We start from the raw sequence: 72,089 nt of genomic DNA on the forward strand, positions 1-72,089 counted from the left end.
TGCTTACATCTATAGATCCCCATCAGGTGACTTTACCCAATTCTTATATTATATAGATGATACTGTAATTGAATTGAGAGGCAGGTCAAAATACATAGTAGTTATGGTGAATTTAAAATTAATTTTAACAAAAGTAATAAGAACAAGGTCCAATTATTAAATCTGTTTAACTCATACAAAATGCAACCTTGGTGCAGGAAATTACCAGATATGGGGATGGGTCTGAAACAACACTTGATCACATATTTACCAACAAACAAAGCATTGAGTACAATATTGAAGTAACAGACACAAGCTTTTGTGACCGTATGGCTTTAAAAACGATAATAAGGAATGAGAACAATATGAAATGCAGTCACTGAAAAATATGTACAAAGAAGACTTATTAATGCAAACAACATAAGGGTTTTCAATTGTTTGTTGTTGTTGTGGTCTTCAGTCCTGAGACTGGTTTGAAGCAGCTCTCCATGTTACTCTATCCTGTGCAAGCCCTCTTCATCTCCCAGTACCTACTGCAACCTACATCTTTCTGAATCTGCTTAGTGTATTCATCTCTTGGTCTCCCTCTACGATTTTTACCCTCCACACTGCCCTCCAATGCTAAATTTGTGATCCCCTGATGCCTCAGATCTTGTCCTACCAACCGGTCCCTTCTTCTTGTCAAGTTGTGACACAAACTCCTCTTCTCCCCAATTCTATTCAATACCTCCTCATTAGTTATGTGATCTACCCATCTAATCTTCAGCTTTCTTATGCAGCACCACATTTCAAAAGCTTCTATTCTCTTCTTGTCCAAACATTTATAGTGCACATTTCACTTCCATACAAATACTTTCAGAAACTACTTCCTGACACTTACTCAATACTAACAAATTTCTCTTCTTCAGAAATGCATTCCTTGCCATTGCCAGTCTACATTTTATATCCTCTCTACTTCAACCATCATTAGTTATTTTGCTCCCCAAATAGCAAAGCTCCTTTACAACTTCAAGTGTCTCATTTCCTAATCTAATTCACACAGAATCACCCGACTTAATTCACTACATTCCATTATTGTCGTTTTGCTTTTGTTGATATTCATCTTATATCCAACTTTCAAGACACTGTCCATTCCCTTCTACTGCTCTTCCAAGTCCTTTGCTGTCTCTGACAGAATTACAATATCATCGTCGAACCTCAAAGCTTTTATTACCTACTCCAAATTTTTCTTTTGTTTCCTTTACTGCTTGCTCAATATACAGACTGAATAACATCGAGGAGAGGCTACAACCTTGTCTCACACCCTTCCCAACTACTGCTTCCCTTTCATGTCCCTCGACTCTTATAACTGCCATCTGGTTTCTGCACAAATTGTAAATAGCCTTTCTCTCCCTGTATTTTACCCCTGCCACCTTTGCAGTTTGAATGAGAGTATTCCAGTCAACATTGTCAAAAGCTTTCTCTAAGTCTACAACTGCTAGAAACGTAGGTTTGCCTTTCCTTAATCTATTTTCTAAGATACGTCGTGGGGTCAGTATTGCCTCACGTGTTCCAACATTTCTACAGAATCCAAACTGTTCTTCCCTGAGGTCAGCTTCTACCAGTTTTTCCATTTGTCTGTAAAGAATCTGTGTTAGTATTTTGCAGCTGTGGCTTATTAAACTGATAGTTCAGTAATTTTCACATCTGTCAACATCTGCTTTCTTTGGGATTGGAATTATTATATTGTTCTTGAAGTCTGAGGATATTTCACCTATCTCATAAATCTTGCTCACCAGATGGTAGAGTTTTGTCAGGACTGGATCTCCCAAGGCTGTCAGTAGTTCTAATGAAATGTTGTCTACTCCCAGGGCCTTGTTTCGACTCAGGTCTTTCAGTGCTCTGTCAAACTCTTCATGCAGTATTCTATCTCCCATTTCATCTTCATCTACATCCTCTTTCCCTTCTTTGCTTAGAACTGGGTTTCCATCTGAGCTCTTGGTATTCATACAAGTGGTTCTCTTCTCTCCAAAGGTCTCTTTAATTTTCCTGTAGGCAGTATGTATCTTACCCCTAGTGAGACAAGCCTCTACATCCTTACATTTGTCCTCTAGCCATCCCTGCTTAGCCATTTTGCACTTCCCGTCGATCTCATTTTTGAGAAGTTTGTATTCCTTTTTGCCTGCTTCATTTACTGCATTTTTATATTTTCTCCTTTCATCAATTAAATTCAATATTTCTTCTGTTACCCAAGGATTTCTACTAGTCCTCGTCTTTTTACCTACTTGATCCTCTGCTGCCTTCACTACTGCATCCCTCAGAGCTACCCATTCTTTTCTACTGTATTTCCTTCCCCCATTCCTGTCAATTGTTCCCATATGCTCTCCCCAAAACTCTGTACACCCTCTGGTTAGGTCAGTTTATCCAGGTCCCATCTCCTTAAATTCCCACCTTTGTTCAGTCTCTTTAGTTTTAATCTACAGTTCATAACCAATAGATTGTGGTCAGATTCCACATCTGCCCCTGAAAATGTCTTACAATTTAAAACCTGGTTCCTAAATATCTGTCTTATCATTATATAATTTATCTGATACCTTCTAGTATCTCCAGGATTCTTCCAAGTATACAACCTTCTCTTGTGATTCTTGAACCAAGTGTTAGCTATGATGAAGTTATGCTCTGTGCAAAATTCTACCAGATGGCTTCCTCTTTCATTTCTTACCCACAACCCATATTCACCTACTATGTTTCCTTCTCTTCCTTTTCCTACTCTCGAATTCCAGTCACCCATGACTATTAAATTTTCGTCTCCCATCACTACCTGAATAATTTCTTTTATCTCATCATACATTTCTTCAATTTCTTCATCATCTGCAGAGCTAGTTGGCATATAAACTTGTACTACTTTAGTAGACATGGGCTTCGTGTCTACCTTGGCCACAATAATGCGTTCACTATGTTGTTTGTAGTAGCTTACCCGCCCTCCCATATTTTTATTCATTATTAAACCTACTTCTGCATTACCACTATGTGATTTTGTATTTATAACCCTGTATTAACCTGACCAAAAGTCATGTTCCTCCTGCCACCGAACTGCACTAATTCCCACTATATCTAACCTACCTGCCCAATTAAGGGATCTGACATTCCACGCTCCGATCCGTAGAACGCCAGTTTTCTCTTGGTAATGACGTCCTCTTGAGTAGTCCCCACCCGGGATCCGAATGGGGGACTATTTTACCTCCAGAGTATTTTATCCAAGAGGATGCCATTATCATTTAAACATACAGTAAAGCTGCATGCCCTCGGGAAAACTTACAGCTGTAGTTTCCCCTTGCTTTCAGCCGTTCGCAGTACCAGGACAGCAAGGCCGTTTTGGTTAGTGTTACAAGGCCAGATCAGTCAATCATCCAGACTGTTGCCCCTGCAACTACTGAAAAGGCTGCTGCCCCTCTTCAGGAACCACATGTTTGTCTGCCCTCTCAACAGATACCCCTCCGTTGTGGTTGCACCTACGGTACGGCCATCTGTATCGCTGAGGCACGCAAGCCTCCCCACAAACGGCAAGGCCCATGGTTCATGGGGGGGAGGGGGTTTAAATGTTTAATAGTAAGCTAAAAAGGGTGCTGTGCGGCATAGTGCAAACTGATGATGTAGACAGAAAAAGTGACACTTTTCTTACTGATTATAAATATTGCTATGATGTAGCATTCCCATTAAAAAGAATTAAATTCAGTGAGAAACAAAGACATGGGTAACACAAGGGATTAAAAAATCAGCAATCACACTTAGATATCTAAGCAAACATGTTAAAATAAATACAACAATAGCATCATTTTATAGGAAATACAGACAGGTCTATAGGAAAGTTTTACAGGCAGCAAAAAGCCTAAGCAATGATTCATACACCAACAAGGGAAGCAATGAATCAAAATTGATCAGGAAGGTTATAAATAATAGCATAGGAAAATGTAAAATCAAGACCAATGACTTCTAAATTAAAAGTGAGGGTAAAGTGATAGAAGATGCTCAACAGATAGGTAATACATTCAATGAACATTATGTGAACATAGCACTGAACCTAATTAAAAGTCTGTGCAATGCAAACAACAAAAACATATAAGTACCAGCTTGTGAAAAAACAATGTTTCTGTACCCAATGACAGAATGTGAAGTTAGAAATGCTATTAATAAACTTAAAAATAAAATGTCTTGTGGTACTGGTACAGGTGTACAGTGCTGAGAGCAGTCCAAGTATGCAGAGGCGTGTCGGTGCATGTCAGAGTACGGTTCAGCGAGTAAGTTTGCGCTCATTATCAGACGTGCTAATGCTGACTGAGTGTTGAAAATGGCTCAAAGAACACATATTGATGCTGTTATGAGGGGTAGAATACTAGGGCGACTGGAGGTTGGTCAAACACAGCAGGTCATAGCACAGGCCCTCCGTGTGCCACAAAGTGTGATCTCAAGATTATGGCAACAATTACAGCAGACAGGAAACGTGTCCAGGCGCTACAGTACGGGACGTCCACAGTGTACAACACCACAAGTAGACCGATATCTCATTAACAGTGCCCGCAGAGTACTGAAGGTAGCCTCGCTCGGGACCTTACCCCAGCCACTGGAACAGTTGTCTCCAGACACACAGTCTACAGAGGACTCAACAGACACCGTTTATTTGCCTGGAGACCTGCAAGGTGCATTCCACTGACCCCTGGTCACAAGAGAGCCCATAATGCCTGGTGTCAAGAACAGAGCACATAGTCATTGGAAATGTGGTCCCAGGTTATGTTCACGGACGAGTCCAGGTATAGTCTGAACAGTGATTCTCGCTGGAGTTTCATCTGGCATGAATCGGGAAACAGACACCATACCCTTAATATCCTTGAAAGGGACCTGTATGGAGGTCGTGGTTTGATGGTGTGGGGTGGGATTATGATTGGTGCACGTACACTCCTGCATGTCTTTGACAAAGGAACTGTAACAGGTCAGGTGTATCGGGACATCATTCTGCACCAGCATGTCCGCCTTTTCAGGGGTGCAGTGGGTCCCACCTTCCTCCTGATGGATGATAACACACGGCCCCACGGACCTGCCATTGTGGATGAGTATCCTGAAACAGAAGATATCAGGAGAATGGAGTGGCCTGCCTGTTCTCCAGACCTAAACCCCATCGAGCACGTCCGGGATGCTCTCGTTCGACATATCGCTGCACGTCTTCTAACCCCTACGACACTTCAGGAGCTCAGACAGACACCGGTGCAAGAATGGGAGGCTATACCCCAGCAGCTGCTCGACCACCTGATCCAGAGTATGCCAACCCGTTGTGCGGTCTGTGTACGTGTGCATAGTGGTAATGTCCCAGATTGATGTCGCTGCACATGAACAGGAAACAGTGGCGTTTTTCAGCACACATGTTTCGGAACTGTTTTCTCAACTTATCACCAATACTGTCAACTTACAGATCTGCGTCGTGTGTGTTCCCTACGTGCCTACACTATTAGCGCCCGGTTTGTGTAGTGCCACGTTGTGTGGCACCACATTCTGCAATTATCCTTAATGTATGAGCATGAGTGTAGTTCTACTGGTATACATACTCACCTAACTGACATTATTAATACTTCTTTCAGGACAGGAGTGTTCCCATCAAAACTAAAACTCTCCATAATAAAGTCACTTCACAAAAAGATTAGTACAACTGACATAAATTGTTATAGGCCAGTGTCATTATTGTCAAGTTTTTCTAAAGTAATTGAAAGAGTAATGTATGAAAGACCAGCTGTCTTCCTGAATAAAAATAAAGTACTGACTATTGCTCAAAATGGGTTTAGAAAGGACAGATCCCTATAAGTGGCAGTCTTGCAATTCATGAAAATGGTCCTAAATGCCTTGGACAAGAACGAATTAAGCTGTGGGATATTCTTAGATTTATCTAAAGCGTGTATTGCTTACGAAACTCGAGTTTTATGGGGAGTATCTTTCAGATTTTAAGTAAGATCTTGCTATGGAGTGCCCCAGAGTTCCATGTTAGGCCCTCTGAAGTTCTTGGCATATATGAACGATTTCATTTTCATTAAAGTATACACTGAGAATAACTTACAGCAGAGTGTCTCTAGGACAATAAATGAGAGAGGAAAATGGTTAAGCAATAATGCTTTGATCATAAATAAGGATAAAATGGTATTGATGAATTTCGGTAACGTTAAAAGTAAAGCTAGAAGAAGAGTAAAAGCTGAGTTAGGGAACTATGTTACTGCACAAGCTCCACACAGAAAATTCCTAGGTATATGGGTGGGTGAGCAATTGTAATGGGAAAAGCATCTAGAAGTTTTCAGTAAAAAAACTAAGTAAATGCTGCTACGTGCTAAGAATGCTTTGAGAATGTTGCAACACTGAATCACTGCCAAGTGCCCATTATGCTTAGATGTGGTGTGATCGACTAGGGGAATACAGGTATGGAAAAACAAGCTTTCAAACTTCAAAAAAGGGCTATTAGAATAATGAAAGGGGTTCCCTGTAGAATTTCATACAGGCAGTGCTGTTGTTCTGGGGGAACACTGGGTGATGCATACCCCTAAAATTTTTCGTTGACAAAGTAATATTTTTACGATGTTGAGAACTTGGAAGAGTGCCAAAGACTTTTTTCACAGACGTAAATTTTTTATTTCATTTTTTCGTGTTGGTAATTGCAATACGATCGATACTAGTGAAGTTTTTGATGGGAAAATCGATGCCATTTACTGTCTCAAGCATTTCGAAGCTGTGGCAAGTGTTTTATACAACTGAATCGCTGGCAGCCAGTCCGACAAGCAGGTAGTGCCTTCGCCCGCTAATAGTGGGCGATGGTAGTGCTAAACGGATATGCGTATGCTCAAATCGCATGCTTCATTTGAGGCGATACATACTGAAGTGTTTGATACCACTTTCTCATGTATGTTTGTGTGTTTCTCGGTATTGCCTGCTTCATTTGAGCTGCAAAGTCAACCGAAGTCCAATGCCTCTCTTTTTTTTTTTTTTAGTTCGACATGATGACGTCATCGCTAAAAGCAGTCGGGTGGTATCCCAAGCTTCAGTTATAACTAATTTTCGCTGCATTATATCCCATGTCGGAGTACCCTCAAACATTTTTTAGAAAAAAATGCACTGCATACAGGGAAATATTTAGAGAACATAAAATAATGACACTCTGTAGCTTATACATCTATGAATGTGTCTACTATCCGAAAACTCACCAGGAATTTTCAACATTAAATAATCAGGTTCATAACCATGAGACAAGGAACAGAGATGATTTTCACAGAGACACCCACAAAGGAGCACTCTTCCAAAAAAAGTATAAACTACCAGCCCAAAATACTTTTTAGTGCATTGCCGGCCACATTAAAGAAAATTTCAGAATTTCATCAATTCAAGGTAAATCTTAACCAATTTTTACTAGCACATAGTTTTTATGACATTGAAGAATATCTGAAAATGGAAAAGTAATTATTTATATATACTGATATAAAATATTCGTTTTTATTACCCAAGTTTTCGAAACAAATTAAATATAAGAAATTACAATGTAACTGACGACATCTATACAATGTATATAGTTAACAGATGAATAAAGAGATTGATTCATTGATTAAGTGTGAGCAACGTCACCCAAAGCTGAAACCAAAAAACGTACCCTCAAAGAATAAGGTGGACGTAGAGAAACTGGAACCACCGCATAGCTGAAACCTAGGTTTCAGTTCCTACAGTATGTGTGAAACAAACACCAAGTTTGACTGTAATTCCAAAAGGCAGTCAAATTGTTTTGTTCTTGCTTGATCGATACAAGCTATTTTTGCATGGTACTCACTGAGCACTTCTGCTGAAGAAATTCAACAATGGAAAAAGCAGTACCATAGCTTGAAGAACATACACTACGACCACAAAACACTGTAGCATTTATTGCGTGCAAGCCCACACTGGCACAAACACGTACATCACCATTATCGAGTCGGAAAGGATGGAAAAAAAATCTTGCATAAACTCATGGCTGACAACAGGCACAAACAAATTATAGGAAGGGACTATTTTCTTGAGATGTTTTCAACAGTACATAGGACACTAATTTTTAACACAGCCACGGTCACAATTATCTATAGTCACTAAATTAATCTCATTTATAATGTGCAGCGACGACACTGGAAGAATTTACAAGTTAAAATTCATCAATTACACATGCTATTAATTAATGACATAGTAACTTATATATTGTACTGCTTTAATTAGGCATTCCTACTTTATGTCATTCTTATATTTAATTTTCATAAGCCAATTGTAGATAGATAGCAAAAAGACTTTGACTTGTTTAGGTATAATATTGATTTTAGACAATCGAGTCAATCGCCTGCAGGGAACTTTCATGACAGCCCCTGACCTGGAACAAGTTCTACCCATTCCACTAAGTCACATATCTTCTGCACCATTCGCTTACCGCTAACATTTCAGGTCAAAGAGTATCTTTTTTGAATTGTATCACTACGTTTACATGCGAAACATGTTCTGAAATAATAAAACCGAATTGCGGAAACCGTTTTTCGCTTTCGTGTTTACATGTTACTATCTCAAGCGGATTTGCTAGCCCAGTTAAATTTGGCGCCTGGAAAACAACGGTTATAGTTTCTGTGTTAATCAGGACAATCGCCATTTGTCTTTAATCAGCCTAGGTGTAAACCGCTTCAGTCTAATATGTCCACTTATCCTTCACCGTATGAAAAGCCATTCCGTCCATAATAGCTGAAAATTTTTAAAAACAAGACAAAACCTGACAGCCCAACACTTTTGAAAACCGGTTGAATTTACAAGGGAGCGAAAATATATTGCTAAACCGGCAACTAGAAGCGGATCTCCAGAATCGATTTTGAAGTGTTTACAATAACCAACCAAAAACGGTATTGGGGTAATCGTTTGCGAAATACAGTTATGGGGGCCCCATGTAAATGATGTGTATGTTTGCTCTGCTGTTTACCTAAAGGAATATATTAAACTAAATAAAATGCTTAATGAAAAATTGTCCTTATTGACAGTTAACATCAAAATATTATTTTTGTTTCGTGTTGCTGGTAATATTTTCAACTCATTGTATATAATTTTTATTTCTGCAATAGTAAGCCTTCGTATTTTATTGATAGACATAAATTTGACTTGTTTCTTAGTATCGTAATAATGGAATATACATACCTTAGACCAGGGGCGGGCAAACGTTGCACGCGGCTCATGAGCGCACAGCGCTGCACGTGTGTTGCCCGCGTGCAATCGTCGACTGGGGCAGTGGCGACAGCCGGCAGGTTGCGGCAGTGTAGTAGTTGATGCGTAGCGACCACTACGTAGTCAACGTTGTATTTCAAGAACCGGAAAATGCAGAGTGAAACAAGGAAACGGAGAAGTGGAGATTTGCTATCTTTTAAAAAGTAATGGGAGAATCATTTTTTTTGTGCAAAAACGTGAAAATTCAAAATGTTTAATATGTGGTAGTATTCTCGCTGGTCAGCGGAAGTTTAGTATTGAAGGCCATTATAACAAATTTCACAAGGACGAGTACAATTTATTGTCGGATTCTGAGCGGATGGGGAAATTGACTGAGCTTAAGAAGAGCGATCTGACGATACTAGATGAATCTGTCGTAGTTGCTATGGTCACGAGAGATATGCGACTTTGTTTCGTCATGTCTCTCATGTAACTGATGTAACATTTTATGGAGCACCGTTTTCAATTTTTCAGGACGACAACAATAATAGCCCAGCGTACGAGCTTAATATAGCGAAAGCTGGAAAACCATTTGCTGAAATAGTAAGTGTCGGTTAAGAGCAAACATCAGTGATGAAAATTTAAGTAACTGCTTGCGTTTGTCTGTATGTAGAAATTTTGTTCCACTCCACCTGTGATAATTAAATAAAACGTATCGTAGGTAATAGGTACTCTTTCAAAACACGATGTCTTTCAAGCACTACTACTACTAATCTTATTCCTACATACAATAAAGCAAGCTAGGAAACAAAACGCATAGCAGAGGAAGGAGCGGACAGAGGGTACGGCGGGGAGGGGAGATAAGGGGGCGACCAGCTTGAGGAATCGTTAGCGCCAGGATTTCACCCGGAACAAGTCCCGCCCACTCACCGCCGTTCTTCCCGGTCTTTGTTTGGCGCCTGGGATCGTTTCAGTTGACCCACGTGGTTTACCGCGTTCGGCTGCACTCGCTCGGAGTGAATGTTAAATTAATATGTTGCCAGGTCTTAAATTTCGCACGTTACAAAAACGTGCACAGTTGGCCTCAGCTGTGCCAGGTACTTCCACAGCAAACATAAGAGAAAACAATTTAGCACTGAATTCTTTAAATACGAGAACTCAGTATTTATATGAATAGCCTATGAAGAAACACACTTTTGTGTGAGGAAAAGCACCCAAAGCTAAAACAGGATAAACCTACCCTCAAATAATAATTTGCTCGGAGAAATATGAACCACGGTATACTTGACACTCCAGTTTCAGAACTCAGACAGTATACGCGAAACAGGCATCAGTGTTCACTATAATTCCAGAGGGCATCAAAATTACTTTGTTCCTGCACGCTATTTTCGCGTGTTATTCACTGAATAGTTTTGCTGAAACGTTTTAGGGGTGGAAGAAGAGCTAGCACAGCATGAAGGACGTTTTACAGCCGTGAAACACTGCAGCATTTATTTCCTCCATAACTGTTCTGTGACAAACATACACATCATCATTATTATTTTTTAAAAATGGTTTGAATGAAATTTACAAAATTAATGAATCTTTTGGTTAAAAATATACAAGACAAAGAATAACGACAGATTATTTCCCTGAGACGTTTGCAACAGCATATAGTACATTAATCACACAGAAACAGCCACAATTCTTTATAACCTCGTTTATAATGCGTAGGTATGGCATTGGAAGAATTTACAAGTTAAAATTCACCCATTACCCATGCAGATACTAACGAAATATGTCATATAGGGAAATATCGTACTGCCTTCATTAGGCATTTCTACTTTATGGCATTCTTATATTCTTTAATTGGCATTCTTATATTCTTTAATTTTCGTGAGTTACTATGAGGGCCTACATAAACAAAACGACTTTCACTTATTTCTATATAACGTTGATTTTAGACAACAGAGTTAGTCGACTGAATCCGTGGCTTTACTATCTACATAACAGATTCAAGACCATTGTTTTCGCATTGTATGTTTGCTCTGCTGTTACCCTCAAATAAACGTATTATTAATAAGTGAATTAGTTAATGAAAATTTGTCCTTATTGCTCTTAAATAACATCACGTTATTTTTTTGTTTTCTATTGCTGGCGATGCTATCAATTCTCTATAAATATTGTTATTTCTTTAATAATGCAAATTCATGTTGTATTACCATCCAGAACAACTTAAATTTCTTATCATTACCGAATTTCATCACAGTGTAACGTGTGTTGGACTGTGACGATAACAACTTTGTTGTAGCTTCCAGTTTGCGGAACTGGGAGCTGGCGGCTGTTTAGGGGAGGGCCTTACACTATGGCGGGGCGTGGAGGGGGGGGGGGGGTGAATGGGCGGGACTTGTTCCGGGTAAAATCCTAGCGCTAAGGGCACGTACCAGCTTGCCCCTGTGTGCACGCAGAACACCCATTAACTGCACGCGTGCAAGTGCACCGCACACGATTCCTACCCGCCCCTGCCTTAGACAGATTCACCTATAACCGGCTTGGGCTACAACAACCCAAACCGTCCAAAAATTTATTTAAATGTTCCTACTTTTGTGAGTTCCACTTTTTTTTTTTTTTTTTTTTTCCTTTAATGTGTTTCAATTCCCCATCGGGGCGGGCTGGCAGCAGCATAGGCGCTGCTCTTCAGCCGAAAGACAGTACAAAACAATAGAAGACATTAAAAACAGCAAAGGAGAGACTAAGGTGAACATATATATATAAAAAAAGGGGGGAACAGCATGGAAGACAAAACAAAACAAAACGGGGTGACTGTAAAATGGAGATAATAAAAAACTGTTTAAAAGTAGCACATATAAAAGGCCACACACGGCGACGGTTAAAAGAACACAAGGCACAGTATCACTGGAGCTAAAAGTAGCGACGGATGGCATAGCACACAACGTAACACTGACGGCGAACCTCAAGGCAGGACACAATTAAAATCACATCTCTTGACGCACACAAGAAACAGCACTAAACACAACACTGACGTGGCACACTGACGATGAGCAATACAGAGGATCTGCCAGGCGCTAGGAGATGAGGGAGACCTGAAGAAGGGAGGGAGTGGAAGAGAGGGGGGAGGTGAGCAGGGGGCGGACGGGAGAGGGCCAGGTAGGGGGGGGGAAGGAGCGAGGCAGGTATGGGGTGCAGGGTCTCAGGGGAGGGGGGACGGAGGGAAATCCGCTCTGGGAGAAGAAAGAAAGAGGAAATGGTGCCCTGGGGAGGGGGGGGGGGAACAAGGCCAGGTTATAGTTGGAAGGAAGGGTAGATGTCACGGCGAAGTTCGTCATCCGGGAGGGGGAGGCGTTGGAAGTTGCCCTGATGAAGGAGATGGAGGGTGTGGAGGTGGAGAGAGGGAGGGATACAGCGATAAAGGCGCGGCAATGGGCGGGGGGTGGAGAGGAAGGAGGAAACCAGAGGGTGGGGGGGATCAAGTCTGCGAGCAATGTAAAGGATGCGGAGATGTTGGAGGAACAGGAGGAGGTGGGGGAAGGGGATCAGTTCATACAGGAGCCGTGTGGGGGAAGGAAGGCGGATACGGAAGGCAAGGCGGAGCGCATGGCGTTCAAGGACTTGGAGGGCCTTGTAAAAGCGGGTGGGTGCGGAAATCCAGGCAACGCTGGCATAACAGAGGATAGGACGGATGAGGGATTTGTAGGTGTGGAGGATGGTAGAAGGATGCAATCCCCAGGTCCGGCCAGACAGGAGTTTCAGAAGGCGGAGGCGGGAATGGGCTTTCTGCTGGATGGTCAGGAGATGAGGGGTCCAGGTGAGGTGTCGGTCAAGGGTGAGGCCAAGGTATTTCAGGGTGGGGGTGAGTTGGATAGGACGACCATAAAGGGTGAGGTAGAAATCATGGAGGCGAAAGGAGCGAGTGGTGCGGCCTATGATGATTGCCTGGGTTTTGGAGGGGTTGAGACGGAGGAACCACTGGTTACACCAAGTGGTGAACTGGTTAAGGTGGGTTTGGAGGGTACGTTGAGACCGTTGAAGGGTAGGATAGAGAGCAAGGAAGGCGGTGTCATCAGCATACTGGAGAAGGTGGACTGGTGGGGGTGGCTTGGGCATATCAGCTGTATACAAGAGATAGAGGAGAGGGGAGAGGACTGAACCCTGGGGGACGCCAGCCGTGGGATAAAAGATACGGGAATTGGTGTTGTGGAGGGTGACATAGGAAGGACGGTGCGAGAGGAAGGAAGCGACCAGACGGACAAAATTGATAGGCAGGGCGTAGGTTTGGAGTTTAAACAGGAGACCGGGATGCCATACACGGTCATAGGCATTTTGGAGGTCAAGGGAAACAAAAATGGCGGAGCGGCGGGAGTTGAGCTGGAGGGACAGAAGGTGAACAAGGTTGAGGAGTTGGTCGTCAGCAGAGAAGGAGGGTCGGAAGCCACACTGGGTAAGGGGGAGGAGGTGGTGTTGAGAAAGGTGCTGATGGATACGGCGGGAGAGGATGGATTCAAGGACCTTACTGAAGACGGAGGTGAGGCAGATGGGGCGATAGGAAGAGGCGGCAGAAGGGGGTTTGTTGGGTTTGAGGAATAAGAGGATGCGGGAGGTCTTCCACAGGTCAGGGTAGAAGCCAGTAGAGAGGACGACATTATAGAGTTGGGCGAGGACATTCAGGAAGGAATAGGGGCTTTCGCGAAGGTGCCGGTAGGTGACACAGTCGTGACCAGGGGCTGTGTTGCGTTTGGACCGGAGGATAAGTTTAATGTCTTGTGCCGTGATGGGAGTGTTTATGTTGGAGGGGGGCAACTGCCCCAAGTACTGGAGACTAGGAGCAAGTGGAGCGACCGAGGTATCGGCACGTTCCATGACGGCGGGGAAAAGAGAATAATCAAAGTGGGGATCATCGGGGATGGAGAAGACCTCGGAAAGGTGGGAAGCGAAGTGGTTGGCCTTACTGAGGTTGTCAGGAAGGGGGCGATCGTTATGGAGAAGGGGGTAGCTGGGAGCAGAAAGGGAACCAGTAAGGCGATGGAAGGCGGACCAGTACTTGGAGGAGTTGATAGGAAGGGTGGCGTTGAGTCGTGTGCAGGTCTGGCGCCAGTCTCGGCGTTTCGTTGCTGTAATAAGGTTCCGTACGTGTCGCTGTATTTGCCGGTGGCGTTGGAGTGTATCCCTGTCACGAGTGCGCAGGAAGGAGCGATAGAGGCGGCGGGATTCACGGAGGAGGAGGACAGCCCGCGGAGGGAGAGTGGGACGGTGTGGGTGGATGGTCTTTGTAGGAACATGGGCCTCCACGGCGTCAGTAACTACCTTCTGAAGGAAGGAAGAGGCGTGGATGATGTCGTCGGGATGGCGATAGGTAAGAGGGTGGCTTTCGACCTGGGTGGAGATGAAATCCCGGTAGGCATCCCAGTTGGCACGGCGATAGTCATGGACGACCTTGGGAGGGGGTGCAGGGTGCGGAGCCGGAGGGGGGCGGTGAGCAGACTTTACGGTGAGAAGGACAGGAAGGTGATCGCTACCTGTGGGGTCAAGGACGGCGACAGTGATACGCCCAAGGAGGTTGGCGGAGGCAATGACAACATCGGGGGTGGTGTTACTTTCGGGTCGGGTGTGCTGGGGAAGAGGAACAAGGTCACCTTGGATCGTGGAGAGGAACTGATGCCACTGCCGAAGGGCAGCAGGAGTGCGGCTATGAATGTTGAGGTCGGCGGCAATCACATAGGTGGAGAAGGTGCGGTCAATGTGTGAGATGAAGTCATAAGGAAGAGGAGCAGCGGGGCGGACATAGATTGTGGCACAGGTAATGGTGAGGGAGGGGAAGAAGACGCTAAGGATAAGGTGTTCAGTAGGGTCATTGAGGAGAGGCTGCGGCCGGACGGGGATATGCTTAAGGTGGCCAATCGCGACTCCACCCTGCGCACGAGGACCAGGAGCGTCAGTGCGGTGGAGGTTATAGGGGGAGGTGCGGATAGAGTGGTGAGGCTGGAGAAAGGTTTCGTTCAAGAGGAAGGCGTCGACCTGGTGGTGGGAGAGGGTGTGCATGAGGAGGTATTTGTTGGAGCGGAAGGAGCGAATGTTCTGGAAGAGGATGCGAGGCTCATGCCGCGCCATGACGGGAAGGAGGGGGGGAAGAGAGGGAAGGGAAGAGACTTAAACTAGGGTGTCGAGGCGGGTGAAGGTGAAGTGGGCTTGGTTGTGGGAGTAAGTGGCGAAGGTGTTCAGGTGGAAAACGGAGCGAGCAGCAAGGGATATTTGGTGGAAGGTGTGGGGGCGCTGAAAAGGGTGAATGTTTTGGAGGACAACGGTAATAAACCGGATGACGTCCTCGGCCGTGGGGGGTGGACGGAGGGAATTGTTGGGATGGACAGGGGGATCAACGGGACGAACGGGGACTGTAAGTTCAGGGGTGGCGGGAGGGGGTTTAGCTTTACACTTGTGGGAGTAAGTGGGATGGGGGCCATTGCAGGTATTACAGGAAGGAGGAGCATCGAGGTTGGGGCAGTTCTTAAGAAAGTGGGAGGCCTTGCAATGGGGACAGGTGGGGGGGTTTTTGCAGTTGGGAGTCAGGTGGTCGTTGTACATCAGGCACCGCTGGCAACGGTAGGATTGGGGAGGGGATTTGGAGGATTCAACAGGGTGGCGACGGTGGTATATCAGGGCACCCTGGGTGAGGAGATGGTCTATGGACGGGGCAGACTCAGAGAATACCCGCATGAGGTAGGTGGGACCAGAGGCGTTGTGGATACGGCGGGCCGAGCGGATTTCCAAGTCCGGGTGGGAGTTCAGTTCTACCAACACCTCATCCTCCGTGATCACCGGGCTGAGCTTGGTGATCACAGCGGTGTAGGTGGGGGGGCGACGGGGAGGTTGGGGCTGACGAGGAGTGGAAGCGGAAAGGAAGGGTGTCAGAGAGGCGTGGGGGCCAAACATAACTCGGGGGAGTTTTTGCAGGAGGTCTGTGTGAAAGGATGGGGACGGGGACTTGATAAGGACTGAGTCCCTGCGGGGAATGAGTTGGGAGATGGGAGCACCAGGCAAGTACTTTCGTATTTCCTTGGTGAGGGTACGAGCGTCGAGGAACTTAGGATCGGGAGTTGACAGGACAAAGGTGTGGAGGGTGGGGGCCAAGGGATGGGTGGCAGGAGGAGGGGTGGTGTCCATGGTGACGGCAGGGGGAGGGGGAGGTGGTGTTGATTTTTTGTGGGAAGTGGCGGGAGCAGAGTCGGGAAGGACGCGCTTTTGGGGTTTTTTGGAGACAGGAGGCTGGGAGGAGGGGAGAGGAATGGGGAGGAGAGGGAGGTGGCGGGTGGCAGATCCCTGTGGCGTAGTGGAGGCACCGGGAGAAGCAGCTGGTTCAGTGGTGGCGATGGTGGCTCGGCGCGACGTGATGCGTGCGGGAGACGCAGAAGACGAAGCGACGGGGTCGGCTAGAGACGGGAAGCCAACCACCTGAGGGGCGGCAGCAGAGGCGGCAACAGAGGCGTACGTGAGGGCGGGGGTAGTAGTGGGAGCTGTTGAGGGTGTAGAGGCTGGAGGAAGGGTGTAGAGGTGCGGGTATACAGCAGGGGAGGAGATAGGGGGATGGGTAAGTGGGGGAAGGGAAGGGGAGGTGAAAGGAGGGAGGCCAGGGGCGGCACTCCAGGAGGTGACTGTGGGAGAGGGGGAGGGGGAGGTGTAGATGACGGTAGAGGTGGGAACACTCATTGCAGACGAACGGCGATGGACAGACGGACGTGCAGCAGGCGGCGGCGGCGGCGGCGGCGGCGGCGACGGACAGACGGACGTGGAGCAGGCGGCGGCGGCGGCGGCGGCAGTGACGACGACGGCGATGGACAGCGAGCCGGCAGGCAGGCAGGCAGGCAGGCAGGCAGGCAGGCAGACGGACGGACAGCGGTAGCAGCAAGCAGCGGGCGGGCAGACCAACAGACAGACAGACAGACAAACAACACAATCTTCGAAAACGGTGATTCCACCCTGAGAGTCGCCCAGGCTTTGCAATCTGACCGCTTTCGAAGGAGAGGATCCAACCCTCTAGATGGAGTTCCACTGAACATAGCTCGCTTATATAAAAACTGTGTTACCAAGATTATAACAGGGTACGAAGTATTTTCGTCATAAATAGTAAGAACATGTGTCTACTTATAGCTATTTTATTAACGAACTAAAAATAATTAACTAACACAGCCAAAAATATGTTTATTCCTTCCAACATTTTCTTGCTAGACTCCTTAATGGGAAGTAAAATAAAAGGCTAATTGGTACGGCAAGGTTTCATGTTATGGCCGACAGATGTCAGCTCGACGCGATGCCACAGGCGTCTAAAGCTAGCGAAATGAGGGATGCTCAACTACCGGACCTACCGATAGATGGCTCTACCAGCTGATTACTGTCGTCTGTATTGCCCGCCGTATTCGAATTTTCCAAGAAGTTTCTCTCGGTCTGTACTGTGTATAAGGAATTAAGGATTATCGAAATGGTGATTTCTTGTTCCGCTTTCAATTGTACGAAGCGATGGAGTAAGGAAAGTGACTTACCATTTCACAGGTCATAGGACTACCGATACAATACGATAACCTAAATTATGAAGAAAATGTTTTGATATTATATAAGCTAGTTATTTACTGTGATTCTTTTCTTATGTGTGTATTTAATTACTGTATAAAACATTGTTTTACATAATGCTGAAGAAAACGTCTTTAGTTCTGTTTCTCCCCTTTCTGTAACTATGTGAATATCGTACTGAAACTAAAACCCTCTGTAAACTTTGATGAAGCCAATTGTATGAAAAGTACTGAAAGGCTAATAAAAATATTCTATTCTAACAACACAGACTTAGTGCGTTTGCTAATTCGATGTTTTTGAACAGGTTTCCTCTTTAGCACGCAGAGCTGCTAAAGAAGTGGATTACTTCCGTGAAGCGGAAAGATTTTAATCCTACGTCTTGCAGTTTTCCTTGCGGAAACCTTTTCCGATAAGATGATTACGTAGTGAGCCCTGGAACGTGGAAGAAACGTGCCATCAGTTTTTGACTTTCCGACACATTTGATGCCACCAAATAAACAGCCACGACGACATGTTGTTAGGATTTTGTGTGACAACGATGCTTCTCCATGTTATGGCCGACAGATGTCAGCTCGACGCGATGCCTTGGGAAAGATGGCAATCATTGTACACCGTCTCTTGCCGCTGCAAACAATTAGTGATTGGATGAAAACGAATCGCATAATATTTGCAGCCACATTGATCGTATATGTTGCTGTTGCTTGGTACAGGTACCACGGGTTATGCATCTTTGTAAATTCGAGGTGAAAACAGGAGACTTCATAGAAGAGAGAGAACAAACCAAATTCTCGTTTCAGTTTGTAGTGGGCACGTCCTGAAGCATGCTTTTTTTTCTTTTGGTTTAGTGGACAATTATAGGAAACAATAAACTGAAACAAGACAATTTAAAGATATAAGAAACTTGGAAATCTAATGTAAATAGTTGGTTTACAGACGATATTTTTAAATTTATCGGTATTTTATGTCTGTTTCTTCAGTACTGCACATATGTGTATAGACTGCTGTTATACATGATATTTCGGTTTCTTCTTCTTCTTCTTCTTCTTCTTCTTCTTCTTCGTTTCACCCAACTTTGGGGTACGTTGAATCAATCACTTCTGTGTGTTCTGTGCCTTTCTTTTCGCCCAGTACTGTTTCATTCTTTCTGATCTTGCTTTTCTTTCCTCATCAGAGATGACAATCGTTCTTTTCTTTCTATTTTGGAGCTGGAATCCCTCTTTTCTGTCTTTGCTTATCATTTTTGCGGTCCTGTCTGTGAGCATTTTTTCTGTGATGTGTAGTTCTCTTAAGTCTTTCTCTGTTTGGATAAACCAATTTGGTTTGGATTTTTTATTCCTGAAGTAGTCAAACATTCTTTTTGTAAGTCTATTTGGGTTCATTCTGAGAATGTGCCCATAAAACTCAATTCTTCTTTTCCTCATTGTATCCGAAAGTTTTTCTGTGGTTTTGTAGAGTGTTTCATTTTTGGTATGAATTAGTTTGTCGTTAAGAAATTTGGGGCCTAAAATTTTTCTCAATATTTTTCTTTCTTTGATCTCTAGCCTTTCAATTGGGCCATGGTTAGTGATAGATAATGTCTCAGCTGCATATAGTGCTCCTGGTTTAATGACAGTGTTGTAATGTTTTATTTTTGAATTCCATGAGAGGGACTTTTTATTATAAGTATTTTTAGTAAGCTGAAAGGCTAGTTCAACTTTGTTTCTTCTTAATTCTATTGATTTTTTCTCAAGGGCGTTCCAGCTAATCCATTCACCAAGATATTTGAATTCTTTAACAATTTCGATCTTTTGGTCTCTTACTTTAAGATATTTCATTGGCTTTTTTATATTTGTGATTATTTTGGTTTTTTCAAAAGAAATTTTAAGGCCTATTTTCTCTGCTTGTTTCTGTAATTCGAGGATCTGTTCTTTGGCTTCTTCCCATGTTTCACCTAGTAGGGCCATATCATCTGCAAATGCTAGGCAATTAACCTTGATGCCTTTGTTTTTTGTTCCTAGTCGGATTCCACTATTGATTTTCTTGTTCCATTCTCTTACTATTTTTTCTAGGGCACAGTTAAATAACAATGGAGAGAGTCCATCACCTTGTCGTACTCCAGTTTTTATCTCAAATAGGTCTGAGAGTTCTCCCATAAATTTAATTTTGGAGTATGTGTTGGTGATGGTTTCTCTAATTAGGTTTGTAGTTTTATTGTCTAGGTTCAATTCTTTTAATATGGAGATTAGAGATTCCCTGTCTATGGAGTCGTACGCCTTTTGAAAGTCAATGAATGTGATGACATACGCTTTTGCTCTCGATTTTTGGTAGGCCATAAGATTTTTGAGGTTTAGAATTTGTTCTGGGCAGGATCTTCCCTTTCTGAAGCCTGCCTGGTATTCTCCAAGTTGACAGTCTAGCTGGGGTTCTGCTCTGTTCAAAAGGACTTTAGACAGTATTTTGTATGTTACGTCAAGGAGCGAAATCCCTCTGTAATTGTTGGGGTCTGTTCTGGATCCCCTCTTATGAATTGGGTGAATGAGGGCCATCTTCCATTCATCCGGAATTCTTTCTGTTTTCCATATTTCTTCAAATATGTTTTGGAGAGATTCTATGGCATTTCTATTGACATTTTTCCACAGTTCAGCTGTAATTTGGTTCTCTCCCGAAGCCTTATAGTTTTTGAGATTCAAAATGATTGATTGTAGTTCCTCGACGGTGGGTGGTTCTGAGTTAGGACTTGTTGAAGTTGAGTTGCTGAAATCCATTTTTTCAATTGGTTCTTTACAGTTGAGAAGGTTTCTGAAATATTCCCTCAAAATTTTGCAATTATCCCTGTTGTTGTGTGCAATATTACCATTTTTATCTTGTAATTGGAGTGTCGGTGGGCTGTACTTGGTTATTTTTTGTTTAAAAGTTCTGTAAAAGCTCCTAGTCTTGTTTTTGTTGAAGTCTTCGTTGATCTGCAAAAGGAGTTGATCTTCTTGTGCTTTTTTAATTCTTTTGAGGTTTTTACTCACTAGTTTTCTTACACTCAGGAAATTTTGCCTATTATATTCATTTTTCTGAGATTGCATCTGTTGCCATGCTTTCTTTCTTTGCTCAATAAGTTTGTCACATTCCTCTGTCCACCATGCGTGTTTTTTGATTTTGGTTATAGGTGCTATTTGTTCAGCTTTGGTTAGTAGGCTTTCCTTCATTTGATCCCAATTTTGGTTCCTTATATCTTGAGTCGCGAGGGGAAACTCCTTCGAATTCATTATCTTTTCTGGATCGTATCTTCTGCTTTTGGGTTTACTGTTTCTATCTTTCCTTTTGGGGATAATTTTGAGTTTTATTGTAGAAAGATAGTGATCAGAATCCAAGTTTGCTCCTCTGAGTACTTTGACATTTTGTATTTCTGTATGGTGTTTCCATTTTATCGCCACATGATCAAGTTGAAATTCACCCAAGTGTGGGTTTGGTGAGGTCCATGTCTTCTGTTTTCTGGGTAGTCTCTTAAAGGCTGTGGATTTCAGGATCAAGCCATGCGCTTGGCAGAGTTCTACTAATCTGACTCCATTTTGATTAGTTCTATTGTGCGCTGGGTAGTTTCCAACAATATTTTTGTATTTCTTCTCTTTTCCTACTTGAGCATTGAAGTCCCCCGTAAGTATGATGTTGTGTTTGTCTGGGATCTTTTGCACCGCATCATCTAGTTGTTCCCAAAAACGTTCCACCTTTTCCTTATTTTTCCTATTGTCTTCATTTATGGGGGCATGTGCATTCACAATTGTGTATACTCTATTAGCAGATTTAAAAGTGAGTGTGGAGAGTCTTTCCGATTGTGATTGAAAGCTGATAATGGAGTCTAAAATACTTTTATCTATTATAAAGCCCGTTCTGAGGTGGGGTGTGTTTTTCATTATTCTTTTGCCTACCTTTCCTTTGTATATTCTGAAACCTCCGGAATCAAAATTGTTTTCATCTATGTATCGAGTTGCTTGTAGTGATGTTATGAGTATTCTATGATGTTTGAGGGTATCTGTAAGATGTTTTAATTTTCCTGTTTTTAAAAGAGAGTTTACATTGAAAGTAGCTATGTAACTTGTTTTTTTACATTTCAATTTGCTTGATGTCTTATCATGTCCCGATTCATCTCTGTGCAATGCTGCAGACTCCCCAGAATCCGATAGTCTGCTTGCGCACCTTGGTGCGGTGGATTGTCCACCTGGGGTAATTTGTTTCACATTACACTCTTCCATGATTGATAGTATTATGTAAGGGGTGACTCTTCGAGCCACAAATTTACAACCACGGTTGTTAGCCCTGGAGGTTTTTCCCAGCCGCCCCTAACCTGGGGAACAGACACTGACCAAAGACCGCCCAATGTGAGACAGTCGCCTTTGGATTTCTGGTCCTGTGTTGGTCCACGGGTGGTATTTTATTTCCCACCTACCCTACATATCTGTAGAGCTTTCCCCTATCCGCCACCTGGGGACGCGCCCGGTAGGGGAACAGGTTCCCCCTATTTCGGTTTCTTTATGTTTTTTTTAAAAAAAAAAAAAAAGCTTACTTCCAAGCATTTACGTACGTAGTATGCGATGGAGGAGAAACTGCCATGTGATTAATTTAGTCCAATTAATTTTTGCCTCTCTTTTGCTATGCGAAAAAACAAAGGATAGTGACAGGGAAAAAATTCCAAATACGTTTTTGTAGTATTGGCGAAGATGTGTACCGTTAAGTAAGTTATTAAACAAAAAGCATCACATCTGTTGTCCCGGTATCATAAAAAAAGTGGGTCAGTGTAACTTGCACACTGGACTGCTTTGACCCACACAGTCATTTCTGCATGAAAAAATGGCAATATGATGCTGGGACAAAGTAAATTCAATGAATGTCACTAGATTAGACATTCAGGACCATGAGAAACAAATAATTTTCAAGGGTAAGCACAGGGAGTAATGAACTTCAATCAGAAAATATACAAGTGTAGCATATTTCTTCATATGACCAATTAATTTTCAAGTTACACCTTGCACTATGAGAACTATTTGCAAGGAGACTAGGTCATATGTTACGGATCCTGAAAAATATGAACATGAGGCTTTTTACACAAACTACTCAAATGTGGATATTTGAAAATAGCCACATTTTGTTACCCTTGTTCAAATGATAATTTACACCAAGTCCTCCTGACGATAAATAGTTTATCTCTTTGTTGTATCAATTTGCTGTAGGACTTAGTCTTTCCCATATAATTTACTTCAGCATACTCATCACTCACCTCAATCAATATTCTAGAATATTCTTGTTTGTAGTATAAAGCTGTAGCTTACTGCCCAACGGTTAATTTTGTCTTTCAATATTTTGTGATACTGAACACCATGTTGCACATCAGAAGAACTTGCAAAATAACTGTCAGATTCTAAAACCACTTCATCTTCATTTTGGCGTCACTTTGACATGGGCTAAAGTTGCTTCAGACTTCACAGTAATGTAGACGATTTTACAGAAGTGTTAAATTCACAGTGTGTTTGAAAATGATGGCCCTAGTTTTAATGTGTCCTAGAACCTGTACAAAGTGACATACACTATTCCAGTTTCTGGTCAGTTGGCAGGTCTTCTTGACCTTGAGATGGCACCAGTGCTGTTTTTTTCCTCTGTTCAGTCCAGGTGTGGGTGCAGTGCAGAGCAACCACGCAACAATGTGTACACCGCAACAGAAAGCGCAGTGTGTTATTTGGCTTGTGAAAACTGTGTCGGTAATAACACAACAAAGTAATTTTAGAAGTGAGTAAAGTAGTGAACTGTTGTTGTTGTTGTGGTCTTCAGTCCTGAGACTGGTTTGATGCAGCTCTCCATGCTACTCTATCCTGTGCAAGATTCTTCATCTCCCAGTACCTACCGCAACCTACATCCTTCTGAATCTGATGGTGTATTCATCTCTTGGTCTCCCTCTATGATTTTTACAATCCACGCTCCCCTCCAATGCTAAATTAGTGATCCCTTGATGCCTCAGAAAATGTCCTACCAATCGATCCCTTCTTCTAGTCAAGTTGTGCCACAAACTTCTCTTCTCCCCAATCCTATTCAATACTTCCTCGTTAGTTATGTGATCTACCCATCTAATCTTCAGCATTCTTCTGTAACACCACATTTCGAAAGCTTCTATTCTCTTCTTGTCCAAACTATTTATCGTACTCAGTGTTAACAAATTTCTCTTCTTCAGAAACAACTTCCTCGCCATTGCCAGTCTGCATTTTATATCCTCTCTACTTCGATCATCATCAGTTATTTTGCTCCCCAAATAGCAAAACTCCTTTACTGCTTTAAGTGTTTCATTTCCTAATCTAATACCCTCAGCATCTCCTAACTTAATTCAACTACATTCCATTATCCTCGTTACGCTTTTGTTGATGTTCATCTTATATCCCCCTTTCAAGACGCTATCCATTCCGTTCAACTGCTCTTCCAAGTCCTTTGCTGTCTCTGACAGAATTACAGTGTCATCGGCGAACCTCAAGGTCTTTATTTCTTCTCCATGGATTTTAATACCTACTCCGAATTTTTCTTTTGTTTCCTTCACTGCTTGCTCAATACAGAGAGTGAATAACATCGGGGAGAGGCTACAACCCTGTCTCACTCCCTTCCCAACCACTGCTTCCCTTTCAAGTCCCTCAACTCTTATAACTGCCATTTGGTTTCTGTACAAATTGTAAATAGCCTTTCGTTTCCTGTATTTTACCCCTGCCACCTTCAGAATCTGAAAGAGAGTATTCCAGTCAACATTGTCAAAAGCTTTCTCTAAGTCTACAAATGCTAGAAACGTTGGTTTGCCTTTCCTTAATCCAGCTTCTAAGATAAATCGTAGGGTCAGTATTGCCTCATGTGTTCCAATATTTCTACTGAATCCAAACTGATCTTTCCCGAGGTTGGTTCTACTGTTTTTCTTCATTCGTCTGTAGAGAATTTGCATTAGTATTTTGCAGCCGTGACTTATTAAACTGATAGTTCGGTAATTTTCACATCTGTCAACACCTGCTTTCTTCCATTTCCATAATATTGTCCTCAAATACATCGCCCTTGTATAGACCCTCTATATACTCCTTCCACCTTTCTGCTTTCCCTTCTTTGCTTAGAACTGGGTTTCCATCTGAGCTCTCGATATTCATACAAGTGGTTCTCTTTTCTCGAAAGGTCTCTTTAATTTTCCTGTAGGCAGTATCTATCTTACCCCTAGTGAGATAAGCCTCTACATCCTTACATTTGTCCCAACAAAAACTGTCTATCATTGGCTAAAGTCATTCAAGTCTTGCTTCACAAGTCTGCACCACTCTGAGGTCTCTGGCTGTGAACACTCTATTAAAGGATAGACGAAGGTGGTATTCTGGTAGCTATGCTACTACGCTATCTGTTGGCACATGACGTTGAAACGATTATATCTGTCATCCATCAGGTTTCATATGCCATCGAGGGATCAAAAGTGACATCATTTTTCGAGGTGTACACCAGGGGCCTCGAAGATGGAGTCGCAGCTCGCCAAATGTCACCGACAGTTGGCAAAGTTTCTATCAGATGGCATACCCCGAAAAGCCCTCAACTTGTCGGTAGTCTCGTCACACGTGCAACAAATGGCAATCAGGGCAAGACCACTGGCTTGCCATATGTGTGGTGAATTAATGACGCCGAGGATCCAATTTTCACTGCAGGCAAAAGTTATGATGCTCAGAGCTACACAAAACGCAACAATCCCAGCTGAGGAAGTTGCACGACACAATGTCACTTGAGATGACTGCAGCAGCCTCCAATGCAGTTCTTGGGGATTGATATCGGCCCAGTGGCACACGTTTTGTCAATTGACACTTCCCATTAAGTGAAAATGGGCTTCATCACTGAAAAAAGCAGTTGTGTTCTTAGGAATGTTTTTGAGAAATGCTTCACACGTGTTCCTCTGAGATTTGAAGTCCTGTACTATTGCCAACTTGTACGGATGCTAATGAAGGTCATCACGAATGCACCTTACTGAACAATCAGAATGTCCAACAGCAGAAGCACGTCTATGCACAGAGTGCTGTGGGCGTTGCTAGACTGAAGTTCTCATTCCTCGACGTTCTAATGCAATCTAATCGGCCGAGGGAGTCCATTTCTTTGTCTTGTTGTACTTGTTGTTTGTCTGAAAGTTGTGGCCTGTGTTACGAGTGATTTACGGTCTCAGACACAGCCCAGCGATGCTACACTGAAGGTATTTCGTGAGGCATGCTAAGCTGCAGTCACAGAGCATCCTTCCGAAAAGCAGGCCTCTAATGCAAACGCACGCTCTTGCTCGTCACTGTTCCTTACTGACCTGGATGAGGACAACACCTGTCCGATGAGAGAGCAACACCTGTAAATGAGACAACTCACCCCACCAAGACCACTACATACCAAATAGCGTGCGTGTCAAATGAAGTTACGGTGCAGCTCTCGTACTTACCTAATCTATATCTACATCTGCATGGATACTCTGCATATCACATTTAAGTTCCTGGCAGAGGGTTCATTGAACCACCCTCACAATTCTCTATTATTCCAATCCCATATAGCGTGCGGAAACAATGAACCCCTATATCTTTCCGTACGAGCTCTGATTTCCCTTATTTTATCTCGGTGATCGTTCCTCCCTACGTAAGTCGGTGTCAACAAAATATTTTTGCATTAGGAGGAGAAAGTTGGTGACTGGAATTTCGCGAGAAGATTCCGTCGCAAAGAAAAACGCCTTTCTTTTAATGATGTCCATCCCAAATCCTGCATCATTTCTGTGTGACTCTCTCCCATATTTCGCGATAGTGTAGGCAGTCTCCTTAGTAAGTCTGTTATATATTCTAAGTGTCCTGCCAATAAAAAGCAGTCTTTGGTTAGCCGTCCCCACAACATTTTCTATGGGTTCCTTCCAATTTAAGTTCTTCGTAATTGTAATACCTAGATATTTAGTTGAATTTACGGCTTTTGGATTAGGCTGATTTATCGTGTAACCGAAGTTTAACGAGTTCCTATTAGCACTCATGTGGATGACCTCACACATTTCGTTATTTACGGTCAAATGCAACTTATCACGCCATTCAGATATCTTTTCTAAATCGTTTTGCAGTTTCTTTTATATTCTGATGACTTTATTAGTCGAGAAACGACAGCGTCATCTACAAACAACCCAAGACAGCTGCTCAGTTTGTCTCCCAAATCGTTTATATTTATAAAGCACAGCAAAGGGCCTATAGCACTACCCGGGAGAACGCAAGCAATCACTTCTGTTTTACTCGATGACTTTCTGTCAGTTACTACAAACTGTGACCTCTCTGACAGGAAATTACAAATCCAGTCACATAACTGAAACGATTCTCCACAAGCACGCAATTTCACTATGAGCTGCTTGTGTGGTACAGTGTCAAAAAGCCTTCTGGAAATCCTGAAATACGGAATCGATCTGAAATCCCTTGTCAATAGCACTCATCGCTTCATGTGAATAAAGAGCCAGTTGTGTTTCATCAAACATAGTATATGTTCTAAAATCCTGCTGCATATCGACGTTAACGATATGGACCTGTAATCCAGTGGATTACTTCTACTACCTTTCTTGAATATTGGTGTGACCTGTTCAACTTTCCAGTCTTTGAGTACCGATCTTTCGTCGAGTGAACGGTTGTATATAATTGTTAAGTATGGAGCTACTGCATCAGCATACTCCGAAAGGAAGCTAATTGGTGTACAGTCTGGACCAGAAGACTTGCGTTTATTAAGTGATTTAAGCTGCTTCACTACTCCGAGGATATTTACTTCTACGATACTCGTGTTGGCTGCTGCTCTCGATTCGAGTTCTGGAATATTTACTTCGTCTTTTTTTGTGAAGGCATTTCGGAAGGCTGTGTTTAGTAGCTCTGCTTTGGCAGCACTGTCTTCGATAGTATATCCATTGCTATCGTGCAGAGAAAGCATTGATTGTTTCTTGCCGCTAACATACTTCACATACAACCAGAATCGCTATGGATTTTCTGCCAGGTTTCGAGACAAAGTTTAGTTGTGAAAACTGTTATAGGCATCTAGCATTGAAGTCCGCGCTAAATTTCGAGCTTCTGCAAAAGATCGCCAACCTTGAGGATTTTGCGAATGTTTAAATTTGGAATCGTTCATATGGCTCTGAGAACTATGGGACTTAACATCTGAGGTCATCAGTCCCCTAGAACTATTTAAACCTAACTAACCTACATCACACACACCCATGCCCTAGGCAGGATTCGAACCTGCGACCGTAGCAGTCGCGCAGTTCCGGACTGAAACCCTAGAACCGCTCCGCCACCGCGGTCGGCTAAAGTTGGCATGTTTGTTTCGTTGTTTCTGCAACAGTGTTCTAACACGTTTTGTGTACCAAGGAGGATCAGCTTCGTCGTTTGTTAATTTATTTGTTATAGATCTCTCAACTGTAGCCGATACTATTTCTTTGAATTTAAGCCACATCTGGTCTACACTTATATTATTAATTTGGAATGAGTGGAGATTGTCTCTCAGGAAGGCGTCAAGCGAATTTTTATCTGCTTTTTGAATAGGTATATCTTTCGAGAATTTGGGGATTACAATGTTCAATCTCGCTACGACAACCCTGTGTTCACTAATCCATGTAACCGTTTTGATGCTCGTTATTAACTCAGGATTATTTGTTGCTAAGAGGTCAATTGTGTTTTCACAACCGTTTACTATTCGTGTGAGCTCATGACTAACTGATCGAAATAACTTTCAGAGAATGTGTTTAGCACAATTTGGGATGATATTTCATGCGTACCTCCGGAAATAAACATGTATTTTCGCCAACATATCGAGGGTAAATTAAGGTCACCACCGACTATTAACGTACGAGTCGGGTACGTGTTTGAAATCAAACTCAAGTTTTCTCTGAACCTTTTAGTAACTGTATTATCTGATTTGGCAGATCGGTAAAAGGATCCAATTATTATATTATTCCAGTTGCCAACAATGACCTCTGCCCATACTAACTCACAGGAAGTATCTCCATCAATTTCGTGACAAGTTAAACTACTTCTAACAGCAACAAACACGCCACCGCCTACTGTGTGTAGCTATCCTTTCGGAACACTGTTAGGTTCTTCGCAAAAATTTTTGCTGAGCTTATATCCGGCTTTAGCCAGCTTTCAAGTGCCTATAACGATTTGAGCATCAGTGCCTTCTATTAGTGCTTGGAGCTGTGGTACTTTCCCAACACAGCTACAATTTACAACAGTTATACCAATGGTGCCTGTATATACGTTCTTCCTGTGTTCAGCCTGCACCCTTTGTGACGGAAGCCCTTCTTGTGTTTTCCCGAGACCCTCTAACCTAAAAAACCGCCGAGTCCATAAGAATTTCAAAACGGTGTAAAAGAAAACTTTAAGTATGTGCCTAAATGATTAAAAAATTAAAAAGTTCTGCTTCACAAAATGAGTTTTATTAAATAAAGGAGTTCTGTTGCAGCACCAGGTATAGACGACACTGCAGGATAACAATAAGTAGCCCCATCAACCAGGCTGAGTGTAGGTCCATGTGTGGGTGGCCACCAACCAGTGAAGCAAGGGAGCAAAGCGAATTCACTTTCTGGATTACCAGCTTCGGAATGTGCTTCTGTTGCTGCTCCTTCTGTAGGCACAACTGTTCCTGCCAGCACTGCAGAAACTCTTAGTCCACAGTTGGTCAAGGTGAGCACTACGAAAATGGGGAAAGAAAAACAGGAAGGAGTAACTGGCGTGTCACACACATAAGGCGTCCTTTGTCAACACTTTAGTATTTCCAGCAGATTGGGACAAAGTCACTACATGACACAGTCAGCAAAGGTACGTGGCTAAGTAACAACTAGAGAACTGGATGCTGTGGGTAGAATGAACTCACCTCGTGAATTGAACCACGGTAAGCAGAGCATCCAAACTCTCGTCGATACTTGTGCAACACAGTCACGAGCACGCGGTGTGCACGGGTGGCCGACAACTGAGCGTGCGACAACTCTCGGCACCAGTGCGAGGCTACGTTTGCAGCAGGTTAACTCTGCTGGAGAACAGGCCTGCTCCGACGACTGCCGCTCGCAATGAAATACGGCCGTCAGTGGGTCTGTCCGTACGATGTGCAGGTCCGCCCTTCACGTCAGGCTCTCAGCTTTCCCACTGTTCGACCCGTGCCAGCTCGTCTGCCTCCGTAAGGATGTCTGCTTATTTCTTAAGAGGGCCGAGGATGCTGGAGTAAGTGGTAATGTCTTTCTGAGCATACCTGAAGAAAATATACTGAAGCGCCAAAGACACAGGTACAGGCATGCGTATTCAAATACAGGCAGAATACGAAACTGCAGTCAGCAATGCCTATATAAGACCATAAGAGTCTGGCCCAATTGTTAGATCTGTTACTGCTTCTACAATAGCAGGTTATCGAGATTTGAGTGAGTTCGAATGTGGTGTTATAGTCGGCGCACAATCGGTGGGACACGACAGCTCTGAGGTCGCGGTGAAGTGGGGATTTTCTCGTACGACCGTTTCGTGAGTGTACCGTGAATATCAGAAATCTGGCAAAACTTCAAATCTCTGACATTGCTGCGGCCAGAAAAAGATCCTGCAAGAATGGGACCAATGACGACTGACGAGAATCGTTCGACATGACAGAATTTCAATGCTGGGCCATCAACTAGCATCAGCACGTGAACCGTCCAACAAAACGTCATCAATATGGGCTTTCGGAGCTGAAGTCCCACTCGTGCACCCTCGATGACTGCACGACACGAAGCTTTACGTCTCGCCGAGCATGTCAACACTGACATTCGAATGTTGATAACTGGAAACGTGTTGCCATTATGAACGTGTCTCGTTTCAAATGGTATCGAGCGGATGGACGTGTACAGGTATGGAGACGAGCTCGTGACTCTGTGGACTCTGCCTGTCAGCAGAGCACTCTTCGAGCTGGTGGAGGTCCTGTAATAGTGTGAGGTGTGTGCAGCATTCATTCATGTCCATTGTGCATTCTGACGGACTTGGGCAATTCCAGCATGACAATTGCTACGGACTGGCTCTGGGAACACTCTTCTGAGTTTAAACACTTCCTCTGCCCACAAAACTCCACAGACATGAACACTATCGATCGTGTCTGGGATGTCTTGCAACGTGGTGTTCAGTGGGGATTTCCAACCCCTCATACTCTTACGAATTTATGGACAGCCCTGCAGGATCCACAGTGTCAGTTCTGTCCTGCACAACTTCTGACATTAGTCGAGTCCGTGCCACCTCGTGACGCAGCACTTTGAGCATTCCCGGGGGACCCGCACGATATTATGCAGATGTACCAGTTTCTTTCGCTCTTCAATGTAATAAGAAATGTGTAAGCTAGGTTTTTTGTTAATGAGGAAACCACATGCCTAGAAATCTTTGACTTTCAGATTTTCTCTTGGTAAGAAGTACATGAAACACTACTATATTTATTTATTAATTGTGTCCAAATCAAAAAACATAAAGCACAATATACATAAGTGAATACAAAAAATAAACATCACAAATGTAAAAAAAAAAAACAGTAACAATTCGGCAGCTTCAGGTTCTCAGCAATCCAGCCCAAGTGTCTAACTAGAATATTGTTGAACAACTTACCCTCTTGGCCAGGGATGCCCTTTTTGCCAGCTTTTGATGTCCTCCTTGCTCTGTCCATCATTGGTTACTTTACTGCCTAGGTAGCAGAGTTCCTTAACTTCATCTACTTTGTGAGAATCAATCCTAATGTTAAGTTTCTCGCTGTTCTCATTTCTACTACTGATTATCGTCGTCTTTCTTCGATTTACTCTCAATCTATACTCTGTACTCATTAGACTGTTCATTCCATTCAGCAGATCATGTAATTCTTCTTCACTTTCACTCACGATAGCAATGTCATCAGCGAATCATATCATTGATATCCTTTCACCTTGAATTTTAATTCCACTCCTGAACCTTTCTTTTATTTCCATCATTGCTTCCTCAATGTAGAGATTGAACAGTAGTGGTAAAAGACTACACCATTGTCTTACACCCTTTTTAATATGAGCACTTCGTTCTTGGTCATCCACTCTTACTATTCCTTCTTGGCTGTTGTACATATTTTATATACCTGTGTCTCCCTATAGCCTACCCCTACTAGCACTTGCAACCCATGTCCTCAATTATTTGCTGGATGTATTCCAATCTCTATCTTTCTCTACAGTTTTTGCTCTCTACAGCTCCCTCTAGTACAGTGGAAGTCATTCCCTCATGTCTAAGCAGATGTCCTATCATCCTGTCCTTTCTCCTTATCAGTGTTTTCCACATATTCCTTTCTTCTCCAATTCTGCGTAGAACCTCCTCATTCCTTACCTTATCAGTCCAGCGAATTTTCAACATTAGTCTATAGCACCACATCTCAAATGCTTCGATTCTCTTCTGTTCCGGTTTTCCCACAGTCCATGTTTCACTACCATACAATGCTGTACTCCAGACGTACATCCTCAGAAATTTCTTCCTCAAATTAAGGCCAGTATTTGATATTAGTAGATGTCTCTTCGCCAGAAAGGCCTTTTTTGCCATAGTGAGTCTGCTTTTGATGTCCTCCTTGCTCCGTCCGTCATTGGTTATTTTACTGCCTAGGTAGCAGAATTCCTTAACTTCATTGACTTCGTGACCATCAATCCTGATGTTAAGTTTCTCGCTGTTCTCATTTCTACTACTCCTCATTACCTTCGTCTTTCTCCGATTTACTCTCAAACCATACTGTGTACTCATTAGACGGTTCATTCCGTTCAGCAGATCATTTAATTCTTCTTCACTTTCACTCAGGATAGCAATGTCATCAGCGAATCGTATCATTGATATCCTTCCACCTTGTATTTTAATTCCACTCCTGAACTTTTCTTTTATTTCCATCATTGCTTCCTCGATGTACAGATTGAAGAGTAGGTGCGAAAGGCTACAGCCTTGTCTTACACCCTTCTTAATACGAGCACTTCATTCCTAATCGTCCACTCTTATTATTCCCTCTTGGTTGTTGTACATATTGTATATGACCCATCTCTCCCTATAGCTTACCCCTACTTGTACCATTTTATATTGTCGAACGCTTTTTCCAGGTCGACAAATCCTATGAAAGTGTCTTGATTTTTCTTTAGCTTTGCTCCCATTATTAGCCGTAACGTCAGAATTACCTATCTCGTCCCTTTACTTTTCCTAAAGCCAAACTGATCGTCACCTAGCGCATTCTCAATTTTCTTTTCCATTCTTCTGTATATTATTCTTGTAAGCAGCTTCGATGCATGAGCTGTTAAGCTGATTGTGCGATAATTCTCGCACTTGTCAGCTCTTGCCGTCTTCGGAATTGTGTGGATGATGCTTTTCCGAAAGTCAGATGGTATATCGCCAGACTCATATATTCTACACACCAACGTGAATAGTCGTTTTGTTGCCACTTCCCCCAGTGACTTTAGAAATTCTGATGGAATGTTATCTATCCCTTCTGCCTTATTTGACCGTAAGTCCTCCAAAGCTCTTTTAAATTCCGATTCTAATACTGGGTCCCCTATCTCTTCTAAATCGACTCCTGTTTCCTCTTCTATCACATCAGACAAATTTTCACCCTCATAGAGGCTTTCAATGTATTCTTTCCACCTATCTGCTCTCTCCTCTGCATTTAACAGTGGAACTCCCGTTGCACTCTTAATGTTACCAAAGGTTGTTTTGACTTTCCTGTATGCTGAGTCTGTCATTCCGACAATCATATCTTTTTCGGTGTCTTCACATTTTTCCTGCAGCCATTTCTTCTTCACATCCCTGCCCTTCCTATTTATTTCATTCCTCAGCGACTTGTACTTCTGTATTCCTGATTTTCCCGGAACATGTTTGTACTTCCTCCTTTCATCAATCAACTGAAGTATTTCTTCTGTTACCCATGGTTTCTTCGCAGCTACCTTCTTTTTACCTATGTTTTCCTTCCCAACTTCTGTGATGGCCCTTTTTAGAGAGGTCCATTCCTCTTCAACTGTACTGCCTACTGCGCTATTCATTATTGCTGTATCTATAGCGTTAGAGAACTTCAACGTATCTCGTCATTCCTTAGTACTTCCGTATCGCACTTCTTTGCGTATTGATTCTTCCTGACTAATGTCTTGAACTTCAGCCTACTCTTCATCACTACTATATTGTGATCTGAGTCTATATCTGCTCCTGGGTACACCTTACAATCCAGTATCTGATTTCGGAATCTCTGTCTGACCATGATGTAATCTAATTGACATCTTCCCGTATCTCCCTGCCTTTTCCAAGTATACCTCCTCCTCTTGTGATTCTTGAACAGGGTATTCACTATTACTAGCTGAAACTTGTTACAGAACTCAATTAGTCTTTCTCCTCTTTCATTCCTTGTCCCAAGCCCATATTTTCCTGTAACCTTTTCTTCTACTCGTTCCCCTACAACTGCATTCCAGTCACTCATGACAATTAGATTTTCGTCCCCCGTTACATACTGCATTACCCTTTCAATATCCTCATACACTTTCTCTATCTGTTCATCTTCAGCTTGCGACATCGGCATGTATACCTGAACTATCGTTGTCGGTGTTGGTCTGCTGTCGATTCTGATTAGAACAACCCGGTCACTGAACTGTTCGCAGTAACACACGCTCTGCCCTACCTTCCTATTCATAACGAATCCTACACTAGTTATACCATTTTCTGCTGCTGTTGATATTACCCGATACGCATTTGACCAGAAATCCTTGTCTTCCTTCCACTTCACTTCACTGACCCCTACTATATGTAGATTGAGCCTTTGCATTTCCCTTTTCAGATTTTCTAGTTTCCCTACCACGTTCAAACTTCTGACATTACACACCCCAAATCGTAGAACGTTATCCGTCCATTGATTCTTCAATCTAACAGAAATGACATCCCTTTGAACTTACTGTAAGCCGTGGTTTTGCCTTCTACCATACTTCACTCCCTTCCCAAGTACTACACACCTTTCATGTCTTTTTCATCCTAGTGTGCAAATTTTAGTCTTTGTATTTTATCCTTGCTACCGTCAGAATTTTGAAATGTATAGTCCAGCCAACAGTCACTTGTCTGATTTTCCATAGGGCCAATACTGCCTCATGTGTTGCTACTTTTTCTGGATAACAAAGCGACCTTTCCTGAGGCCAATTGGCATCTACCAGTTTTTCCACTTTTCTGTAGTTAATTTGTGTCAAACTGCAACCATGACTTGCCATACTGATAGTTCTGTAATATTCTCAACTTTCAGTAACTGGCTTTTTTGGAATTGGAATTATTACTTCCTTCTGAAGTGTGAAGGTATTTCGCTTGTCTCTTATCTTGCATACCAGATGGAATAGCTTGACTTGGCTGTCTGTCTGAAGGATCTCCACAAATGTGAGGGAATGTTGTTTACTCCAGGGGTCTTGTTTGGGTGCATGTCTTTCATTACACTTTGAAATTATTCTCTTAGTCTATCTCCCACCTAGTTTTCATCTGCCTCCTATAATATTGTATTCAAATTAATTTCTATTGTTATAGTAATCAGGTGAAGTAAGAGCTCATATTCCCAATCTCGATTGTTTTGCATGATAATTTTATATACTATCTGTAACGTATCTTAGTATAAAGGTAAGTTAAGCAATCCCTATTCCTCCTGCTGCATTAAAAATATTAAGAAAGATGGTGATCAATTCTGAATGTCTTGACACAGTGTATTTTTTGGAAACTGGTCCATAAACAGGCAGTTACTGACCAGATTTTTTTATGCTCTGGCCATATAACAGTAATGTTTTTGAGTTAGCCTGTTTCACTTTGCTGTTACAGAAATTGGATTTGTCACTTGCAACCAGGTATTTATCATCTGTCTACAGTAGGATGCAGCTGGCTGAAATCTCCAGACAGGTTATGGAAAGAGCTTAATCGAATAAAAGTGACTACTTATGGCATCCCTTTATACTTTTGGGGAACCGTGCCTGCATTTTCACTAGTTTGTAAATGACTTGTTTCTTAATCTTCCTTAATGTGGCTACTATTTGGAGTAACAAATCTATTTTTCCATGGTAAGTTACCAGCAACGACAGGGTGAAGCTGAAAGAAGGTTGTGATACATAAGGAATATCAGTCACTTATGTGAATTGGTAGTGTTTGTAACAGAAGCCTCTAAGAAATTTAATAAATCTAAAAGGAAAACATAGCAGCAGAGTGCAAAATTAAATGACATTCAAGGCTGAGAGGTTCCTTAGTCTGATGTGAAACATACCTTAATGAATATAATTTGCACCTGCTAGACTAAACTAGTTAATAGGTTCAAGGTTTTTACTGAGGCATCACAATTATGTAGTACTACTGAATGCAGGCTGTTTTGTCAGCTTTGGTGAATAATCCTCAGTAAATACCTTACTAATTTAGGTATCTTCTGTACACAGTTTCTGATCTATTATTGCCTCATTTCCAATGAAATGATAATATCTTATACAGGTGATGACTCAGGTCATCAAGCAATAGGACTATTATACACAAACTAAAAATATAAAAATTATTCTATTTCAGTGGGCATTTACATATGATTATACCTTACCACCATCAAGGTTAAAAATATTACTTGAACATAAATCCATCTTTCATGTTGCAAATAATAAGCTTGAATGGATAATTCAAAATGTAACTTATTTAACACAGAATAGCCTTCAAAAACTGAAATTGTATAAAGTGTCATCAGTGAGGCATTAAACATTTTTAAGTATTTACACATTGACTGGAATCTAACATAGTGGGTTATAAATACTCAGTTTAAGAACGGAAAATGTTTCTTCAACCACAGTTTTACTTGACTTGGCACATACTGGAGGGAAATCTTAAGTTTATTACCTGACAGTGGATCAATACTGAGGCTATGACAATATCGTCCACAATCACCAACTGAGGAACAGTTTAGAGTTTGTACAGAAAATTTGAAAACTTTTCTATATCAGTACAGAACACTCATTTCTAAAGCAGCTTCTTTAACATTCTCAAAGACAGTTGAAAGGCTATCTGTTTGCTTCCCCAACAAATGATCCTAGTTGTGTTAAATTTTTGGGGGTATATTTGGATGATAAACTTTCTTGGAATCCACATATTAAGTATATTAGCGGTAAACTGTCTAGGGTAATCTATTTGTTAAGGCGATTAATGCACTGTGTACCTAAAAATTATGTTAGAGTATCTTACTACTCATTTTTCCAAAGCATCATATCCTATGGCATTACTTTATGGGGAAACTCCACTGGTGTGCATGATATACTATTGCTGCAAAAGAAAGCTATTAGGATAATTACAGGCTCACCATACAAGGCTCATTGTAAACCTTTGTTTACTCAACAAAAAATCATGACAGTAATAAACCTATATATTTATTATGTTTTAATCTACACAAAAAAGAACTTACCTAAAGTAAAACGTAGGGCAAATATACATTGTTACAGCACTAGGACAAACAGCTCTATCTATACGCCCTACCACAGACTGTCAAAATCAGTTAACAGTTATGAACTTATGGGCCACAAATTATTTAACAAACTTCCACAAGGTATACAAAATTTACCAGAGCAACAATACAAACAAACACTTTATGACTGGTTAGTTGTAAACCCATTCTACAATGTAAAGGATTTCATGACCTGTGATATTGAACTGTAAAGTTCTTAACAATTCTGTCCTTCTATGGCATGTACTGTACTCTATTGTATTATATGTATGACTTTGTCTATTGCTGTAATGGCTTAAAAACAATAAAATTGTTATTATTATTATTATTATTATTATTAAATCAGCGCACGCGCGCCCACACACACACACACACACACACACACACACACACACACACACACACACACACACACACACACAATAGAGGGAAACATTCCACGTGGGAAAAATATATCTAAAAAGAAAGAAACCTGTTTTTTGTTTGTGTGTCTATTGACCCGCCAGCGCTTTTGTTTGGTAAGTCTCATCATCTTTCTTTTTAGATATATACATAATCAATTCATGTGCATAATGTAATGACAACATATAGCCAATATGTTGGCTCTAGATAGAGTTGTTGATAATAGTGTCACTAGGACACACATACATTGTCAAATCAATCAATCTCTTTATTCATCCTTTAACAATATACATCGTATGGATGTAGTCAATTACAATATAGTTTCTTATATTTGTTTAGTTTCAAACACTTGGATAATAAATACAAATATTTTATATCATTATCTATAAATATTACTTTTTCATAATCAGATATTCTTCCATGTTATAAAAACTATGTGTTAGTAAAAATTAAGATCTACCTTGAATTTATGAAATTCTTTAATTTTCTTTATTGTAGCAGGCAATGCACTAAAAAGTATTTTAGGCTGGTAGTTTACGCTTTTTTGGTAGAGTGCTCCTTTTTGGGTGTGTCTGTGAAAATCATCCCTGTTCCTTGTTTCATAGTTATGAACCTGATTATCTAATGTTGAAAGTTCATGATGAGTTTTCAGAAAGCATGCACATTCATAGATGTATAAGCTATGAAGAGTCTTTATTTTAAATTCTTTAAATATTTCCCTGCATGACACTCTGCAGGGAACCCCTTTCATTATTCTAATAGCCCTTTTTTGAAGTTTGAAAGCTTATTTTGCCATTCCTGTATTTCCCCAGAAGATCACACCATATTTAAGCAAACTGTTCATGTAAGCATAATAGGCACACAGCAATGATTACTACATTTTACCCTGCTGAAAAAAACAGTGAATACTACATTTTACCCAGCCGAAAAAACAATTAGTAGTCACATATATTGGACCCATTAATGTCCAAATAAAGCATTGTTTGATGATACTAGAGTGCAGAATCAGGTTGATGAGTGGGACAAGGAATCAGTCAGTCACATGATTTATTACAGACATGGTATGGATGCCAATGGAGGAGTAAAACCATTACATTTTTTGCTGTTGGCAAAAAGATCTTTTGAAGGAATATGGGGATAGTTGTTTGTTATATACGACATACAAAACAACAATAACATATGATATGCATTTATTTTTTAAAGCTGTGTAGAGTAATGTGGGCTATTTGGTCGTTTTTTTTTTCACTCAAGTTGAAAATGCAATATCCACTCATGAAGTGCAAGGTATTTTGAAGGACTGGAACAAGGATTGGAATCCCATCTACTGAATTACTCCACTGCAGAGTGAAAATCTCATTCTGGAAACATCCCCCAGGCTGTGGCTAAGCCTTGTCTCCGCAATATACTTTCTTTCAGGGGTGCTAGTTCTGCAAGGTTCACAGGAGAGTTCTGTAAAGTTTGGAAGGTAGGAGACGAGATACTGGCAGAAGTAAAGCTGTGAGTACCGGGCGTGAGTCGTGCTTCGGAAGCTCCGATGGTAGAGCACTTGCCCGCGAAAGGCAAAGGTCCCGAGTTCGAGTCTCGGGCGGGCACACAGTTTTAATCTGCCAGGAAGTTTCATATCAGTACACACTCCGCTGCAGAGTGAAAATCTCATTCTGGAAACATCCCCCAGGCTGTGGCTAAGCCATGTCTCCGCTATATCCTTTCTTTCAGGAGTGCTAGTTCTGCAAGGTCCGCAGGAGAGCTTCTGTAAAGTTTGGAAGGTAGGAGACAAGATACTGGCAGAAGTAAAGCTGTGAGTACCGGGCGTGAGTTGTGCTTCGGTAGCTCAGATGGTAGAGCACTTGCCCGCGAAAGGCAAAGTTCCCAAGTTCGTGTCTCGGGCGGGCACACAGTTTTAATCTGCCAGGAAGTTTCATATCAGTGCACACTCCGCTGCAGAGTGAAAATCTCATTCTGGAAACATCCCCCAGGCTGTGGCTAAGCCATGTCGCCGCTATATCCTTTCTTTCAGGAGTGCTAGTTCTGCAAGGTTTGCAGGAGAGTTCTGTAAAGTTTGGAAGGTAGGAGACGAGATACTGGCAGAAGTAAAGCTGTGAGTACCGGGCGTGAGTCATGCTTCGGTAGCTCATATGGTAGAGCACTTGCCCGCGAAAGGCAAAGGTCCCGAGTTCGAGTCTCGGTCAGGCACACAGTTTTAATCTGCCAGGAAGTTTCATATCAGCGCACACTCCGCTGCAGAGTGAAAATCTCATTCTGTAATAATGTTGTTAGCTTTGCCCTACCAAACTGCACATGTGAAGATGTTCAAATATATAATTACCCATGCAAGCATTTCTGTGGAATCTTTATTTTGCATCCAGAGTGGGATTTTGATAAAATACCAGAAAGCTGAAGGAATAGCTCTTAAATCTGTCCCGTTGAGATGTACAGGGTTGGCTTCAGAAGTGGTTCTGCTGTAATTTCACATGAAGACAGTAACAATGAGGATACATTTGAGGAAACGAATATTGAGCACCACATTGAAACCTGAACCATTTATTTGCAGCAATCTGAAGTGAGGGAGTTGTTAAACAGGTTTATAATCTCACATACAACTGCAGCAACAGTTAAACGTTGCAAAAAGTACTCGAATCTCTCAGCAACTGTGTTCAAGATTTTCAGTTAGTGAACCCTGAAGTTTGTGGTCTCCCCACAGCTCTAACATTAAATTCCCACAAATAATATTAACTAAGATGCCGTTAATTTTACAGGGCCTGGCATTAAGACCCCTCTCATTGTAATGTTCATATACTTGTGCTTTCATGGGTAATTAACTATTAAGGAGGTCATAGCATTCCATTTGAAGGGTCAAACAATAAGAGCCATCTAAAATACAAATAAGGGAGATCTTTATGCTAGGTTCTGTTAGTAAACCTTTCTCACACATGTGAATCTTTAAGTAGCAGTAGAGGAAAATATTTTTCTGTGGGAAGTCAATAAGGTAGTTGTATTGTCCCTGATTTGCATTTCCTTTACCCAGCTGACGATGTATACTTCTCAGAACAATGAATTATTGGATTGCCGAGAAACTTTGTTCACAAATTACAATCAAGTTGCAAACATTTATGTGCTACTAGAAATGGCAATTTGATAAACATATGAAAAACTATATGGATGATTTTTCTTCAGCAATACTATCAATCTTCCAAGCTATCTCTGGAATAGAACAGTCTTGATTCAACCTGGTGTGAATTTTCCCATGGATTGACTGCCCAGAGATCATCATAACTGAACCTAACAAATAAATTAACAACATTAAAACAAAGTAATTGAGTTATGCTACATTAAGATAACTGATACACATGAAGTTTTCAGAGCACAACTCCAAAATTGAATACTCTTCTTTCGGTGCTTGGTGACACTGCTCACCAGCTGCAATGCCGAGAACTTATTTAGAAATGAATCTAATAAACATTACTGGCACTTCATTAACAGTATTTGCTTCTGTGTGGTATCTGCAGTAACTCTGCAAAGTCATTAAGAACATTAGAACCAAGGAGGTAGCTATCCAATATGTAGGTAACTGATACACATTAAGCTTTCAAAGCAATTGAAAAACTGAATACTTACTTCATTTGGTCCCCAATGACATTGCTGACCGGATTTCGTATCTAGGAAGCACTGTATCCTTCTGAAAGTGTGATATTGGGCAATCTCACATGTCCATTAACAGGGCAGTCCTTATCTTTTTCTTTGTTTCAAATGTGGATCACTAGAAATGTATTGAAGCAAGTGAGAGCTAGTACATTCTTACTTGCAAAAAGAAGTACAAAATCTTTCCAGCATCAGCCATACGACAACTCAGTACGACTTGTCTAATTAGTCAGAAAATCTATTTTATCTACTGAACAATGGAAAATCCAGTATGGAATGTAACAATATTAAGAAAAGCATAGTTGCTACTCGTCCTATAGTGAAGATGCTGAGTCGCGGAAAGGCACAACAAAAAGACCGTCGGAACGTTAGCTTTTGTCCAACAAGGCCCTATTCAAAAGTGGACAAAATACACACACACAATAATGAACCACAAATGGAGCCTCTGCTCCAGCTACCAGAGACTGTGGTCGTGCATGTGTGGTGTCTATTTTTGACAAAGAACCCTGTTGGCCAAAAGCTAACTTCCCGACAGTTTTTGTTGGACATTTCTGCAACTGAGCATCTCCACCTAATGGAGATTAGCAACTATCCTTTTTATATTATTTATCTACTGCTACTTTGAAATTCAAATGTGCAACAAAGTTTAAAATCAGAGCCCAACATAAAGACCTCATAGCATTCCATCTCAAGGATCAGAAATGATGGAGGTTATTTGTATTTTACATAGACTTAGAGTTATCTAAAATACAAATAAACTTTCATTTCTTACCCTTCAAATGGAAAGTTATGATGTGTTTTAAGCCAGGTCCTGTATGGGTTTTGGCATCTTTCTTCTCTATTCTTGGAACTTGATGGCACTGCTAACAGAAGACTGCCAACTTCAGAGTTTGCTAATTGCAAATCTTGCACCAAGTTTCTGAGTGATTCAAGAACTTTTTGTAATGTTTCACTGTTGCTGCAGTTGTAGATTGTAAATCTGTTTACACAACTCCCTTGCTGCAAAGGAATATTCGGGGTTTCAACGAGACCATCTATATTTGTAGCTTCGACAGCCTCGTCGACCTCGACAGCCTCCTCAAGCTCGACAGCCTCCTCAGCTGCTTCAACAGCCTCCTCAACTACTTCAACACTGCTTCTGCCTTCATATCAAATTACTGTACAGCCACTTCTGAAGCCTACACCATACATTTCATCAAGATAGAATATGGGGCTGTTCTTATAGGTTTCTGGCGTTTTATCAAAACTCCACTCTGGATAAAAAATTAAGGTTGCACAGAAATGCTTGTATGGGTATTTATATCACTGAAAATCTTCACATGTGGAATCTGGGATATCTAAGTTAACAAAATAATTACAGTTTTTGGACAATGCACTCTCCACACAAAATGAACTATCTGATCTCCTACTCAGTGATCTTACGGTTAACACAACTTTTGCTGAGGCATGTCGCTGTGTGACCTGTTTCACAGACTTGTTCGTTTTTTTTTATGCCAAAACAGTGGAACATCTTTGTTATATGATTTGATGGCAGAATTCCTGCAGCAGACAGGACTTTCTAATTAGGCTTGGAAGAAACTGGTTTACTCTAACCTTAGTAACCCATGTTAAAGTCTTGTCTGTATTGTGTATTAGGAAAAAATGTTTTATAATCTTGTTCATAGCTTCAACCCAATTTGTAGTGTCGGTCATTACAGACCTGCCCTTGTCTTCAAACACTTCCACCCATCTTTCACATACCAATAGCCACTGTTGTTTAAAGTATGGCCACACATGCTAGTTTCTCTGAAAAACCTCATGCATTCGCAACTCTCCTATACGATCTCTAAATCCTCCCTCTGTTGACGATTATGCAGTTTCTTGCCATATATCTAGAAATGTCATAAAGATTACATTCTTTTCCAACCATCTTCCCCATGCCTGTTTCCAATGGACTCTGTAAATCAGTAACCCAGTAGAGGGGATTCCAATCCCTGGTTCCAGTCCTTGAAAATGTCTAACACTTGATGGATGGAACTTGCATTGTGAACCTAATTGAAAAAAAGAGACAACCAAATAGTCCACATTACTCTTCACAGCTATAAAAAATAAAGGAATATCATATGTTGTTGTTTTGTATGTAGCGTCTAACAATTATCCCCATACTTCAAAAGATCTCTTTGCCAACACCTCTGATAGCAAAAAAGTAATGGTTTCACTTCTCCATTGGCACCCGTACAATGTCTATAATGAATCATGTGATTGCTCAATTCCTTATCCCACTCATCAACCTAATTCTGCAGTCTAGTCTCATCAAACAATACTTTATTTGTACCGTACAAAGTCTGATATATTTGACTGTAAATTGCTTTCTCAGTGCAGTAAAATGTAATATTCATTTGACCCAGTATGTGTGTCCCAGCAAAATTGATCAACAAATCTATCTAGAGCCAACTTAATGACTGTGAGATGTCTCTCCATTGAGTACGAATTTTTTTTATTTCATTTACGTATGAAGGACGTATGTACCAACTTGCCTCAACATGTTTGGTACCATGTGTGTGTGTGTGCTTGCTTGGGAAACAATTAAGTACTAATACAAGTAACTATTTGGTGGGATTGGCTATGCTAAATCCTTGTGTAGCCTTGCAAGAACCTGTAGGACAAAACAAATTTATCAACTATTTAATTAAAAGCATTAAAAACAAGTAATTTTTAAGCATACTGTCAACTGTTCATTACAATTTTCTCAAAGCAGAACCCAGACTGGATACTCACTTTTGCCTTGGTATCCCTGTGTTTATTTACTAACTGCTTAACTTCACGTTTAGAGTAGCTGGGCAATTGCTTTTCTTTGTATCCAAGATTCGCAATCTCTTCTGAAGATACACATGTTCTTCCTAAAAGGATAAAGACCTACTATAAATTTTATTTAGTACACTTTCCATGTAACAAACTTGTTTTATGGAAAGTTAGTATATCTTAATACAGCGTAGTATTACCAAGTGCTCAGGCACACCAATATCTTTGCTTTTATAATATTTTGGCCCCAAAACACCATGCCTAGAGCACACACTCTTAACAGCAAAGGCATAACCGAAAAAGGGGATGGGGAAATGTCCCTGCATTTGTCTAAAGAAATACTTTGTTTTACCTGGAACAGTTAATAAAATATTTCTCACGGTCAAAAACACACACGTTGTTATCGTTAATTATTTAACATCTGTTATTGTTAATTAATTTAATTCAGTACAAGAGAAAATTCCATTCACTTCATAGGTTTTGACGAATAACAAAGTTCTGAAATGATGGAAGCAGATTGTTGATATATTTGACATAGTGTTGGAGCAAAATTTTACTGGACATCACACCTATCACATCTAACAAAGAAATGGATGCCACACTGCTTTCCAACAAGTGAAGTGGCTTATTGTGGTTTCAATAAATGTGGAATTAATATTCTTTGCAAACAAAGGAGATGTGAAGAATATTTATGTAGAAAAATCTAATTACCGTAAATGTGGATTTACAAAAAGTAAACTTAACTGGGAAGACAATTATGCTAAACATGCCCTGTCTATAGGTTCATAAGCTGACTGCTGTTTTACACATCAGCACCCCAATTATCAAAAACCGTAGAAACCATTTCTTTCAACCTGAACATAGTGGTACAGCTTCATTAAAATTGCTTGTACATTGCCATCTGTCACTTGTTGCTGCAGTGTTGCTGCCGCTGTATTATAGGCAACAAATAGAGTGGGTCACTCAGCAAGTGCTGCTCAATTTAATTTTCGTGTTAAAAAAAAAAATAGGTTCAACTCGGTAGAGCTAGAGCGCAGGTTGGGATTACAAAAGGGTGAGAGACGTAAACATGTAACTCCGTAAAGTGTCAGAAATGGCCATCGTGAGATGACAGGACTACGAGACGCTCTGCCGACAACTGATTTTGGGGTGACCAGTGGCATAACTGTGGCAGATATGACATTTTGTAGCCCTGAATTGAAAGTCATTTGATAACCTAACCAGAACCTCATGACATGCAATATATCCTAGAAAATCCTCACACAGGTTATGTGAACTGCCGAGTTGCCAACTGATGAGGAGTTCTGGTTTGCATTCAGTTACAGGTTATCAGTGACAAGCCGATTCCAAATGAAGAAAGAATGATAGGAAGAAGAAATGTAAGGAAAAAAGGTAAATACAGTGTTGAAAATGACACAGCAAGGTGTTAGAAATAAAACTGCATACAATCCCATTAAGTGAAAAAATATGATTAAGTAATTTTGATAAGATTAAAATTATTTGTTGGTTGACAATTCACCTGTCAGAGCTGGTTTCCTCCAATTAAGGACTGGTCTCAGATATTCAATTAAACTGTTTACTGAACCTGATGACATCGAGCTGTCAGTAACACAAAGTACCAATGTCTCGTTTACTTTACTTCGAAGTGTTACTGGAATTTTCAAAACGCAGAACCTCTATGTATCACAGCATCAACAACAAATTTAAATAACACACAGCTTTATCCCAGCAGGAAGACAGACTACTACTTACATTACAGATGATAGCAGTAACTGCGATTTGCTTTCAGTGTTATCTGTAAGGTAAGCTGTAGCCTGTCTTTGTGACCACAATTAACTTAACATAGCTGTTAGTGTAGTCCTTTTACATCTGATCATCTTGTCAGACAGCAGAGTATCCTAATTTATCATTATTTACAGGATAACAGATACATTCGCAGTAGTATTATATATACATCTGAAAACAGAAAAACAAGTGTTTTCTGGAGACAGTTTCTTAACCAAAACTGTGTAGCACAATAAATACCTTTTGCTTGCTTTACAAACCAGAAACTAGAGTAAGAAAAGTTCATAATGTTTTGCCGTAAATTTTTAGTACAATTTTCACAAACTGAACAGTTACAGCCATATGAGAAGAAAGTCGACATGAACTGGATTCACTTAAATTTGCAGGAAAGTGGAAATAATGTGAAAGGTTTATGACAACACTCTTTGTAACACCGCATGTGTAATTTGCTCTTGTTTCTTCCTGCTGAGAGAGCTGTGCACTCCATAACAAACTGCCTTGTAGCTTGTTCAGTCAAGTGATTTACCCATTCTTCTTACATCCATATATAGTTTTTGTGTGAGGACACTGCATTTCATTATTCAGGTTCAACACACAAGTATTCTTTCCAATTTGACTGTGGTATAATGAACACTGGAAGAACAGTTTTTTAAAGAATTTTATGGTGCCCTTGGAGGTTTTTTTTTTTTCATGATCATTTAAAGCCATTTTTGCACGATCAAAACCCATTTGTATGGTCATAGAAACCATTATTAATATACAAGTTAGAAAGCTGACCTGTGTGTAGCCAAAGAATCACCACTTAAATGTATAACAAAGGCTGCTCCTTCTGAAAAGTTGTTTAATAATTAACTGAGAAGACTGGAAAAGGCATTAATTAACTTCCCGTAAGGCATAAGCTAGCACACACATCTATTTCTAATGTAAGTAACAGCTCTTGGTAAACCAATATTTCATTATAACTGCACTGGACTCTTTATGTATCCCAGGAAATAAAAATTAATGGCCTTAGCACAGCACTATGCTTAACAGTTTATTGTTTTTTTTCTTTTACCTAGTACGAGCTGTGTACTTGACAACAAATGCTATTCCTTGTAAACAATGGCAATGTTTAGATTCTCTCTACAGTTATACATGATGGTTTACGGGATGTGTTAAGGAAATAATGCATTTATTATATACTTGAAGCAGACATTTTATGCTACCTATTTGGTCCTCTACAGACTAAACAGATCAATCACAGCATCGGCAAGAAACAGCTAAAATCTGATAAGGTGAGCATTCATATACTGGTATATGTAAATCACTATAGAGCACCATCCAATAATTCATTACTACCTGGAAAGTCAGCAGCTGTTCTGATAGTGGTAGCTTCTATGAGAGCAAATGTTGACACAAATTATTTAACTTCCAGATGACTATTTTAGAACAGATGGGTTGGAAGCGGGTATTTGGTCAATTCTGTAAGTGACGTGATGAACACACATATTAATGGTTCATTCTATATAAACAATAAAAGGTACACATTTTCGATTAAAACATCTGACTTTTTTCACATTTGCAACTTTCAGTGATTGTGGTTAGATATAAAAAAAAATCAACTAAAAGTCTGTAGAGGTGTGTGTTAACTCTATAGAAAGTTACAAGTCTGCAAAAGTTCAAAAACAAATTAACACATATCAAGATAAATGACTATCATTATTCTAATCCATACAGGGCAATGGTACTTCTATTATAGAAAAATAAATTTGCATTGCTTCGTACATGACCTCACATTCTCCAGTTTCCCCTCACTCTTTCCCTCCCTACCCCAGACCATTACCAACCAACAATCGAGATAGTGAGGGGAGCAGTGGAACCTCTTTAATTTCAGTTTGTTGTCTCCTGTTTTCCTTCAATAGAAAACTTGTAAGATTGTATGATATCTATCACTTCCATTTTTATCAGTACAGTAAATAATTGCCTTTTCATCCATTTATTTTCTCAAATACCTGAAGGATATAGTTATGAATTTGTGTGGTTTCAATGTTTAATTTACACATGTAATTTAATGAAAAGTCAAATCAAAGTGCTGAATTTTGATATGCAATAGATTTTGTCTTCCTGTATATCAATTCAAAAATCATAATGTACAATTTCTGAAGCTGTACAATATATTGAACCATAATGAGATATAAGATATATTTTTAGTGAAAATGGATTGATGAATATTTACTCAAAGTGGATAAAAATCATGTATTTGGTATGAAATATTACCTTGCTGTTTCATTGTTCTAGTGAATCATTTAGAGACCTCCAAAAATTTTGGTATGCTATTTGGATACACATCTTCACATTTTAGAAATAAAAGAATACAATAGTACGTTTAACTTATTTACTCGCATAATGTTATATTTCACACGGTGACTGCCAACAGCCAGAGCAGACCCTGATGCTGTTTGCCCACCAGTGTGGCGGTGAAAACCCATTACTGGTCATGCTGCATTCAGTGTTCTGTATAGGAAACAGTATAGTGCACTCCAGATTAAGTTCAGTGAGACCTTTATTGTTCATCAGGATGAGGTGAGGAGTGCACACTCAAGTAAGGAACAAATTACTATTTACACAGCAGTGGTTTACACAGTTACCACTCCAGTTTCAGTATCTGATTATTTGTATTCTATATTTATTGGTCCTGTCAATCATACACTGAACAGGGGTACATAATGATATAGGACAAGTCAAGTAATTTGCAATAAAGTTTACCAGAAAAACTGTTATATGGTTTTCAGTATATAGCAATATAACTCTAACATATGGAAATAACATTTCACAAATACACAAATAAATTTTATATGCACACATTTCATACTTTTGGCATTCATTATACAGACACACACATATATCTAATAGACCACATATAATACACAGATAAATCTACATGTACACATTTCTTATTTTGGCCTTAACTGTATAAACTATTTAAATTTTTCACATATTTACAATGTAGATAAAAATTCATCAACACTGTAGTAGCAATTCTGTACCAAGCAGTCACTCACTGCAGTTTTGAATTTATGCATGCCAGTTATTACCTTAATTCTGTTTTAGGTAGCTTGTTATACAGTTTTTTTCCTGCTTGCAAGGGTCCTTTTTGTTTTATTGTTGTATGTGAAAACTGCATATGTAAATCTTGATTATTCCTTGTGTTGTATGAATGGATATTTTGGTTTTTTGGAGCAATCTTGCTATTTTCATGTACGATTTTCCTTACAAACATTTTGTTTCTAGGATACATAGTCATGGTAATGGAAGAATATGAAGCTTTTTAAATCAGGGTTTGCATGAAGATCGAGGTGCTGAGCCTTCATAGGCTGTTATAATACTCGTTTGTGCAATAAAACAGCTTGTGCTGGGTGGTGAATTTCTCCAGCAAATTAAACCATATGTTAGTAGTGATTCTGCTTGGGCATAGTACACATTTTTTATGGCTTGCATTGATGTGCATCCAGCAAGAAGTTTTATACTATAACAAATGATATTTAATTTACTACATAGGTGTTGTGTGTGTTTCTGCCATCTTAGGTAATCTTGGATCCAAACTCCAAGAAATTTGGTCCTATTTACAATTTCAAGTCTTTTGCCTAACAATTCTGTGGTTGCAGTTAAAGGCTGTTTATTCTGCACTGTGTGTAGATGCACAGTGTTTGTTTTATGTGTGTTTATTATTAAGTTGTTCACTGCGAACCATTGGGATACCTGTGAAGTGCTCTTTTTTATTTCATTTTGGAGCTCTTTTGGGGTCTTTCCTTTGATAAGTATATTTGTATCATTGGCATATTTAATGTACTTATAGTTAGGGATGGATGGTTCTAGGTCATTTACAAACAGCAAGAACAAGACTGGTCCCAGTACAGAACCCTGTGGCACACCGTATTTAACACACTGTTTTTCTGATTGATAGGAAGTTAAAGTTTTTCCTTCTTTGTACAAGACTTCAACTATTTGGTGTCTTGTTTTGTAGATATGACTTTACCCACTCACAGGCTGGGCCTCTGACACCAACATTTTCTAGCTTTCTAAGCAATAGACCATGGTTAATAATGTCAAATGTTCTTGAAAGATCTAGGAATATTCCTGCTATGTGTTCTTTTTTATCTAATGCATTTAAAGCTTCATTTAAGAAATCGATAACAACTGTCTCAGTGGATTTACATTTTCGGAAACTGTGCTGTGTAGCTGAGAATTTTTTTTTTTTTCAATGAAATGTACGAGTCTTTTATAAAAGATTTTTTCAATTATTTTAGAAAAAACAGATAGTAGAGAGACCAGCCTATTATTTGTTATATCTGCTTTTTCACCCTTTTTGTACAATGGCTTCACTTTAGCTATTTTTAACCTTTCTGGGCATATGTCTGCCATGGACCTAGTTACTAAGGGTGCACATTTTATAATGATATGGTCTGGTATGATGTCAGTAGCAGAGGAAAATTTTGATTCTAGCTCCCCTATTGTTTTTACCACTTCCTGTTCATTTGTTGGGTACAGGAAGAGAGACTTGTTACTAGGGATAGTTTTAATCTGATTTGCAGTGACAACATATTGAAAGTTTTGCTTCACCAGAATCTCAGCTGTAATATTTAAACTGTGGAATGTCCAATGACAGAACACACAGTGGCAATAGCTAACATTTTACAACAAACAATAAAAAAGGAAAATGCTTCTTTAGTTACACTGCAGTGAAGTATACAATTCAGCAGCTTTCTTCAATTTGTTAAAAATTGATTTCAGGTCATAATTGTGATATTACAATACATTTAAAAGTTATGCAAGTGCAAAAAGAATTTTAACACTTTTTGGAGTGAGTGTTAAATTACTATTTTGGTAGGCGGGAAATTTTGCTACCATATTACAAGACACCTGCTGAATTGGCCTCAACTGTGAGCCGGGTACTTCCAAAGCAAATGTAGCTGAAGACAGCTTAGCACTGAATTCTTTACTCAGTATTTAGGTGAATATCCCCTGAAGAAACACACTTAATCTAAACATATTATGGTGTGCACATGTGGATTAGTAATTGTTCTTTGAGTGTAACTAAAAGTACGGAGCTCTGTCGAAAGAACAGGGTCTTACTGTGCTTTGTAACTAACTCGCGCACGTTGGCCGCAAACAGTTCGGAAAATTTGAATACTATTTAGGAAATAAGTGAGGATATGTGGAACAAACTGTGTTCCTGTAACAAAACAGCAAGAAAAGGTGTCAGTTGTGCAAAGTGTAAGAGGAAATTCCATAACTCATGTGTAAATGCGACAGATAGAGTGAAAAGCTGGAAATGCAGTGATTGTCAAGTATTCGAAAAGAATTATATGTGTATTAATAAACAAATTCCAGAAGCGAGAATCAGCCAAGAAAGAAATGTGTAAAATCTACAGATTCGAGGTGTCCAACAGAAAGCACTAATCACAATACAGTGTGCATACCACAACAAAGAATGCAGTTTTAAAAGGAAAGCAATCTAAGGGTGCAGCAATGAACATGCAAAACTTTGCTCCTGAGAGTCAGTTAGTGAGTAGGAGACCAAAAATATTTGTTGCCTCTGCTAGCCATGGCAGAGACAGTGCAAGAAACATTTTAAATTTAACTTCAAATAAATATGACATTGAAGGGAAGGTGATACCAGGTGCCCCCACAAGTGTATAATATTACAAAAATACAGTAACCTTCACAAGCTGGCAAAAGAAGATTTTCTGTTATTTGGGCAGGGGCTAATGACGTAGCAAAGGATGAAGCCAACTTGGCAAATTGTTCATTACAAAAACCCTTGTCAGCATTACAAAATAAAAATGTGGTTGTAGCTGAAGTATCACACAGGCACCTGCCTGATTGGTGTTGTGTAAACCAAGAAATTCAATCCACAAGCAGAAAACTAAAAAAAAAAAAAAGTGAAAGACATCCATAATACTTGTTTCATTTAATACTCCTAGTAACAAGGAGCTATATACAGCACATGGACAGCACCTAAATGCAAAATGCAACTGGTGAAGATCTAATGGCTGCAAGAATTCATGAATCAGTGGAAACAAACAGGGAAGTGTACAAAACAGCAATAGAGCTTAAATGGAAGGATACTGCAGTCTCAGGTAAAGCATCAGTGAGAATGGTTACTGACACAACTCGTGCACAAATAACAAGAGAATCCTTAAAAGGGAAAAATGTAGCTATTTACATCACAAGTACTCAAGAAGTAAACATACCCAAGAGATCAGTGAAAAAGTTAGAAGAAGCAGCAAACAATGCGGCAGGAAGGAAGACACTGTATAAGGACACGGACCTACTTGCACAAAGAAGAATAGTGACAGTTGAGTGTCTGTCAATACCAGAGACAGCACAACAACAACATCTCCATTATCAGCTGCAGATCAACAACAACAACCAGTAGCAGCAGAGAATCTGTCAGCTTTAGCAGCAGTAGCAGACACACCACCATCGTCAACAGCAGCATCCAGTCCAGCAGAAACAATCAGCAGACTGCCAATCACAAGAGTGACGAGATCATCGCACTTGAAGAATTTTTTTCTACCAAGCAGACTGAAGGGGACACTAGGGTGAGCTGTGCACCAAATCTAGGTGGCTCGACTTTGCTGTATCGAACGTACAGGGATTAAGCAACAAAATGTGTGAGCTGGAAGTAATTTTTCTGTGCTGCGTATCAATGAGCACTCGCTTTGGGACACTCAGAATTGTGCAGCAAATGTACCAGACTTTGGCTTAATAAGTAGCTTTTGCAGGGAAACTCATAAATGTGGAGGTGTAAGCATCTATGTTAGAAGTAATGTTAAATATAAAGAGGCAAAACTTAGCAAGGTGAAGTGTGCGGAAAAAGATTTTGAATGTTGTAATTGTGAACTTACTGATTGTCAGACTATCAGTGCTTGCATCTATAGATCCCCATCAGGTGACTTTACCCAATTCTTATATTATATAGATGATACTGTAATTGAATTGAGAGGCAGGTCAAAATACGTAGTAGTTATGGTGAATTTAAAATTAATTTTAACAAAAGTAATAAGAACAAGGTCCAATTATTAAATCTGTTTAACTCATACAAAATGCAACCTTGGAGCAGGAAATTACCAGATATGGGGATGGGTCTGAAACAACACTTGATCACATATTTACCAACAAGCAAAGCATTGAGTACAATATTGAAGTAACAGACACAAGCTTTTGTGACCGTATGGCTTTAAAAATGATAATAAGGAATGAGAACAATAAAAAATGCAGTCACTGAAAAATATGTACAAAGAAGACTTATTAATGCAAGCAACATAAGGGTTTTCAATTGTTTGTTGTTGTTGTGGTCTTCAGTCCTGAGACTGGTTTGATGCAGCTCTCCATGTTACTCTATCCTGTGTAAGCCTCTTCATCTCCCAGTACCTACTGCAACCTACATCCTTCTGAATCTGCTTAGTGTATTCATCACTTGGTCTCCCTTTACGATTTTTACCCTCCACACTGTCCTCCAATGCTAAATTTGTGATCCCCTGATGCCTCAGAACATGTCCTACCAACCGGTCCCTTCTTCTTGTCAAGTTGTGCCACAAACTCCTCTTCTTCCCAATTCTATTCAATACCTCCTCATTAATTATGTGATCTACCCATCTAATCTTCAGCATTCTTCTGCAGCACCACATTTCAAAAGCTTCTATTCTCTTCTTGTCCAAACATTTATAGCCCACATTTCACTTCCATACAAATACTTTCAGAAACTACTTCCTGACACTTACTCAATAGTAACAAATTTCTCTTCTTCAGAAATGCATTCCTTGCCATTGCCAGTCTACATTTTATATCATCTCTACTTCGACCATCATCAGTTATTTTGCTCCCCAAATAGCAAAGCTCCTTTACAACTTCAAGTGTCTCATTTCCTAATCTAATTCCCTCAGAACCACCCGACTTAATTCACTACATTCCATTATTGTCGTTTTGCTTTTGTTGATATTCATCTTATATCCAACTTTCAAGATACTGTCCATTCCCTTCAACTGCTCTTCCAAGTCCTTTGCTGTCTCTGACTGAACTACAATGTCATCGGCGAACCTCAAAGCTTTTATTACCTACTCCAAATTTTTCTTTTGTTTCCTTTACTGCTTGCTCAATATACAGACTGAACAACATCGAGGAGAGGCTACAACCCTGTCTCACACCCTTCCCAACTACTGCTTCCCTTTCATGTCCCTCGACTCTTATAACTGCCATCTGGTTTCTGTACAAATTGTAAATAGCCTTTCGCTCACTGTATTTTACCCCTGCCACCTTTAGAGCTTGAAAGAGAGTATTCCAGTCAACATTGTCAAAAGCTTTCTCTAAGTCTACAAATGCTAGAAACGTAGGTTTGCCTTTCCTTAATCTATTTTCTAAGATACGTCGTGGGGTCAGTATTGCCTCACGTGTTCCAACATTTCTACAGAATCCCAACTGTTCTTCCCCGAGGTCAGCTTCTACCAGTTTTTCCATTTGTCTGTAAAGAATCTGTGTTAGTATTTTGCAGCTGTGGCTTATTAAACTGATAGTTCAGTAATTTTCACATCTGTCAACATCTGCTTTCTTTGGGATTGGAATTATTATATTGTTCTTGAAGTCTGAGGATATTTCACCTATCTCATAAATCCTGCTCACCAGATGGTAGAGTTTTGTCAGGACTGGTTCTCCCAAGGCTGTCAGTAGTTCTAATGAAATGTTGTCTACTCCCAGGGCCTTGTTTCGACTCAGGTCTTTCAGTGCTCTGTCAAACTCTTCACGCAGTATTCTATCTCCCATTTCATCTTCATCTACATCCTCTTTCCCTTCTTTGCTTAGAAGTGGGTTACCATCTGAGCTCTTGATATTCATGCAGGTGGTTCTCTTTTCTCCCAAGGTCTCTCTAATTTTCTGGTAGTCAGTATCTATCTCACCCCTAGTAATATACGCCTCTACATCCTTACATTTGTCCTCTAGCCTACATCCCCACTTAGCCATTTTTCACTTCCTGTCAATCTCATTTTTGAGACGTTTGTATTCCTTTTTGCCTATTTCATTTACTGCATTTTTATATTTTCTCCTTTCATCAATTAAATTCAATATTTCTTCTGTTACCCAAGCATTTCTACTAGTCCTCGTCTTTTTACCTACTTGATCCTCTGCTGCCTTCACTACTTCATCCCTCAGAGCTACCCATTCTTTTCTACTGTATTTCCTTCCCCCATTCCTGTCAATTGTTCCCGTATGCTCTCCCCAAAACTCTGTACACCCTCTGGTTTAGTCAGTTTATCCAGGTCCCATCTCCTTAAATTCCCACCTTTGTTCAGTCTCTTTAGTTTTAATCTACAGTTCATAACCAATAGATTGTGGTCAGATTCCACATCTTCCCCTCAAAATGTCTTACAATTTAAAACCTGGTTCCTAAATATCTGTCTTATCATTATATAATCTATCTGATACCTTCTAGTATCTCCAGGATTCTTCCAAGTATACAACCTTCTCTTGTGATTCTTGAACCAAGTGTTAGCTATGATTAAGTTATGCTCTGTGCAGAATTCTACCAGATGGCTTCCTCTTTCTTTTCTTACCCCCAACCCATATTCACCTACTATGTTTCCTTCTCTCCCTTTTCCTACTCTCGAATTCCAGTCACCCATGACTATTAAATTTTCGTCTCCCATCACTACCTGAATAATTTCTTTTATCTCATCATACATTTCTTCAATTTCTTTATCATCTGCAGAGCTAGTTGGCATATAAACTTGTACTACTTTAGTAGACATGGGCTTCGTGTCTACCTTGGCCACAATAATGCGTTCACTATGTTGTTTGTAGTAGCTTACCCGCACTCCTATATTTTTATTCATTATTAAACCTACTTCTGCATTACCACTATGTGATTTTGTATTTATAACCCTGTATTCACCTGACCAAAAGTCATGTTCCTCCTGCCACCAAACTGCACTAATTCCCACTATATCTAACCTACCTGCCCAATTAAGGGATCTGACATTCCACGCTCCGATCCGTAGAACGCCAGTTTTCTTTCTCTAGGTAACGACGTCCTCTTGAGTAGTCCCCACCCGGGATCCGAATGGGGGACTATTTTACCTCCAGAGTACTTTACCCAAGAGGATGCCATTATCATTTAAACATACAGTAAAGCTGCATGCCCTCGGGAAAACTTACAGCTGTAGTTTCCCCTTGCTTTCAGCCGTTCGCAGTACCAGCACAGCAAGGCCGTTTTGGTTAGTGTTACAAGGCCAGATCTGTCAATCATCCAGACTGTTGCCCTGCAACTACTGAAAAGACTGCTGCCCCTCTTCAGGAACCACATGTTTGTCTGGCCTCTCAACAGATACCCTTCCGTTGTGGTTGCACCTACGGTACGGCCATCTGTATCGCTGAGGCACGCAAGCCTCCCCACCAACGGCAAGGCCCATGGTTCATGGGGGCAAGGGGGTTTAAATGTTTAATAGTATGCTAAAAAGGGTGCTGTGGGGCATAGTGCAAACTGATGATGTAGGCAGATAAAGTGACACTTTTCTTACTGATTATAAATATTGCTATGATGTAGCATTCCCATTAAAAAGAATTAAATTCAGTGAGAAACAAAGACATGGGAAACACAAGGGATTAAAAAATCAGCAATCACACTTAGATATCTAAGCAAACATGCTAAAATAAATACAACAATAGCACCATATTATAGGAAATACAGACAGGTCTATAGGAAAGTTTTACAGGCAGCAAAAAGCCTAAGCAATTATTCATACACTAACAAGGGAAGCAATGAATCAAAATTGATCAGGAAGGTTATAAATAATAGGATAGGAAAATGTAAAATGAAGACCAATGACTTCTAAATTAAAAGTGAGGGTAAAGTGATAGAAGATGCTCAACAGATAGCTAATACATTCAATGAACATTATGTGAACATAGCACTGAACCTAATTAAAAGTCTGTGCAATGCAAACAACAAAAACATATAAGTACCAGCTTGTGAAAAAACAATGCTTCTGTACCCAATGACAGAATGTGAAGTTAGAAATGCTATTAATAAACTTAAAAATAAAATGTCTTGTGGTACTGGTACAGGTGTACAGTGCTGACAGCAGTCCAAATATGCAGAGGCGTGTCGGTGCATGTCATAGTACGGTTCAGCGAGTAAGTGTGCGCACATTTTCAGACGTGCTAATGGTGACTGTGTGTTGAAAGTGGCTCAAAGAACACATATTGATGCCGTTATGAGGAGTAGAATACTAGGGCGACTGGAGGTTGATCAAACACAACAGGTCATAGCACAGGCCCTCCGTGTGCCACAAAGTGTGATCTCAAGATTATGGCAACGATTCCAGCAGACAGGAAACGTGTCCAGGCGCTACAGTACGGGACGTCCACAGTGTACAACACCACAAGTAGACCGATATCTCATTAACAGTGCCCGCAGAGTACTGAAGGTAGCCTCGCTCGAGACCTTACCCCAGCCACTGGAACAGTTGTCTCCAGACACACAGTCTACAGAGGACTCAACAGACATGGTTTATTTGCCTGGAGACCTGCTAGGTGCATTCCACTGACCCCTGGTCACAAGAGAGCCCATAATGCCTGGTGTCAAGAACAGAGTACATAGTCATTGGAAATGTGGTCCCAGGTTATGTTCACGGACGAGTCCAGGTATAGTCTGAACAGTGATTCTCGCTGGGGTTTCATCTGGCATGAAACGGGAACCAGACACCATACCCTTAATATCCTTGAAAGGGACCTGTATGGAGGCCGTGGTCTGATGGTGTGGGGTGGGATTATGATTGGTGCACGTACACTCCTGCATGTCTTTGACAAAGGAACTGTAACAGGTCAGGTGTATCGGGACATCATTTTGCACCAGCATGTCCGCCTTTTCAGGGGTGCAGTGGGTCCCACCTTCCTCCTGATGGATGATAACACACGGCCCCACGGACCTGCCATTGTGGATGAGTATGCTGAAACAGAAGATATCAGGCGAATGGAGTGGCCCGCCAGTTCTCCACACCTAAACCCCATCGAGCACGTCTAGGATGCTCTCGTTCGACATATCGCTGCACATCTTCTAACCCCTATGACACTTCAGGATCTCAGACAGACACCGGTGCAAGAATGGGAGGCTATACCCCAGCAGCTGCTCGACCACCTGATCCAGAGTATGCCAACCCGTTGTGCGGTGTGTGCATAGTGGTAATGTCCCAGATTGATGTCGCTGTACACTCTTTGACCTAAAACTCGAACGGCGGCTGGCCGCTTCAGAGGCTAAGTCCGCGCCGATCGTGACATGGGACAAAGAAACTGGCCAACTCGCTAATTCTGTAAGTCCGGTTATCTGCACAATCTGGCAACACTGTAGACTGCGGCACTTCCTGGAGGAAAACTTGTCCCAAGATAGAGAGACTCTAGGCTGCTTACGCCTGTGGCCTAGCGTTTCGATCCCCGCCACTGCCTAAAAATCAGCGTGTTCGGTCAGAGGGCTAGCTGCACTCTGTAATAAAAAACTGAGTTAATGGATCAACAACGAACTGAAACAAACGGGTGTCTTTCGACGTCCGCCCAGAGCAAATACAACGAACGAAAACGAACAGAATGAGATTAAAAAAAAAAAAAAGCGGTAGCGTGCGCTGTTTCTGTTCATAATGTCAGTGGATCGAGAGCAGCTGGCATAAAATATTTTTATAGCCTCTTCTGTCTGAATGCTGAAGACGTGAATGTAATGGTAGCGCAGATTCAATCTATTTCGCTTTGTGACACACCGATATCAAAATTTTATCTAGTAACGATTTTGCGGCAGATTTCCTGCAGACTGTCCTCCTCTGGACGCCGTATGCGGCAAAGCTCCGGGATCCATTTGCTGGCTACTGGCAGCAGCCGTGGCGACAGCAGCGGCGCTGCACTCCCCCGTTCTTTATCGAAAGCGCCTGCTACCGCTCATCGCTTTTGATTATTTAAAACGCTTTATTACTAAATGTTGCTCCATAGAAAATTTCTACAATTTCCATTCACGCTCAAAAGCAACGGAGACAGACGCCCTGATTAGTAGGCGGGTAATCGGCAAGAGCTGAGTATGGCCCGAAATTAATTTTATAGACTAGGACGAAATTAAACCACCTCACTACATTCGATGAATTTATAAATGCTTCATACCTCGTTTCTTTTCCTTTCAAACTTAATTATTTGTGCAACTTTTGGTCAATGTTTGGATGTTTTCGTCAAGCCAGAGTGAGCGTCTGTGGCGTAAAGTGTATTACAGTTCTTGTTTCATTCCTTATGGTAAGTCTATGCGATAAACTGTGTGAATACCTTGCAATGCATGCTCTGTAGCAGTGCAGGCACACTGCACATTCTGAGTTCCATGTATGGGTTCAAAAAGTGGCTCTGAGCACTATGGGACTCAACATCTTAGGTCATAAGTCCCCTAGAACTTAGAACTACTTAAACCTAACTAACCTAAGGACATCACACACACCCATGCCCGAGGCAGGATTCGAACCTGCGTCCGTAGCAGTCCCGCGGCTCCGGACTGCAGCGCCAGAACCGCTAGACCACCGCGGCCGGCTGTATGGGTTCATGAAGTATTTATTGTTGATCGGAAGTGATAGTTAAGGTCATCAGATTTAAACCAGAAAAAATTGTCGTTTTGAAGGTTTCAGAGAACGGAAAGGAATTGCTAACGCCGGTGTTAGAAAACGTCTACAGTTAAATGCTATTGCAAAAATTTAGAAGATGGGAACTATATTAATGAACATGTGCACTTCATAAACAACCTTCTGACATGTTAGACCTATATGACGAACAAAGCTCAAATTTATATCGTTGACAGTCGGTTTGAATCTTTTCAGGACCTATTTTACAGTGAAGCACCTTGGAATTTGCAAAGCAGAAATCCATGATATTAACTTAATTTACTAAGTCGAAATCGGACGAAGATTGATGTTTAAAGGCATTCTTCAGATTTCGCATAAGAAATTTTTACTAGCAGTTTGCAACTCCATTAATTAAAATGGAAAATAAAAGGTTATAGTCAGCGGCTTCTACCGTGATTCGAATTTATAGTACAAGCACTGCAACGCACAAGGGAACCTCTGAGCTAACGACACACTGGCGGCCAGAGGCGGACTATAGTCACTGCGATGTTGCCTGAGCCTCAAAACGCAACCTTAAACACACAAACAGAGGAGGTGGAGATTACTGTTTTAACGTCCCGTCGACAACGATGTCATTAGAGACGGAGCACAAGCTCGGATTAGGGAAGGATGGGGAAGGAAATCGGCCGTGCCCTTCCTAAGGAACCATCCCGGCATTTGCCTGAAGCGATTTAGGGAAATCATTGAAAACCTAAATCAGGATGGCCGGGCGCGGGATTGCACCGTCGTCCTCCCGAATGCACACACAAACAGGTGTTACTTATGTGAAGAACGCCGTTCTTGGAGTCCAGAAATTAAATATACTTTCTAATTGTGTCATCTTGCAGTGGATTATATTGTACGAGTCTTCGATGTGGAAAACGAATGTCAAGTGAATTTAGCGAGGTAACGCCGACCTACACCCGGAAGTAAATGCACTATCAGAGTGTTGACAAATACTTGCTACGACGCTGCCATTTCTTGGCTCTCTGACGAGGCAGCTCTTCAGCGAAATGCTTGCCGTGATTCTCCGATACGGTTCTTCAGAGTGGAGACGCGCGCGCACGTTTGGTTTTTATGCGGCGTTCTCCCCTGATGGTTTCTGACGTCGCCTTGTGGGCTATGTATACATATGAGACATTCAATTATCATTAATCCAGAATGATACAAGTTTCAGCTTCCGGCGTGGAAGAAGGCTGTTGACGCCGACATTATATCATTTCAACGTAGGGAAAGCAAAACGGATCATTCAATGTTTCTCATTCAACATAAAGCATGTGAGATAAATTTCCGTAACGTTCATAATCATCTAAAAATACAAACGAAGTAAAAATACACCGGAAGCTTATTCGAATTGAATATAATGTAAGATACCAAACGCTTTGCACCTCGATGTCGAATTTGTCCACTTGCAATCGTTTGCAGCATGCACATAGAATGTCATGATTACCACGAGAATGAAGAAATACACTCCTGGAAATGGAAAAAAAGAACACATTGACACCGGTGTGTCAGACCCATCATACTTGCTCCGGACACTGCGAGAGGGCTGTACAAGCAATGATCACACGCACGCCACAGCGGACACACCAGGAACCGTGGTGTTGGCCGTCGAATGGCGCTAGCTGCGCAGCATTTGTGCACCGTCGCCGTCAGTGTCAGCCAGTTTGCCGTGGCATACGGAGCTCCATCGCAGTCTTTAACACTGGTAGCATGCCGCGACAGCGTGGACGTGAACCGTATGTGCAGTTGACGGACTTTGAGCGAGGGCGTATAGTGGGCATGCGGGAGGCCGGGTGGACGTACCGCCGAATTGCTCAACACGTGGGGCGTGAGGTCTCCACAGTACATCGATGTTGTCGCCAGTGGTCGGCGGAAGGTGCACGTGCCCGTCGACCTGGGACCGGACCGCAGCGACGCACGGATGCACGCCAAGACCGTAAGATCCTACGCAGTGCCGTAGGGGACCGCACCGCCACTTCCCAGCAAATTAGGGACACTGTTGCTCCTGGGGTATCGGCGAGGACCATTCGCAACCGTCTCCATGAAGCTGGGCTACGGTCCCGCACACCGTTAGGCCGTCTTCCGCTCACGCCCCAACATCGTGCAGCCCGCCTCCAGTGGTGTCGCGACAGGCGTGAATGGAGGGACGAATGGAGACGTGTCGTCTTCAGCGATGAGAGTCGCTTCTGCCTTGGTGCCAATGATGGTCGTATGCGTGTTTGGCGCCGTGCAGGTGAGCGCCACAATCAGGACTGCATACGACCGAGGCACACAGGGCCAACACCCGGCATCATGGTGTGGGGAGAGATCTCCTACACTGGCCGTACACCACTGGTGATCGTCGAGGGGACACTGAATAGTGCACGGTACATCCAAACCGTCATCGAACCCATCGTTCTACCATTCCTAGACCGGCAAGGGAACTTGCTGTTCCAACAGGACAATGCACGTCCGCATGTATCCCGTGCCACCCAACGTGCTCTAGAAGGTGTAAGTCAACTACCCTGGCCAGCAAGATCTCCGGATCTGTCCCCCATTGAGCATGTTTGGGACTGGATGAAGCGTCGTCTCACGCGGTCTGCACGTCCGGCACGAACGCTGGTCCAACTGAGGCGCCTGGTGGAAATGCCATGGCAAGCCGTTCCACAGGACTACATCCAGCATCTCTACGATCGTCTCCATGGGAGAATAGCAGCCTGAATTGCTGCGAAAGGTGGATATACACTGTACTAGTGCCGACATTGTGCATGCTCTGTTGCCTGTGTCTATGTGCCTGTGGTTCTGTCAGTGTGATCATGTGATGTATCTGACCCCAGGAATGTGTCAATAAAGTTTCCCCTTCCTGGGACAATGAATTCACGGTGTTCTTATTTCAATTTCCAGGAGTGTATGTTGGTAAGGATGGAAGCAAGAAGAGACGCAGTCAACAAATATTCTATTCCTCATGGCATTCATTTCATTTGACACGTAAGAAGAGGTAAAGTGGGAATTTACTTTTGTTAACACGAAAGATATGCCGCACATATTGATAACGAGGAAGTCTGCGTCTTCATACGTTTCCTACTTGAAATCTGTATGCTCTATTATATACTAAGTAGCCCGATCATTGTTTCAGTAATGTTACCCTCTTGTTTGACCCCGTAACGATGAACAGATTCCAAATGCATGTCTCTGCGTGAAAGTAGCTGTTCGAACCATTCCTGGGTTGTTTTTTGTGTTTTATTGCTTGGAATTCCTGAAGCAGACCACTGTGCCTTCCCCCCTCGTGGGTTAGGTCTCAAAACTAAACCGCTTTGTATCCAATGGCATAATTTATTCATACTGCATCAGCATAAGACTCTTGCGAGTGAGAGAATGACAATAACAATCGTAACAAGAACAAGCAAATAATGAATGATGTTTATTCCAACGCAGAACGAGAATGGCTTTAAATATAAAAATCTATATCTATATCCATATCTATTGATCTTTGAGTTGGCACAATGCAAATATATTCTTAGCATTTAGTTACTGAATTTAGTTCTGGATGTTTGCAGAGAAAAGGAAAAGTCGGTACTTCTCGCTAGTGTAATATAATGTGAACCAGCAACTACCCTTTCCTTAGAACGCGACTCAAGCAGGTCCTCAAGTAGGCACTGCTGCATTCTGTTCCCTGACATTGCTCTGATGACGGTTAATGCAGATAGTTCCGATTATGAAATACAAAACGTATTGCAGGTTAGTTCCTAGGATAGTAACATTAAATTTGCGTTGTAGACGGCACATGAACATGACGACTATCCATATTACTCATCAATATAAAAAGACAATATTTTGGGAATTTAGCAGGATTACTCAAAATGAATTCTGAAATTGGGTGACTGACCGCACAGGTGCTAAACGTCGTCAAGAGTATACGATGTCCTAATCGCATTAGGAATATGAAGATCGACTTCGACAGCTCGCAACTTTCACATTGCTATCTCCACCCTACTCCAGACAGCTCTCGGTGGAGTTGCACTACGTTGCCGATGTTATGGAAGGCCTTCAAACCGACAACAGACCACATATTGAAAAATACAAGCGAATTCTCTTGCAGCGTAAGCTTATTGTAACTAATCTAAAAATTATTGGAGAGGACCATTGTCCTATTCAAAAAAAGTAAAATGTTACACACTGTTGACGTCAAACAGACATTATCTATGTCCTGTCTTGTGTCCTACTCATCTATAATATCAAGTGTACTATGAAAATGATTATATATAATGGATTATAAGGTAATGCATTGATACCAGATGGAGGGTGCCGGCCGATGTGGCCGTGCGGTTCTAGGCGCTTCAGTCTGGAACCGCGTGACCGCTACGGTCGCAGGTTCGAATCCTGCCTCGGGCATGGATGTGTGTGATGTCCTTAGGTTAGTTGGGTTTAAGTAGTTCTAAGTTCTAGGGGACTGATGACCTTAGAAGTTAAGTCCCATAGTGCTCAGAGCCATTTGAACCATTTGAACTATTCAACACAAAATGACATTAAACATTTAAGTTATTCACGAGCAGCTAGTTGAGAATATGTATGAACATTAAATGACACGACGAACCGTCTTGTTCTGCATATGGATTCAAACCCAGCTCATGCAGACTAAGCAAAGATTTCGTGACTGACGGAAACTAACAGTCATTCCTGATTAGGCATACAGAGAGTGATATACCTCGATTTTAGACAGTATCAGTTAGCAAATATCAACTTGAAATTGCATAACGCAAACATTTTTAACAGACGCGAATTCCTACCCAGCATCTATTGTCCCTGTTAACGAACTACGAGAGATGTTAAATATTGCTTCTTCACAAGTAACTTACTTGAAATGCCGTGAGGTAAAGCTGTGTGTTGGACACGGATTCGAACCCGGAACCTAATCGGATTGCTATCGAAGCACAGTCAAATGTGACATATCGGAATTTCGCGGCAGTAACTAGATGTTTTAACTGAAATGACGAGACGAAACATTAATTTTTTCCTTCCCAGGACTCCAACCCGGCACCTATCGCTGTTATATTCTAGAGAAAACTAACGTTAAATATGGGTTTGTTGCACCAGCAGTGACATGTGAGCGTGTTTGAACTGAAATAATATGACGAAGAGTTCAGCGCTCACTGGGAAGACCTCAAGACTACGGTCGTGTTCCATCAGCGGTATGAATAAAATGATAGTAATAATAACAGTAATAATCGAATTATCCGGCAACTTCACACTTCACAGTAGATTTTCTCGAACTAAGAAATTTGCTGAACTTGTGAAAAATCAAAATGGCTTCACATCCAGCCTATGATGCCTAGAAGAGTCTTTACATCCTGCTGACATGAGAATAGCATAATCTCTGCGTCAGAAGCTTGCTTCTACTTGACCATTTAATAGACTCACATTTTTTCCACCGTGACTAATTTTGTAAGCTAAGCACATCATCCGTTACAGCACACTCCTGGGGCTGGGTAATGTGGCCACAATGGTCTGGTGGAACGAGCTATCACAGGTGCAATGCGTGGGTTCAGGCATTTACTTTTAAGAGGCACAAACAGATTTATTTTACCTCTGGTAACCTCAAGAGAAAGACGTTATAATCCAGAATCCGCATTAAACATCACGTTCCTTCATTACCAACTGGGCAGAGCCGGTTTACGTTGGGAAATGACACAGCGGAAGTCATGGTAAAAAGAAATACAGTCGCCAGTAAGCTAACTTACATTAGAAAATTTTATTTTATTTGATGAACCGATAGCCATTTAAAGGGACAGGGCTCTTATTTTACTTGTACTTGATTGAACTAGAGACGTTTAAAAATTTGGTACTGGACTGTGATTCGAATTCGTATTTCCTCTTTCGAGGATCTGAATCTCTCGGAACAGTATAGTTCAGTCATTTCGTTCCTTTTCCCAAGACTGCAATCTTCTCTAGGGCTCCTCCAAAGGTAAGTATGTGGGTCTGAAACCTGATCCAGTACAAAAATATTCATAATTTCATTTCTAGCTTTATCAAGTGCACACCCACCTGCTAGTGAAAATTAACGTGCAATTTCAATGTCTGTTCATGTGTTGCCAACAATCGCAACAGGTGTCGTTATTTCTGGTCAAACACGCACACATCTTACTGTTCATGAGTAAGCAACTGATACTTAAGCTATATTCGTGGATGCACGGTAGGTGTGCAGTTCGATTGTCGCTTACGCACAAAAGTTTGTATCCTTATTTTAGATTCAGACACCTAGCGGCTCGTAAGAAAAACCGATACGTAACATTTGATTTTTCTTAGTTAACAATCGGATTACGTGTTGGGTTCGTATCTCCGTCACAGAACTTCACATCATGCACTTCATCTTTAAATGCATGCACACTTTGTTACTTCAGAATGGAGGTATATCAGACAGCTTTCGTGGTTAGATAACAGGGATGAAAGGGTCTTGATAGGAGTCACGGTTTATTACAAAAATTGTCGTCTTTTATTTTCAAGTTTAGATTTGGTTACTGGTATTGGCAAAAATTTCGGTAATTCATGACTCTTCATGGCTAATCATCAATATGATGTGATTAGATTAGATTAGATTACATTAGATTAACTCTTGTTCCATAGATCATGAATACGACATTTCGTAATGATGTGGAACGTGTCATTTTAATGAAAGATTTCTTTAAATACCATGATTCAATTTCTTCACAACAATTTTTTACACACTCTCTCATTGCGTTTTATTTCTCTCTCTTTCTATCTCTCTCTCTCCCACACACACACACACACACACACACACACACACACACAAACACACATTCTTTTTTATTTTTATTTGTATGTTGTGCTCGACTATCGGTGAGGCACGAAAACGCCTGTGAATGACTTTCTTAGTTTTAAGTGCACTTACGAAAGAAATATAAAAACAACAATGAGAGTTATTGATTTATGATGCTCAGTTTGCAGTCAGTTCTGAGTATTATTAGTAGCTACGCTCCAGTCCCTAAACCTAGTTACAGAAAGCGAATCAGACGCATTACGTATTCCAGGCCGTAGCAGCCGCGACTTGGAGACACCAGCTATGGTCACTTCCCAGACCGCTGTAGGATCACATCGGTTCGTCTTCTTCCTGCTGGTACTGTAACTGAGATTTGGCAACAAGGCAACGTATGTTTGGCAACTCTGTGATCGACGAGTTACTTCCTGGTGTGCACGGAATTAAGCCTCAGAGTTCACTTGATTTTACCTGTCATTTCCATTGAATAATCTGAGTTATTATAGCTAACAAAAGATTGAAAATTTACGGTTTTCAGCCCAGGAAAGTCGTTGCAGGTGGAAATCGCAACTAATCTCGACCTTTAAATAGCGGTTTACGAGTTCTAGTTCTTATTGCCGTCGTAACAGGAAGCTGAGACCCATACCTCCTCGCCAGCTCTGTGGTAACGTGCTGACCTGTGAAACAGCGTCTGTTACGGTTCGCAGTTGCAGTCTCACTGACTGAAACGTTTTTATCCCTTCTGTGAAAGAGCTACAAGCAGTCAGATCAAACATCAATAAGGAAATCGCAAGAAAATGCTTTCAGCTCATAGTGCAATGTTGAAAAACTTACAATGCTGCACAACAGGTAACGCCTCTTTCCACTGCTGACAAGCGAATTTTGGGTTTCTAGGAATACGTAACTATATTTATGAAATGCCACATTTGCATACCTCTTGAGTATGACACAGCATACCAATTAAACACAGACCCAATCAAAATCTAAGTGAGTAGTATTTTACTAATTCGTGTCGATAGAGGCATGCTTGTGTACAGATACTTTCGTCGTAAGGTTATCACGGTTAGTTTTATTTCATTTCTTATAATACAGTGCACAATTTTCGTAAGGTTTCCTTTAGTGTTGTTAAAACAATAGTAAACATGAGAGAGAAATTAATCATCAACGATATATGCGAAATCTCTGATGTTACCTATGACAGTCTGACAATGCACATGTAGTTTATTGATTACATGCATGTAGAAAATTTGTTCTGAGTTAAAGCTGTCAATCAAAGTTTGAATAAGAATAAAATATCACTACCACACGACGGCTAATGTAGAAAATACTTTTCTGACATATTATGGCACGATGCGCTCTCCCTGCACATCTTCGAGATCCATCTGCTGCCTGCTGTCTATTAAACCTGAATAGAACAAAATGTCACAGTAGTTAGTCCTTTTTCCACATGCGACTACTTTGGGTTGAGAAGTGAAGGGAATTATGTTCAAAGTTCCATTAGATTGATAACTTCAGCAGAGAGCAGAATTGCGTTTTAAAAAATGTAGCACTGAATGTATTCGAACTCGCGACATCTTATCTATGCTACAAGCTGACACGTAGCTACAACAGCTCCAGAGCTCGGCAACTATTCCTCCAGAACTTTTGGATTCCACAGCACTGTGAGATTATGCATATGGCCAGGTCTTCACTTCTGAGAGACAAACAGTTACAGCTTTTCTTTTGGACTGAACGACGTTTTCTAGTAACAGATAGCGCAATAGAAAAGCTCAAGTGGAAAGGAACACTTCCTATTTAAACTTCTGCATCCTACAATGTTGGCAGTTGTGTGTAGGTGGCAGTAACGTGATTTTATTTCTGTGATTACAAAATAGTCGAATGTATGCACTGGGTAGCCGAGGCAGCTAGTTCATGTATTTCGGTCAACCAAGTAAATGAATTTACTGAACATGCTGCAAATTACTACAGGGAGCCTGTGTGACAGAATTCTCATCCAGTGTGGCGCAACTGCGTTACGATAGAAAAATGACTCGCAGAGAAGAGGATTTCGTGGTCTGTTGGACGGATGGTAGGTTGTTATACCTATGGTCTGGGTTCGATTCCCACTTCTGTCAATGATTTTAGATAGGGAGAGACAGATTCCATTCTCTCCTGGCTACACCAAGTGAAGGAGATATAATGGCTGCGTGGTCTGAAAATTCACATTAAAGATGATATTCCTTCTTTACCAAGTAGACGGTAGGTTGAACCACAATAAAGTCTGGAGTGGCGACATGTAGAAACTCTATCACCAGTAACCTTTCTTATACTAGTTATTTATTTCAAGTGACGACACAAACGCTATGTATGGTCACAGGACACTAATTCCATCTTTTATTTGAGATTCTGTATGTCGATAAAATTGGTTCTGAACTGGGAATGCAACTCAGACCGCCCTTAACGCGGAATTTGATCCCTTCGTGGCAATACTGCTCGGCTACAATTTGTTGTTTGTTCAAAACTGCAGATTCCTCAACACCTTCACATATTATGCGTGAATGGGATCGAATCCTGGCCCGGCACTAAAGATTTAATTATGTATTATCAAGCTCTATCATGAGAACACCTATCTGCTGGTGGATAATAATTTTGATTTTTAATGTATTTTCATTCGCTGTCAACACTAACGATATCTGACGTTTTTAACTCCCAGTGAGATACAGAACTATTTGCGAGGATGCTATTCTGAGCAGCTGGTGGAGAAAAATTCGGTAGCTGACGTCTCTTTGTGTGTAGTCAACAACGATATGTGTGGGGCTCTATTCCCAGTGAGCGCTGAACTCTTCGTCATATTATTTCAGTTCAAACATGCTCACATGTCACTGCTGGTGCAACAAACCCATATTTAACGTTAGTTTTCTCTAGAATATAACAGCGATAGGTGCCGGGTTGGAGTCCTGGGAAGGAAAAAATTAATGTTTCGTCTCGTCATTTCAGTTAAAACATCTAGTTACTGCCGCGAAATTCCGATATGTCACATTTGACTGTGCTTCGATAGCAATCCGATTAGGTTCCGGGTTCGAATCCGTGTCCAACACACAGCTTTACCTCACGGCATTTCAAGTAAGTTACTTGTGAAGAAGCAATATTTAACATCTCTCGTAGTTCGTTAACAGGGACAATAGATGCTGGGTAGGAATTCGCGTCTGTTAAAAATGTTTGCGTTATGCAATTTCAAGTTGATATTTGCTAACTGATACTGTCTAAAATCGAGGTATATCACTCTCTGTATGCCTAATCAGGAATGACTGTTAGTTTCCGTCAGTCACGAAATCTTTGCTTAGTCTGCATGAGCTGGGTTTGAATCCATATGCAGAACAAGACGGTTCGTCGTGTCATTTAATGTTCATACATATTCTCAACTAGCTGCTCGTGAATAACTTAAATGTTTAATGTCATTTTGTGTTGAATAGTTCAAATGGTTCAAATGGCTCTGAGCACTATGGGACTTAACTTCTAAGATCATCAGTCCCCTAGAACTTAGAACTACTTAAACCTAACTAACCTAAGGACATCACACACATCCATGCCCGAGGCAGGATTCGAACCTGCGACCGTAGCGGTCACGCGGTTCCAGACTGAAGCGCCTAGAACCGCACGGCCACATCGGCCGGCCCCCTCCATCTGGTATCAATGCATTACCTTATAATCCATTATATATAATCATTTTCATAGTACACTTGATATTATAGATGAGTAGGACACAAGACAGGACATAGATAATGTCTGTTTGACGTCAACAGTGTGTAACATTTTACTTTTTTTGAATAGGACAATGGTCCTCTTCAATAATTTTTAGATTAGTTACAATAAGCTTACGCTGCAAGAGAATTCGCTTGTATTTTTCAATATGTGGTCTGTTGTCGGTTTGAAGGCCTTCCATAACATCGGCAACGTAGTGCAACTCCACCGAGAGCTGTCTGGAGTAGGGTGGAGATAGCAATGTGAAAGTTGCGAGCTGTCGAAGTCGATCTTCATATTCCTAATGCGATTAGGACATCGTATACTCTTGACGACGTTTAGCACCTGTGCGGTCAGTCACCCAATTTCAGAATTCATTTTGAGTAATCCTGCTAAATTCCCAAAATATTGTCTTTTTATATTTATGAGTAATATGGGTAGTCGTCACGTTCATGTGCCGTCTACAACGCAAATTTAATGTTACTATCCTAGGAACTAACCTGCAATACGTTTTGTGTTTCATAATCGGAACTATCTGCATTAACCGTCATCAGAGCAATGTCAGGGAACAGAATGCAGCAGTGCCTACTTGAGGACCTGCTTGAGTCGTGTTCTAAGGAAAGGGTAGTTGCTGGTTCACATTATATTACACTAGCGAGAAGTACCGACTTTTCCTTTTCTCTGCAAACATCCAGAACTAAATTCAGTAACTAAATGCTAAGAATATATTTGCATTGTGCCAACTCAAAGATCAATAGATATGGATACAGATACAGATTTTTATATTTAAAGCCATTCTCGTTCTGCGTTGGAATAAACATCATTCATTATTTGCTTGTTCTTGTTACGATTGTTATTGTCATTCTCTCACTCGCAAGAGTCTTATGCTGATGCAGTATGAATAAATTATGCCACTGGATACAAAGCGGTTTAGTTTTGAGACCTAACCCACGAGGGGGGAAGGCACAGTGGTCTGCTTCAGGAATTCCAAGCAATAAAACACAAAAAACAACCCAGGAATGGTTCGAACAGCTACTTTCACGCAGAGACATGCATTTGGAATCTGTTCATCGTTACGGGGTCAAACAAGAGGGTAACATTACTGAAACAATGATCGGGCTACTTAGTATATAATAGAGCATACAGATTTCAAGTAGGAAACGTATGAAGACGCAGACTTCCTCTTTATCAATATGTGCGGCATATCTTTCGTGTTAACGAAAGTAAATTCCCGCTTTACCTCTTCTTACGTGTCAAATGAAATGAATGCCATGAAGAATAGAATATTTGTTGACTGTGTCTCTTCTTGCTTCCATCCTTACCAATATATTTCTTCATTCTCGTGGTAATCATGACATTCTATGTGCATGCTGCAAACGATTGCAAGTGGACAAATTCGACATCGAGGTGCAAAGCGTTTGGTATCTTACATTATATTCAATTCGAATAAGCTTCCGGTGTATTTTTACTTCGTTTGTATTTTTAGATGATTATGAACGTTACGGAAATTTATCTCACATGCTTTATGTTGAATGAGAAACATTGAATGATCCGTTTTGTTTTCCCTACGTTGAAATGATATAATGTCGGCGTCAACAGCCTTCTTCCACGCCGGAAGCTGAAACTTGTATCATTCTGGATTAATGATAATTGAATGTCTCATATGTATACATAGCCCACAAGGCGACGTCAGAAACCATCAGGGGAGAACGCCGCATAAAAACCAAACGTGCGCGCGCGTCTCCACTCTGAAGAACCGTATCGGAGAATCACGGCAAGCATTTCGCTGAAGAGCTGCCTCGTCAGAGAGCCGAGAAATGGCAGCGTCGTAGCAAGTATTTGTCAACACTCTGATAGTGCATTTACTTCCGGGTGTAGGTCGGCGTTACCTCGCTAAATTCACTTGACATTCGTTTTCCACATCGAAGACTCGTACAATATAATCCACTGCAAGATGACACAATTAGAAAGTATATTTAATTTCTGGACTCCAAGAACGGCGTTCTTCACATAAGTAACACCTGTTTGTGTGTGCATTCGGGAGGACGACGGTGCAATCCCGCGCCCGGCCATCCTGATTTAGGTTTTCAATGATTTCCCTAAATCGCTTCAGGCAAATGCCGGGATGGTTCCTTAGGAAGGGCACGGCCAATTTCCTTCCCCATCCTTCCCTAATC

This window comes from Schistocerca cancellata, chromosome 11, assembly GCF_023864275.1.
Source record: "Schistocerca cancellata isolate TAMUIC-IGC-003103 chromosome 11, iqSchCanc2.1, whole genome shotgun sequence".
Taxonomy (NCBI): Eukaryota; Metazoa; Arthropoda; class Insecta; order Orthoptera; family Acrididae; genus Schistocerca; species Schistocerca cancellata.